At 33.3% G+C, this 68,611-nt stretch overlaps 10 protein-coding genes across 22 annotated transcripts in view; 5 read left to right on the plus strand and 5 right to left on the minus strand.

Moving 5' to 3' along the window:
* Positions 1-292: 292 nt before the first annotated feature.
* On the plus strand, positions 293-6,004 carry LOC118047315 (uncharacterized). Of its 7 annotated transcripts, none has more exons than XM_035056573.2 (6): positions 293-933; positions 1,798-2,785; positions 2,875-3,399; positions 3,578-4,039; positions 4,172-4,391; positions 4,659-6,004. In XM_035056573.2, exons 1-6 carry the CDS (start codon positions 449-451, stop codon positions 4,712-4,714), a joined length of 2,736 nt encoding a protein of 911 aa, XP_034912464.1. In that variant the 5' UTR covers positions 293-448; the 3' UTR covers positions 4,715-6,004. The 7 variants fall into 7 exon arrangements, with proteins under 7 accessions (XP_034912464.1, XP_034912463.1, XP_073264914.1 ...); XM_073408811.1 differs by lacking the exon at positions 4,659-6,004 and adding an exon at positions 1,602-1,689 and having other exon boundaries at positions 810-933; positions 4,172-4,492; XM_073408812.1 differs by lacking the exon at positions 4,659-6,004 and adding an exon at positions 1,602-1,689 and having other exon boundaries at positions 811-933; positions 1,828-2,785; positions 4,172-4,492.
* Positions 6,005-8,372: 2,368 nt separating this feature from the next.
* Positions 8,373-15,742, plus strand: LOC118047316 (putative nuclear RNA export factor SDE5). 3 transcript variants are annotated; one of them, XM_035056576.2, is made up of 12 exons: positions 8,380-8,766; positions 10,245-10,824; positions 11,205-11,230; positions 12,038-12,115; positions 12,381-12,454; positions 12,610-12,848; positions 13,862-13,959; positions 14,287-14,343; positions 14,755-14,822; positions 14,949-15,058; positions 15,140-15,225; positions 15,471-15,742. In XM_035056576.2, the coding sequence occupies exons 2-12, from the start codon at positions 10,254-10,256 to the stop codon at positions 15,582-15,584; spliced, it is 1,521 nt and encodes a 506-aa protein (XP_034912467.1). In that variant the 5' UTR covers positions 8,380-8,766; positions 10,245-10,253; the 3' UTR covers positions 15,585-15,742. The 3 variants fall into 3 exon arrangements, 2 of the variants coding, with proteins under 2 accessions (XP_034912467.1, XP_034912469.1); XM_035056578.2 differs by having other exon boundaries at positions 8,382-8,766; positions 14,952-15,058; XR_004687303.2 differs by lacking the exon at positions 15,471-15,742 and having other exon boundaries at positions 8,373-8,766; positions 14,939-15,058; positions 15,140-15,181.
* A 1,278-nt stretch (positions 15,743-17,020) lies between these two features.
* On the plus strand, positions 17,021-20,581 carry LOC118047314 (monothiol glutaredoxin-S17). The gene is made up of 3 exons (XM_035056571.2): positions 17,021-17,317; positions 17,407-17,481; positions 19,081-20,581. Exons 1-3 carry the CDS (start codon positions 17,147-17,149, stop codon positions 20,311-20,313), a joined length of 1,479 nt encoding a protein of 492 aa, XP_034912462.1. The 5' UTR covers positions 17,021-17,146; the 3' UTR covers positions 20,314-20,581.
* Positions 20,582-22,517: 1,936 nt separating this feature from the next.
* On the minus strand, positions 22,518-24,753 carry LOC118047312 (pentatricopeptide repeat-containing protein At4g21705, mitochondrial). 2 transcript variants are annotated; one of them, XM_035056570.2, is made up of 3 exons: positions 24,444-24,582; positions 24,324-24,356; positions 22,518-23,990 (listed from the first exon to the last, which is right to left on the minus strand). In XM_035056570.2, exon 3 carries the CDS (start codon positions 23,976-23,978, stop codon positions 22,755-22,757), a length of 1,224 nt encoding a protein of 407 aa, XP_034912461.1. In that variant the 5' UTR covers positions 23,979-23,990; positions 24,324-24,356; positions 24,444-24,582; the 3' UTR covers positions 22,518-22,754. The 2 variants fall into 2 exon arrangements, with proteins under 2 accessions (XP_034912461.1, XP_034912459.1); XM_035056568.1 differs by lacking the exon at positions 24,324-24,356 and having other exon boundaries at positions 24,444-24,753.
* Positions 24,754-28,086: 3,333 nt separating this feature from the next.
* On the minus strand, positions 28,087-30,327 carry LOC118047311 (heat stress transcription factor A-2b). The gene is made up of 2 exons (XM_035056567.2): positions 29,828-30,327; positions 28,087-28,648 (listed from the first exon to the last, which is right to left on the minus strand). Exons 1-2 carry the CDS (start codon positions 30,125-30,127, stop codon positions 28,319-28,321), a joined length of 630 nt encoding a protein of 209 aa, XP_034912458.1. The 5' UTR covers positions 30,128-30,327; the 3' UTR covers positions 28,087-28,318.
* Positions 30,328-37,492: 7,165 nt separating this feature from the next.
* LOC118047310 (E3 ubiquitin-protein ligase RMA1H1) lies at positions 37,493-40,349 on the minus strand. Of its 2 annotated transcripts, XM_035056566.2 has the most exons (3): positions 40,194-40,340; positions 38,448-38,636; positions 37,493-38,335 (listed from the first exon to the last, which is right to left on the minus strand). In XM_035056566.2, exon 3 carries the CDS (start codon positions 38,305-38,307, stop codon positions 37,606-37,608), a length of 702 nt encoding a protein of 233 aa, XP_034912457.1. In that variant the 5' UTR covers positions 38,308-38,335; positions 38,448-38,636; positions 40,194-40,340; the 3' UTR covers positions 37,493-37,605. The 2 variants fall into 2 exon arrangements, with proteins under 2 accessions (XP_034912457.1, XP_034912456.1); XM_035056565.2 differs by lacking the exon at positions 38,448-38,636 and having other exon boundaries at positions 40,194-40,349.
* An 8,738-nt stretch (positions 40,350-49,087) lies between these two features.
* On the plus strand, positions 49,088-51,672 carry LOC118047309 (uncharacterized). Its single transcript, XM_035056564.2, has 8 exons — positions 49,088-49,298; positions 49,385-49,474; positions 50,045-50,104; positions 50,197-50,236; positions 50,362-50,455; positions 50,889-50,948; positions 51,028-51,119; positions 51,360-51,672. Exons 1-8 carry the CDS (start codon positions 49,192-49,194, stop codon positions 51,444-51,446), a joined length of 630 nt encoding a protein of 209 aa, XP_034912455.1. The 5' UTR covers positions 49,088-49,191; the 3' UTR covers positions 51,447-51,672.
* A 4,624-nt stretch (positions 51,673-56,296) lies between these two features.
* LOC118047257 (FT-interacting protein 3) lies at positions 56,297-58,781 on the plus strand. Its single transcript, XM_035056503.2, has one exon. It carries the CDS (start codon positions 56,297-56,299, stop codon positions 58,610-58,612), a length of 2,316 nt encoding a protein of 771 aa, XP_034912394.1. The 3' UTR covers positions 58,613-58,781.
* Positions 58,782-59,354: 573 nt separating this feature from the next.
* LOC118047308 (protein LOL2) lies at positions 59,355-61,436 on the minus strand. 3 transcript variants are annotated; one of them, XR_012169591.1, is made up of 5 exons: positions 61,211-61,436; positions 60,927-61,055; positions 60,712-60,821; positions 59,806-60,140; positions 59,355-59,626 (listed from the first exon to the last, which is right to left on the minus strand). XR_012169591.1 is itself a non-coding variant. In XM_073408517.1 (4 exons), exons 1-4 carry the CDS (start codon positions 61,335-61,337, stop codon positions 60,063-60,065), a joined length of 444 nt encoding a protein of 147 aa, XP_073264618.1. In that variant the 5' UTR covers positions 61,338-61,436; the 3' UTR covers positions 59,634-60,062. The 3 variants fall into 3 exon arrangements, 2 of the variants coding, with proteins under 2 accessions (XP_073264618.1, XP_034912454.1); XM_073408517.1 differs by lacking the exon at positions 59,355-59,626 and having other exon boundaries at positions 59,634-60,140; XM_035056563.2 differs by lacking the exon at positions 59,355-59,626 and having other exon boundaries at positions 59,634-60,140; positions 60,927-61,034; positions 61,211-61,431.
* Positions 61,437-62,739: 1,303 nt separating this feature from the next.
* Positions 62,740-68,611, minus strand: part of LOC118047307 (DNA-directed RNA polymerase II subunit RPB2) — a 9,294-nt gene continuing 3,422 nt past the window's right edge. Inside the window, exons 6-25 of the mRNA XM_035056562.2 lie at positions 68,497-68,583; positions 68,301-68,421; positions 68,160-68,204; positions 67,931-68,068; positions 67,736-67,808; positions 67,492-67,568; positions 67,277-67,384; positions 67,076-67,192; positions 66,257-66,412; positions 66,064-66,168; positions 65,835-65,960; positions 65,657-65,734; positions 65,458-65,553; positions 65,251-65,366; positions 65,091-65,160; positions 64,963-65,016; positions 64,736-64,879; positions 64,187-64,486; positions 63,165-63,587; positions 62,740-63,048 (exon numbers count right to left, since the gene is read on the minus strand). Of these exons, the coding sequence (XP_034912453.1) occupies positions 62,929-63,048; positions 63,165-63,587; positions 64,187-64,486; positions 64,736-64,879; positions 64,963-65,016; positions 65,091-65,160; positions 65,251-65,366; positions 65,458-65,553; positions 65,657-65,734; positions 65,835-65,960; positions 66,064-66,168; positions 66,257-66,412; positions 67,076-67,192; positions 67,277-67,384; positions 67,492-67,568; positions 67,736-67,808; positions 67,931-68,068; positions 68,160-68,204; positions 68,301-68,421; positions 68,497-68,583 (2,554 nt within the window). The 3' untranslated portion in view covers positions 62,740-62,928. The remainder of the gene's footprint in view (positions 63,049-63,164; positions 63,588-64,186; positions 64,487-64,735; positions 64,880-64,962; positions 65,017-65,090; positions 65,161-65,250; positions 65,367-65,457; positions 65,554-65,656; positions 65,735-65,834; positions 65,961-66,063; positions 66,169-66,256; positions 66,413-67,075; positions 67,193-67,276; positions 67,385-67,491; positions 67,569-67,735; positions 67,809-67,930; positions 68,069-68,159; positions 68,205-68,300; positions 68,422-68,496; positions 68,584-68,611) is intronic.

Raw genomic sequence — 68,611 nt, forward strand, 5'->3', positions numbered from 1 at the left:
TTTAATTTCTTCATTTTTCATTCTCATTCAACTTTTTAATTTGTAAGATTTGTTCCTCATTATTTTAATAAACTTGAGAAAAATAAAATATTAATAAGTTATTTTTCAGCTTATTTTCCATGACATAACCAAACACTGGAAAATGTTTTCCAGTTCATTTTCAATAACACTACCAAACATCAGAAAATATTTTCCCGGAGTTCACTTTCCAGGAATTCACTTTCCCCGGAATTCACTTTCCAAAAAGAATTCACTTTCCTACAAACAAACGGAGCCCTAATAATTTGCAGCGCGAATGTGATACGACATGCCGTTCAAAACGAAGTTGTGCCACGTCATCATCAGTTCCTACCGTTAGTTTCAGTAGTTTCTTAACTGAAAATGAAAAGGATAAGCTGATGCCAAACAGCCCATCCCTTTCCTTCTCTCCCTCAAAAATCCTCCATTAATGGAACTCTCCAATCACTTCATATCCATTAAAAAATCCCCGATTCTCTTCTTCACCACCAAACCACCCTTCTCCACCAAAGCCTTAACAAAACCCTTTGATTCACACTCACCGAAACTCACTTCTCCAGCTCACTCACTCCAACTCGAAACCCTTAAAACCCTAGAATGGAGTTCCCTCTGTAACCAACTCACTCCCTTCACTTCAACTTCGATGGGCCAATCGATCACTCGAAACGCAAAAATACCAATTGGCAAGAGCAAAGAAGAGAGCCAGAAGCTTCTAGACCAGACTGCAGCTGCATTGGCTGTGATGGAATCTGGACCGTTGGATTTTTCAGGGATTGAGGATATAACGCGTATTCTGGATTCTGCTGTTTCGGGGACCTTGCTTACGGTTGGAGAATTATGTGCTGTGAGAAGGACGTTGAGAGCTGCTAGAACTGTGGTGGAGAGGTTAAAAGATAGTGGAGATTGCTCGGAGAGGTATGATTGGCTTTCGGATCTCATTTTTCATTATTTTTAAATAACACTTTACTCGAAAGCTTAAGTCTAAGGGCAGTGGCTTAACTGTGCTAAATCTAAGTCGTGTGCTATTCATGCGCGTGTGAGACCCACTGCAAATGAAGGACATGGACGGCCTTGATTAGTGGCCCTATGGTTGTGATGTTTTGGAGTATGAAAAGGATTGCGATGCGTGTTTTTGATAATGGTTGTGGTTTGGTATATGATCAATGCGGATGGAATAAATGCATGAAGATCTATAATTTTGGAATAATTCTTGCTTGTTGTTTTGTTGATATATTCACAACATGCTCATGTTTGCTTATATGTAGAAGTTGGTGCACTCAAGTAGTACTTTATTGTTAGACCACCTTTTGGTTTGTGCTTTTGGAGGAAGATGCAAGTCTTCTAAAGTATTTGGAAAGGATATGTAGAAGACATTGAGTAGGTTTTGGAAAAACATGGATCACTAATTTAAAAGAATGGTTTAGGGAAAAACTTAGGACGATGATTTACTTTCAGATAATGTTGTTCAACCTTTTCAGGATGATACATAGGCTCATGTATTCTTTTCAAGGCATCTAAAGCTTTGAAGGTCTTAATGTGAACTTGTTCTATGTGTAAGAAATATCTGGTGCATCTTTCGATAGGTCACAATTTGGAGAGAGTGGCATAAATCAGATGCTATTGCTGGATTCTCATAATTCAGTAAGGGCCAAAAAGAATATTTATGTCAAGGTACTGTTGCAATAAGGGTCCAAATTACATTTTTTTAATCTTTAATGGAACTTGAAAAGGAACCTTCAAGCATTGAATGCCACTGTATGACTAAGTTTTCTTGGACAGGATCTCATTGATCGTGTTGTATTTGAATAGGTATGCTCCACTGCTTGAAATACTTCAGAATTGCAATTTTCAAATAGAGTTGGAGAAGAAAGTTGGATTTTGCATAGACTGCAATCTTTCAAAAATCCTTGATAGGGCCAGTGAAGATTTGGAGATCATTAGGTCTGAAAGGAAGAGAAACATGGAAAATCTGGATAGGCTGTTGAAGGGAATATCAGCTCGGATTTTTCAAGCTGGGGGTATCGACAAACCATTGGTAACAAAGCGCCGCTCCCGGTTGTGTGTGGGAGTCAGGGCTTCTCACAGGTATTTGATTCCAGATGGTGTTGTTTTAAATGTTAGTAGTTCTGGTGTAACATACTTTATGGAGCCTGGTGAGGCAGTTGAATTGAATAACTTGGAAGTCATGCTTTCAGACTCTGAGAAAGCTGAGGAAATAGCCATTTTGAGCTTGCTTACATCTGAAATAGCAGAATCAGCAAGGGACATAAAATATATGTTGGATGGAATTATAGAAGTTGATCTTTCTTTTGCTAGAGCTGCTTATGCTTACTGGATGAACGGGGTCCGTCCAATATGGACTTCAGAGGGATGTGGAGGCATTTCTTCCGGTGGAGGAGATTATTTATTTTCAATAGATATTGAAGGCATACGGCACCCATTGCTCCATGGGACATCTAGAAAACACCTGTCCAATATTCTTGGATCCAACTCTTTGAATTCCATGGAGGTGGATGAGGATAGCATGCTAGATACCGGAAAACATTCCAAAAATGTATCTGAATTTCCTGTGCCAATAAACATTAAAGTGGAATATGGAACCAGAGTGGTTGTGATATCAGGACCAAACACTGGAGGGAAAACTGCTTCAATGAAAACTCTAGGTGTGGCATCTCTCATGTCAAAGGCTGGTTTATATTTGCCTGCTAAAAACACCCCAAAGCTTCCATGGTTTGATTTTGTTCTAGCAGATATTGGGGACCACCAGGTAAAAGTTACTCTTGTTTTATGGGAGGTATGTACTGAGTTCTATTGATTGGTTTACTTAACTCTGACTCTGGTTATCTTTTATCGAAGTCTCTGGAACAAAATCTCTCAACTTTTAGTGGGCACATAACGCGGATTTGTAAGATCTTGGAAGTGGCTTCAAATGAATCACTTGTCCTCATTGATGAAATTTGTAGTGGAACTGATCCTTCTGAGGGAGTGGCACTTTCAACCAGTATCTTGCATTATCTGAGAGATCATGTTAACTTAGCTGTTGTGACAACTCATTATGCTGATTTAAGTCTCCTGAAAGATAAGGATAGTCGATTTGAGAATGCAGCCATGGAATTTTCTCTTGAAACATTACAACCTACGTATCAGATACTCTGGGGGTGTACTGGTGATTCAAATGCATTAAGCATTGCTAAATCAATTGGTTTTGACAGTGATATAATTGAACGTGCACGGAAGTGGGTGGAGAAGCTAGTTCCTGAAAAGCAGCAAGAGCGAAGTGGCATGCTGTATCAATCATTGTTGGAGGAAAGAAACAGATTGGAAGCTCAGGCCAGGAAAGCTGCATCTGTTCATACAGAAATTATGGAGCTTTACCATGAGGTAGAATTTAGAAGAACTAGATGGGCACAACAGCTTCTGATTTTTTTTCTATCCTCTTTTATAATTCTTCCTGTTGCATGTGTTCTTTTTCTTATTATTATTTTCTTAACTTTGTTTATTGATGTTAAGATTTCTTTGTTTTCTCCCCCTCTATTTCCACCCAATTCCACCGATCAAGATTCAAGCTGAAGCTGAAGACCTTGACGGGCATGTAAAAGCTCTCATGGCAAAGGAAACCCAACTGGTCCAACTGGAACTGAAGGCTGCAAACTCGCAGATTGAAACTGTGGTGCAGAACTTTGAAAATCAGCTCAGAAAAGCCAGTCCAGATCAGTTTAATTCACTGATTAAGAAATCAGAATCTGCAATTGCATCTATTGTTCAAGCTCACTGCTCAAGTGACAGTCTTCCTGCTAGTGAAACAGATACGAGATCATATACCCCACAACTTGGGGAGCAGGTTCTTGTAAAGAGACTTGGAAACAAGTTAGCTACTGTAGTTGAAGCACCTCGTGATGATGAGACAGTCTTAGTTCAATATGGTAAAATAAGAGTTCGAATGAAGAAAAGTGACATTGGATCAATTAAAAGTGATAAAAAAAGCAAAGCAACGATTTTGGTCCCTAGTTTGAAGAGACAGGTATGCATGGTACACGGCCCTGAAGAAGTTTCACTTGTTTCAGATACAGCAGGCATTCCTGTCTATCTTTGCTTCTATTTCTTCTGGGATTCCTTAAGTTAGTTGTTCTTATCATTCTGGTGTGAATTATAGGTAAAACAGAGTTTTTCAGAGCTCAACAAAGATGAGGAGGTTTCTCATGGCCCACGAGTGCAGACATCAAAGAACACTGTGGATCTGCGAGGCATGCGAGTGGAAGAAGCTGCGAGGCACCTCAACATGGCCATATCTGCAATAGAGCCGCTCTCAGTTATTTTTGTTGTGCATGGCATGGGCACTGGAGCTGTTAAGGAGTGCGCACTGGAGGTACTAGGTAAGCATCCACGTGTTGCCAAATATGAACCAGAAAGTCCAATGAATTTTGGTTGTACAGTTGCTTTTATCAAGTGATTAATTTTACTTACTACTCGCAAATCTTTTCATAAGCATGAAGTCGCCTTCACTTCTTCCATTGCATTCTATATTCAAACAAGAAATGAGTTATAGGAATACTTAAAAGCTTCATTATCATCTATTGAATAAGTTCTATTAAAACTGAAATATAGATGTCATATTAATGTGGTCATGTTGATTCCACCAGGTGAGCTTAGACTGGCACACTTAAAACTTTCTATGCTATTAACGCAGTCATGTTGATTCCATCAGGTGAGCTTAAACTGGCACACACTTGAAATTTTCTATGCTGAGGAAACCAGCCTTGTGACCTTAGCCAGTTAGGCAGAATGTCCTCTTGTTGGTGAATATTGTTCTTTTCCTCCTGGTATGACCGTTGCTGCACTAAAACTAGGCCAGCCAATACCACCACCAATTTCACCTCCACTGACAACTTCTCCCCCCCCTGCTGCACCATTACAAAGGCCAATATCAATTCCAAGGTTGCCACTACCATGTCCAACACCAAAATTGCCACCATCTCCCCATGACCATGTTTCTTGAAGATCCAGGCTATCAGGTTTGCGAGTTCCTTGATCCTTGTCAGTGAGAGCCCTATTGGCAGAAAGGAGTCCAAATCCTAGAATTAGAATCAATTAGGCTAAGCAAATATAGTTTAGACACTACTATTTTTTGGATTATTTTCATGCTTCGAATGGCTTTTAGCAGGCATGGAGGCAAACTGCTTAATCTATAGGGTGCAAATCGATAGTGTATGGTGCATGGTTTTCGTGTTTGAGGGTAAAAAGGCTTGAAGAATGGTATTGGTTGAGTAAAATTTGCAAGAGATGGTTTTCTGCAACTTGGTTCTTGAAATTGAGAATCATGGTGCCCATGTGAGCAGATTTGTAGGCTGATTCTGTCGACCGGTCATCTTGTCATTTTTCTCCCTTTAACGTAGAAAAGGATGGGTTATAACCCTAATTTATCTTAAAGTTGTGACCCAACCCGCCATTGATCAAACTTCTTGAAGCAATTTTATTAGACTATGCATGGTGGCTGGATAAATGCATTAATCAAGTAAACAGCCCACATGTACGAGGGAAATCTGCCTGCTGGCCCTTTTCCAATGGCACCTACATTTCCCCTTCTCAAATGCAATTTTTTCAATGATTTCCGACACCATTTTGAGTTGGATAAAAAAGGGTATTTTAGAATACCTCTCTTTTTAAGCCAAACGACATTGTATAAGACCGTTTGGAAAGAACTGCTGTGGTGAATAGGTTTTTTTTTTTTTTTTTAAGACTAATAACATGTCCTTTATCTCTTAAAAAAAAAAATAGAGTTGCATAGGCGTAGCCTCATAGGCTCACATGCACCTGGCTCTTTATCTGTTGGGTCGGGCTTCAAGCCTTGACCCCTTTGTATTTTTTTCATTTTTTTTATTTACATTTAGATGCACTATAAAAATTAAATATTATATTTCAATTATTATTCAATTTTTTCATAATTCTCAAGTAATATTGTAGATTTTTATGGGAATGTTATCATTTTTTTTAATTATTATGTACCTAATATGAAAAAATGCATGAATGTTCAATTAAAATAAAATTTATGCTTTTAAAATTTTTTAATAGATTCTTTGTATAATTTTACTATATTTATCATTTTCTTTTTCTTAAATCATATATAAAATACTTTTTATTTTAATATTTTTTTATTAAATTTTACTTTTAAGGTCGTTGTTATTTCTTGTTTAAGAAACAATGCTTGCAATTTTAAAACATGTTTTTGTTAAAACAATTGAGAGATGCATTAAAAAAATATAGTTGGGATTGGTTAAAAAAATATTGACATCTAATTAAATAGAAAAAATATTAAACATCTCTACATAGTTATTGATATGTTAATCAGCATATAATTATTTATTTTTTATTATTATAAATATGAGTTCAATTTTCATTTCACACTTCAAATATTTTTTTATATATATAAAAATAGCATCACTTGCATATTCTTTTTTTACATCCCAAATTAATTCTTGATCCAATCCACAACGAAAAACACAGATGAGGTGACTAGTTATGAGAGACATTAGAGGCATGGGAAAAATATTGTTTCTTATGCAATCTTTACACTCACAATTCATTGGGAAAAATATTGTTTCTTATTTTTTCATTTTGGTTATCAAAGTCTTTTTTTCTCCTCAATGCAATTCTTTTTGTGGCAAGTTAATGAGCAATTGGCTCTGATTTGTTGAACAAGGGTAAACTTAGTAGATGAAAGATTGAAGTGGAAAGGGGAACAAAACTTGGTAGCACCTTCAAAGTTGTGCGGAAAGTTTAATTTGGTTCTTATACTTTCCAATTTCTTTCTTTTTGGCCCCTTTGATTTTCAAGATTTAAATTTTGGTATAAAACCTTATTTTTCTCATTTATTAGTCCTTGTTTTGCGACTAAAGAGAGTTGTTGGATTTTATTTGTAGAGAGAGAAAGTATTCGTTGACATTGATTTGTAAAAATCCTTTTAAGAACACGTGCTTAGAAACATCTTCCATTAAAATTTTTTTATTTTTGCACCTAACACGAGGGTATCTAATTTTACCTCCAGATACATTTTCTTCAATTAAAAATGCAAAATTGATAAATCTTCGTACACCCACAATAAATTTTGAACAAATATGACCATCCATATGATGACGATACATCCATGATCGATTGTTAATATTAATATAATTAAAATAAAAAAATAATATCTTTTTCATTTTCACACTTTATTGGTAGTGTCTGGGCATAACTTCAAACACGTTTTGTTTTGTCCAGATAAATTAGTAGGTCTACCATATATAACAAGAAAGGTACATATATTTAGTTTCTAACACAATTAGAATTGCATCCAAACTTCTTTTGTAGCTTCATATGTAGATAAAAGTCCAAACCAATAGATTTGAACTTTTTCAACCCATGCCTCTTAACTTAGTTCATTAAACTCCTTTTGAATCCACTTCATTTTAGGCTTTATAATAGACTCAATGGACATTTCTAATGGATCCTTATATCTCGTAGCTAGGTTCGTATCACTCAAACAACCTCAAATCAAACAAAAAAACCTCTTTTTTTTTTTAACCAATTTATATTTAATAAAGCCCTTGATTAAATTCCTCCAATCCATTTAGTAGTTAATTTATTGAATTTTATTTTCAAATAGCTTCTCATATATATATAATATATATATATTGCTATTTAATAAAGTCTTTAATAAAATTCCATCATCCATATTCAGTAGTTAATTTACCTTATTTTATTTTTCAAATAACTTTTGATATTCCAGGTTTGTTATAGAACAATCACAAAATAGTGAGTGTCATGTACTTATAGACAAGTTTTGGAAAATATCGGAATAGGAGAGGGGGTTGATATCTACCAAGAAATGGGTTAAATTTAAACTCCTAAAAACTAACCGTTCTTTTAACAACATATTTTAACACTAAAATAATTTCCTAGAAAAAAAAAAGATTCGAATAGAATATCTGATTCGTGATTTTAAATAACAAGTTATTTAATAATAAAGATATTTTCAAGTGATTTGTGCATCAACTAGACTAGATTTCTCTATTAATGATCTTAAAAACAGCACACCTCATACCAATATAGTGTAAAGGTTAAAAAATTAAGAAGATGACAAGCTTGTTTTCAATTATCAAACTAACCTTTCAATATTATATAGTTAAACTCAACTTAATTTATATGGGTTAATCTGAAAAACTCAGAAAAAAATAATCTAATTGACTATTTCTATTTGAATTAAATAAAATATTAATTATCTGATTTATTCGGCCAATCTCAATTCTAACACTGAATCCAATTATATATATATATATATATATATATATATATATATTATTATTATCTTTCAACTATGATTATAACGGGAGCACCTATGCCAAGCTGTCAAAATCAAATTTAATTCTGACAAAAGAGGCCCGAAACAACTTGTAAGAGAAGGCGTACGGATAGCAGGAAACAAATAAAAAAAAGAAGAAGAAGAAGACGCGTCAATAAAATAGCAAGAGAATCAAAACCTAACTCAGTGACTGACTCTACCTTTCATCAAAGCAATTGAGCGCCAAAAGGCAATCATTTTGTTTTTTTTGTTTTTTTTACTCCGAATAAATAAGTAAACAGTATTTAATCAATAATAACATAAAATTTCCATTTCTCTTTGTATATAAAAACCAAACCATACACAAACCGCCAACCTCCCAAAGCCAATAGCCATACCTCCCTCTACAAGTTTTCACCGCCAGAACCTCCCTGGTGAGTTACTCCAGTTCTTTTTCTTTAGAAAGTAGAAACCTTCATTGGGTTTAAGTTGTTGATTTTGTAAAAATGGTTTCTTTTGGGGAAAGTAAGTGTATTCTCTTTTGTTTCTGTTGGAATTTGAATTTTTGTTGTCTTGTGAATGTATATTTAAATGCTTTTGATATGATTTAATTATCTGGTTAGCCAAAGACTGGTTATTGGATATAAAGTGTGAATCTTTAGATTGTTCGATGCATAATTTTATTGTAATCTGATCATGGATTATTCATTTTGGGGAAATGGGGCTTCTTTTTGCTGGTTTGTTATCAGTTCTTCGTTCCTTTTCATTGCTTCAATCCTTTTTTTTGGCACGAGTTTAAGGTAATGCATGATGATGTTATGATATAGGTTGTTTTTTAAATTGATTTTTTAGTAAATATATCAAAATAATATATATTTTATAAAAGCAAAAAAAAAATAATTTGAAATAATTTTTTTTTTTAAAAAAAAAACATGGCGTGAACGCGTAAACAAGGGTTTACTTTGAAAGTTGAATTCCTAGGCATAGCCTCTGTAATACTTCTGGAATGCCCTTCCTTTATACTTTTTTTTAATCTATTATTATTGGCTTCTTTTAGTTCCAATAATGTGGGTCTTGTTTAGTTAGTTCATATGAATTTAATCTTGTATGATTGCGATTTTTCCTTTAGTGTTTCAGGTCCTTAAGAAACAATAACAAACTGGAAATGTTTCCCATGCATATGTTTCTTTCTGTTGGAACTCAAATTCAGTTCTATTTTAAATTTAATAGCTTTGAAATCAAGATTTGATTACTTTAATAGAGAGGCCAGTTATTGAATATAAATTATAGATCTTTTGATTGGTTTCACTACTTCTGCTGCTTCTTGATTGCAATTTGCTTGGTCATTGACATTTTATTGAACATATCGACTGCATTATTTGGGGGACGGTTTTTTATCCAGAGAAAAGGTTTGCTTCTCTCTCGACGAGTCCTTTTTGTCAGTATCATAGTTTTTTCTATGTGTTATGGAGCATTTTTCTCCCAAATCTATTCTTTATGATGACTCACCCTCGTTAAATGCCCTTCTGCTAGTAGTATCATCATTTTGATTGCTTTGTTTGATTTTAGTATTTTGTTTTGTTCTTTCCTTCTAGTCCCATATGAATTCAATGCCTTGCAATTATTTTTGTTATTGCTTAGATGTTTGGTGAAAAAACATTCATGGGTGTATGCGAATGGGAAATCAGCATGTCTTACCCGTAGTAAGCATGTGAGGTGGGTTTGCATTTTACTGAATTAAGTGCCAGACATTTTTTTTTTCTCTTTCTGGTGTATGTATGTGCTGTTTTGGTGAGGGATATCGCTCAATTCCTCTCAGATTGGTTTGTGTGGATATTTAAATGATCTCCTTGTTCCAGTAAAAAAATCTGAATTGTGCATTGAATGTTTTCTTTCATCTTTCTTTTAATAGTGTATTGAAATGGAAGTATCTGCTTCAAACTTATTGAAATGCGATGATGAGGAAAAGGCTTTGAAGGGCTTGCTTGAAGCATTTGGTTCTGAATTTTCTCTTGAACAAATAGCTTCTGCTTATTGCAAAGCAGGCCGAAATGCAGATTTTTCTGTTCAAATCCTGCTAGATATGGAGGGAAATTCCCCTACCTCTTCAAGTCATTCATCCATTGGAGAGGCAATGGAGAATAAAAAATCTTCTGAGTCATCCAATGATTATATTCCAAAGAAGAAGTGTGATGCAAATGAAAAGTTCAAAACTGTAAAGCAAAAATGGCATCCGGTATCAGGAGGAACTGTTTCAAGTGTTCTCGGTAAAAGTTACATTACATCCATGCCAGTGGCCAATAGCGCTTGTGTGGCAACCAAACCATTGAAATTGGATGCACACGAGTTCCCGATGTCTGAACTTTGGGGAGTAGAACCCAAACAAACCCAATCAAAGCATGACCATATGCACAAGGATATGGAAGATTTTTTATTCAACATGCTAGGAGATGGCTTCCAGCTGGAAAGGGGCGTGATTCAACAAGTTCTTGGTAAACAATGCTTCAAATCTTTATGATCTGTTGTGGTTGCTTCTTGTCCTCTCTGTCAATCATATTGATGCGAAACATGTTCCCTAATAAAGAGAATCTAAGATTGGCTGTTTCATAATTTCTATCTTGAAAAAAAATCTTGAATGAGTGGAATCTGTTTTAACTTGATGAAATTTTCTGTAGTAAAATACGAGATCTACTCTGTATGATTATGTAACCTATTCTGTATAATTTCATAATTTACATAAAGATTAGTAAAATAAAAAATTAAATCTGACATGGGATGCAGGATTAGTTCTTGACGGATTTCATCCTGCATTACTAAATGTAAATGAACTAACTAGCAAGATCTCTAATCAGGTTTTATGTTGAATGTGCAGATGCATGTGGATATGATATGCAAAAGGTATGCATGATATCCTCTTTGATGATCAAGGACTATTTTGATTTTTTACCAAATCCCTCTTTTCTACCAATACAGTCTCAATTTTTTTCAAAACAGATCTTGACTGCACTTGTTGCTAGTTAATTCAAGTTGCTTTTAAAGACCAGACATGCTTTGGGTTGGCATTTCTTGCTTGCCAAGAATCAGAATTAGATACTTTTGGCAGTTCAGCACTATATATTAGTTAACTGAGAGGAGTAAAAGGCATCATTGACTCATGGTGACATAGAACAGAGGCCTTCAGAAAGTAGGCTAGAGTTTTGAGCCACAAGGCTTGGGCTTTAGTATGTTGAATTTGTGATTACATCCTGAAATCTTCAATAAACCCTAAAATTTGTGCAACTATTTTAAGTGTTTTACTATTTCAGACTTATAAGCCATTGTTTTAGTACTATCATGCCCACAAGTATGGCTACCTTATGAAAGTTTATGTAATTTTGAGGATCTTTATAAGGAGGGCATTATAAGGTGGAATGTATCTGGAAATACCCAGCGTTTCTCAAACTAACTACTTGAGTGTTACCAGCATATTCATGCTGCAGCTTTGTTTCTGTTTAGTAGGATGTCTCTACCAGTGAACTTTGCTCTTCCTCTATGGATTGATGCTTGAACATATCTGATGAACAAGGGTTAAGCTTATATAGTTAATGTGCTCAATGAAGTATTCATTAAGATACTGCATGTTTTAGTTTTGTTCTCAATTGATATGAATTTATCATCTACATTAGTAAGCACTTATAAATTTTCCTTTCTTTTTGCACCTTTCAGAGCATGGAGGAACTACTCAATCTGTCAGGAGTGATTTTGGACAAAAGTAACAAATATGGAGGTAGTTCCACTGGAAAGGTTAGCATGTTTAGAAAACTACTCTTTTATTGGAGATCATTGTACGTCCCATTTGATTTATATTTTACAGTGAAACTGCTAGTTGTTATTTGTTTTTAGTTAACTTGAGACTTTGAGAAATTAGGCGAAGTCAGCTGTTGGATAAGTTTGTATTTTTTATACAGTTCACATCATCGTCGTTGAAATTAAGGGTTTTTCTCCAATTTAAGGGCAGTAACAACATTCTTAATATATATCCTTTTCCTCTTGCAATATTGCCTTACAGTTCACAGATGTACAGTCAAATTATGGAAGACCTTCATGTAAAAACAAATTGCATTCGATGAGTTCCCGTGGAGGGTATGATACTTGTAAATTTCTAGCAAGTTAAATAGTTAGCTTTTATTAAGCTATAGGCTACTTTCTGTATAAATAGGGAAATACAGCTTATCCTTATGATTATTTTACGTCATAATACTTTTTTTTTCCTTGTATTTTCACTACTGTGCAAATAGAATTTCAAAAGCAAATCGGGGAGAATTACCTGGGCTGGGGAAAGAGAGAAACAACCTCCAGAATGAAGTTTTGACTGCACTTTTTAGTGCTGCTGAGAGATCTGAGGAGTTATCTAGAAGAAAAACAAAGGCTGAACGGAGGTCAATAGTGTATGGAGAGCCGGTGGCTGAACCTCTAACAGACTTTACCTTAGAGAACAAGGCTGATTCAGTGTACTCCTTGCAAGATTATGACAAAGGTAAGGAACTCTTTTGAAAGGAACTTCATTAACCAAGTATTTTTTTTTTTTTTAAAAAAGAAATTTAGTAGGCTTGGATGCTTTAGTAGCTCATTCGCAAGAAATTTGGGACTTAGGAGTTCATATTTTGGCTTTTATGGACTAGATTTCATTTTGCTGCGGCAACATTTCTTTTTCATTCATCAAGAGCCGAGCAACACATTAGATCTGGTTTTGCTAGTCCCTGCCCACCCCTTCAACCAAAATAGAAAAAAACAAAGAAACTGAAATATTCTTGTATAAATTTGGGAACTTACGATTTCCTTTCATATATGTTCACTGTAGCTTGTGTTAGAACTGTTTGATGGCCTGTTTATATTGTTTCCATCTGGGATATGGGATTAATGTGCTGATTCAGTGACATGCACCATTCTTGCTTTCATATTTTATGGTGAATTACCTTCTGAAATCTGAAAAGTGCTGTTGCTTGATGTTATCTAAGGGATGTGTTGAGCAAGAAGTTTATGCTTGATGGTATCTAAGGGATGTGTCGAGCAAGAAGTTCATGGCAGGTGTTTTTCTGGTTGCTCTGGAATGTCATAAATAAATGGTCATGCCTGCCCATTCCCGAGCCTAACATGGCAGCTTGTGATTCATGTTGCGAAATGAATCTGTTTTTTTCTTTTCTTGAAATATCATATTCTCAAATATCAATATGATGCACTTTGAAGAGTGTCTCATTCACCACTGATACATTTAACTCTTTTCATCAGAAGAAACAATCTATGATGTTTATATGTTACTATGCTGGGGTTAGTAATGATCTGTTTGACAACAAAGTAATAAACTGCTTATGGGCTGCAAAAACTGTGTCTGATCCTGTCGTGTGGAGCTTCATGGTTTTTGGGAAAGCATGTGTGAACTCTATGGACTAGGTTTTTTGTTAAAAAAATTATTGTTTTGTATATGGGCTAATTGAGTTTGTTGACTTTTTTCTGGTTGTCTATTTTATACTCTTTCTTCATGCCAAGTAGTATCATCAGTTGAAGATAAGGATGGAGAGGATAGTTACCAGCTTCTTCGTAAAGCTTGGAAGGAGTATCGGGCTACAATGAATGAATATTACAAAGCTGTAGGTTACTAATTATTATTATTATGATTATTATTACTATTATTATTATGCTGCAAATACTATAGTGGCCTTTATACCTGTATGTGTAAATTTTCATTTCCGGCCAGTTAATGAAGGGAATCATTATTTTTTGTCATGATTCTATAACAAATTCTTATGATTTTTGGTAACTTGATAAAAAAATATTTGCCCAGGTAAATTTATAGCTAGAGTCTTTTGCAATTTAATTGCCAGACTGGCTTTTTGCATAAGAAATCTACAATATGGTTTGTATCAATTGCCTTTTTTGCTGTCTGGTCATGATAAAATATGAATGTCCCTTGTCAGGGTGGTGATGCATTTGCCAAAGGAGATTATGAGCGAGCAAACAAACTTATGGATGAGGTATGGTTTCTGACTGTTGTCACAAAGAAGAACTCTGTTTATAAATCATGTTTTTGTTTGCACTGGCAACATGATCAGCACTTGAGATACAAATAAGATTTTTTTTTTGTCTTGGATGATTACCAAGTAGTTGAACACAAGATCAAAACTAAATTGTGTCCGGTTGATATAGCTAGTCGTGTATGTCATGTATGTATTTAAGCATACACGACATAAACAAGATCAAAACAAACTTACCAAGTAGTATTGGTAGTATAATAGTCAAAATGAAAATGCTTACAAGTGGAACTGTCGTGTATGTATTTAAGCTGTGGGGTTTAACGGGATCTCAGTTCTATCATTTTTAATTGTTAGAAGGCCACTGTTGGATAAAATAAGAAGTTTAGCTGTAAATGTCCTTGGTATTTGCAGGGACTTTTTTTTCGTGACAAGGCTCACGAGGTAGATGAAGAATCTACTCTGAAGATTTTTGAAAGCAAGTTAGTGACTATTATTTTATTTTTTTTTTCTTTTCTTGTAGGGTCTCTTTGGTTTTTCTATTCCCTTTGCGTTGTAATCTGTGTTCTTTCCTTACTTTTTTCTAATCTCTTGGAAGCATTCATGAGCAGAAATGTTGAGACACAAGACGAGATGTTGCTTGATCTGCATGAATATGGCACAAAAGATGCAATACGCTCCTTGAGGAGTAATCTTCTCTTACTTTCAGGCATCCCATGTAAGCTATCATTGTGTTTTCTTTTCCCCTCATAATTTTCTCTCGTCATGTATCTTATCCGGATATATTTTTTTTCATCAGCTTTCAAGTACCTCAAAGTCATCATCGAGTCGAACAAGGAAGACGTTACGAAAGGGGATGTGACGAAAGGGGCTCGTAGAAGATTGGTAAGACTGCCCTAATTTAACCTTGGTCTTTTCTGTTAAGGATTCATTGAGGCTGAGATATTAGTGTGAAAAGAGTCTTTTGTTTGAGAGATTGAACCAAAAACGATACTTACGCCCACCAATGGGTGCTCAACTCAGCGGTAGTTCCCAGAAGGAGAGGGAGCTGATTCTCTTATTCAAGTCTTACTTATCATCCCAGGACCGAAAACAAAATCTATAGCTTCTTCCTCCCTTTTCTTTTGCAGATCATGAAGCTATTAGCGAAGGAATCTATCGAGTGGACTGAAGGAGATACTGGAACAATACTAATTCAACTGGATAATATCAACCCAAAGCGCTTGAGTTTCGCCGAAAAATAGTATGCAGCATGGAATCAATTTGGTTTCTTGAGAAGCAGCCACCATTTTTTGGAGGATGACAGTAACTTGATCATTTGTTGACAAGTTATCGAAACGTTGACCATGTAAACGTTATAAAGGAAGGAATGGGGAAATTTTTGAGCAATTGTTTTCTGTAATTCGATGGCATGTGTCAAAAGTTTCCTTCTTGAGGTGCTTGAAAACTTCCGTTGGCATTGGAAAAAGTTTAACCAAATCCTAACGAGTGTTTAGAATTGAACTAAAATTCAAGAAGGAAGAGGAGTGATGTTTGTCCGACATTCTGGCATCAAGAAATCTGTGGCTTTGAAGGTGTTAAGAATTGTGGTGAATAATATTGTTTTTAAATAGATAAAAAAAAATTTATATTTATATTTTTGATATTAAAATTATTAAAATACCAAAAAAATAGTTAACTTAAGACTTTTAAAATGTATTATTTTCTTTACCAAACTGCAAGCCAAAATCCCAAGAGGAAATGTCACTGTAGCCCAATACACCACCCAGTCTCTACTAAAATGCTTACACGTGTCTACACTAACCCATCCAGGACCCACAGAAGGCATCTCTATTAAGAGACGGTGACTGCTACTGATGCATGAAATGCCATAAGAAGTTCATGATTCCCCCAAAAGTATTTTTTTGATCCCTTTAGATAGCAATTAATACTACAGTTTTTCATTTTTTTTTTACTTAAGACCTTTTTGAGAGAGTAGTTGATTTTTTTTTTAATTTTGATTTTTTAATTTAAGTTAATTTTTTTAAAATATTTTTGGATTGTTTTGATATGTTGATATTAAAAATAAATTTTAAAAAATATTATTTAAATACATTTCCAAGTAAAAAACATTTTAAAAAATAAATTCTTCTGTACTTTTTAACAAACCCTTCACCAATTTCTTTCCCCTCTATAAAAAACAAACTTCTTTTCATAATTAGATTTAATTCAAGAATGAAAAAAATTGGGTTACTTCAACTCTAATTAATTATTTTTATAAAAATAATATTAATTTATTGTTTTTAAAAAATCTTAAATTTTACACAACTAAAATTGAATTAAGTTTGATTAAGTTAAAAACGTTTAAATTTTTAATGTTGTTTTGTTTAATTTAAAATTCGATCTAGATCAAATTAAAAATCACAAATTTTCTTGCTCAATATCATGAGTTTAATAACTATTACTCTTTCTTGTCTATACACCTTTAAAGCATTTGTGAAAAAAGGAACTTCCATTGAAAGGATTAAGTTCTAATTACGGATAGTTATTTATTTAATATAAATATTCAAACATTTGGTTATGACTTGGGATTTTATATTAGGAAACCTAAGTACAAAGGGATGAAGTTGAAGATTGTTGAATCTTATGGGGGTCAAAATATAGTTTGATAAAAAAAGAACCAATAAAATAGAAGAATATTAAAGAGAATCGAAGCGGAGAGTTCTAGGTTTTGAAGTACTGTGTTTCTGTCGATAAGAAAAGGGAAAGGGAACTTGTCTTTTGTCTCTGCAAGTGTGTGGTTTCTGTCTGGGATCATCAAAATAAGATGGGTGGGTCAGTGAAGGACGTGAAATCAAAGGCTGAACTTGATAACATAACCAAAAGTGGAGAAGCAGTGATCATTCACTTCTGGGCAACATGGTGTGATGCTTCAAAACAAATGGACCAAGTCTTTTCTCATCTCTCCACTGATTTCCCCAAGACCCACTTTCTCAGGGTAACATGTATTTCTAATTCTATGTGAGTGTGGTTTTTTTTTTTTTTAGTTATTGTTATTGAATTTTTTATGTGGGTTTTGTTTTGCAGGTTGAAGCAGAGGAGCAACCAGAGATATCAGAGGCCTTTTCAGTCTCTTCTGTGCCTTATTTTGTTTTCTTGAAGGTACCTTCCTTTTCTTTTAATGGTATGCTCTTTTGGGTTGTCATTGATGCTTTGTTTTCATTAGGAAGTATCCAGTTTGTTTTGTTGTTTTTTGTTTGTTTAAAATTGGGAATCTAGGATGTAAGGGAATTGTAAGAAAAACATGTTTTGGTTGTGTTAATTTGGATTGTTTTGCTTTTATGATTCCGCAACATGTCTGAATACTGGCTGATTTAAGAGATGAATCAATGTATTGAATTATGTAATTCGCATTTGCAAGTCATGATCTTAAGTGATAATTGAATGGACCAGCATGTGATGTCTTAGCTCACAGGTTTATTATTTCTTATTTTATTCAAAACTAAATTCGTGAAGAATGTAAGTACGAAGTGTAAAAAGAAAAGTAGTGTCTAGTATTGTCGGGTTAAGAAAGACTATCTAGACATTTGTGAGATGCATGTACTAAAGATGCTAATTATTTTACACTCTTGTAAATTTTGGATTAAGCTGTTTTGTGACAAGATTCGTAGTTGGCCAAATGAATCAAAACTGCATTATCACTCCCAACTTATTTAATATTGTTCATTGGGTTTGCAGCTTAGCATTGGATCATTTTTGAAACCCACCTGGCTAATCAGCTCACCAAACTTCTCAAAACCAAAACTATTCATTTTCGAAACCCACCCACCTAGCATAATCATGTAATGGAACTTCCTAAAAAAAACATTCTGAAACCTGTAAAACTGCATGGGCTGGATTGAGACTGTTCATCTAGCAGGTAGATGGATGTACAATTTCCATTCCTCAGCCATGCAAACCAGAGAAATTCTTGACTTATAGCACATGCACTCAAGTCACCGTAAAGGGCCTAATCTCTTTGCTGTGTGCAAGCACACTAGGTACATCCACTAGTTAGGCATATACAGCTTGAAGCTTTGAACCCAACAATTCGTCTTTTTCTGATCAATAGTTAGAAATTTTCTTAGACAAAGGAAGAGAGCCTGTGTATGTGAGAGAGAGATGGGGAGGGAGGAAAACTTTGGTAACCATATGAGACTTAGGGTGACCTGATATCTGGTTAGTTTTGAGTCTGATTGCCGGCAGGTTCAGGGAGACTCAACTTGCTGTCCTGATTAACATATCTGTTTCTTCTTCAAATAACAGGGCTGCTCATTTAATAAATAAACCAATGAAATTGGTTTGATTCAGTTTGAGTTGATTGGTCTGTTTTTTGAACATGGAACACCCCCATCAACTAGATGACTCACAAATCACATTTGGAGTTTTGGACATAAATTCAGCTCAATGACAGCCTTGTTGTACTAAAAACCTATTAGATAACTTCAAATGATAACTTTGGATAATTTACTTTAACAATGTGGAGTGGCATTTTGTCACCCTATGTTATGTGTTGGTTGTGGTTTTGCCATCGTCTTTGTGTTCTTAAGTGAAGAAAATGACCTGATAATTTCAATTAGATATTCTATTTTTTCAAGATTTCACACATACACATACATGCATGTATATCAACCTATAAATGGATTACTTTTCTCATCCTTTGAAAACATTTTTTTCTCATCGGGAATACTGATCAGCCATTCTATGCATTTTCTTCATCAGGATGGCAAGACAGTTGATACATTGGAAGGTGCAGATCCTTCCAGTTTGGCAAACAAAGTTGCTAAAGTTGCTGGCTCAGCTAACCCAGGAGAACCTGCAGCCCCTGCCAGCCTTGGAATGGCTGCTGGACCTACTGTTCTTGAAACAGTCAAAGAGTTCAACAAAGAAAATGGTTCCTCACAACAAGCAAACCAAGTGCAACCTGGCCTCAGTGATGCATTAAAAAATCGATTGCAGCAGTTGATTGGCTCTCATCCTCTCATGCTATTCATGAAAGGGAATGCTGAAGAGCCTAAGTGTGGGTTTAGCCGAAAAGTTATTGATATTTTGAAGGGTGAAAATGTGAAATTTGGAACTTTTGATATCCTCTCTGACATTGAGGTTCGTGAGGGGTTGAAGTTGTTCTCGAACTGGCCCACATTTCCTCAGCTCTACTGCAAGGGAGAGCTTCTTGGCGGATGTGACATCGTAATTGCAATGCATGAGAGTGGTGAATTAAAAGAAGTTTTCAGAGACCATGGAATTGATACTATTGGTTCCAATGAGGCAAAAATGAGTGGAAGTGAAAATGGAAAGGGTGGCATTGCACAATCCACTGGATTGAGTATGAACTTGACCTCCAGACTTGAAAGCCTGGTTAATTCAAGCCCTGTTATGTTGTTTATGAAGGGAAAACCTACTGAACCAAAGTGTGGTTTCAGTGGGAAGGTAGTTGAAATCCTTCGAGAGGAAAAGGTGAAGTTTGAGACCTTTGATATTCTCACCGATGAAGAAGTCCGTCAGGGGCTTAAAGTTTATTCCAACTGGTCCAGTTACCCTCAACTGTACATCAAAGGTGAACTTATTGGTGGATCAGACATTGTGCTGGAGATGCAGAAAAGTGGGGAACTTAAGAAGGTTTTGATTGAGAAAGGTATTGTTCAGAAGGAGACCATAGAAGATCGCATAAAGAGCCTGATTACTTCTTCACCAGTGATGCTCTTCATGAAGGGTACCCCAGATTCCCCCAGATGTGGTTTCAGTTCCAAAGTTGTAAATGCCCTGAAGGAGGAGGGTGTAAGTTTTGAGTCCTTTGACATTTTATCAGATGAGGAAGTGAGGCAGGGACTAAAGGTCTTCTCAAATTGGCCAACCTTTCCTCAGCTTTATTACAAAGGTGAGCTAATAGGTGGTTGTGATATTATAATGGAGCTGCGAGACAACGGAGAACTGAAATCTACCCTATCCGAGTAGGGTTGACATCAATTCTTTCAAATAATGCCAGGCAAATCTAAACGTTCTTTTCCAGTCATGTTAGCGGTGTCTGTTGATGTTATACTTTAGTGACGAGCATGAAATTTGCACAATGTACTTTCTCATCAATGTCCTGATGCCTTCCATGGTTTTCTGATAGATCATAGAATTAAGCTATATTATGAAAGTTTTGCTTTCTACGTGGCTCAAGAAGTATTAAGTATGTTTTGGATTGCTTTTACAATGGATGAATTATAGGTTTTTCCTTCGCGCAGTGTTGTTGCTGTGTTAGTGCATGCAACTTGCAATATTTTTCCCGTTTCTTATCATGGTGAAGGGATAAATATCTTCTTCACATGCACGCTGGGTTGATCTCTCTGTCTAAATATACTCGTTAAATGCAGTCTTAATGTGGTAAATCCTGGTAGTAAGACGTAGCAGAGAAAGGGATAGATTGTTAGAACAGAAGGGGAGATTACAGTGTATCCTAACAAAAACCTGAAGGTGTTTTTGGGTTCACAATACATGACGTGCATTACTGCTTGGCCAAGGCATGTACATGCTTTCCTTTCCTCGCCGGATGAAAAGATGGTTTCATCTCGCGGCCAAATTGCAAGTTCAACTGAAAAATCAAATACAGACAAATTTCCTTGATGTTGGTCCTCAAACTAGAAAATCTTTTCCCAAGTCAACCAGATACTCTGCAAGCAGACCGTGTCAAGTTGATCCTCGTAAAATTCATTGTGGACAAATGGATTGCATTGGCTTATCGCTTCGAATGTTCAACTTCATGAAAGCAAATCCCTAGTTATTTCCTCTGTAAACAGGATTTAACTCCCGATAACAAAATTGTGGTTCATAATAGCATTGTCCTCTTCTATTATTAATTTTAAATTAATTGTGGGAATATACTCGCTTCTTTTAAATAAGAAAATCATAAGTGTCTACACCATTTTTTCCCACTCGTTATGCATTCTAAGTTTGTGTCTTCAGGAGTAGTTATTACTCTGCAAAACGTAGAAGATTTGCGGGCAGGAGTTAAGTTCTGTTTGTTTTTGTGGAAATGTAATTGGGGTCTTCGGCTTGTATAAACATGGTCAGATCCTTTCATAAGAGCATGGATTGCACCAGAAACTTGGACAAATTAAATGTTGATACAACGATTGGTTCTTTGATTTTTCTTTTCCTTCTTTCGTGGCGAAAGTTGACAAAGGTTTGTAAGATGTTGAATGGCAGCAGAAAATTAAAAAATCGACATATTTCACATTGAACTTCTATTTGCAGGCATACAAAAATATTTAGAATTTGTTCCAATGTATTTGTGTTTGGTTAGTTGAAATGAAGTGAAATAATTATATATGTTGTGTTTAATTTTGACTAAGTTGTCAAATTAAGAATTTTTTATGGATTGTTGGAATCAACTAATAATATAATCAGATATGCTTGATGATTTCATGCAATAGAGTATAAATGTGGTAGAATTAGAACAAATTATACATTGCATTGAATTGTTGATAAGTTGCAAAATTTAATATTTTATTGGAATTATTTTAATTAGCTATAAATTTGGGTTTGATAAAATATCAATTAGATTTCATATCAATTAGATTTGATTTCTTCCAACTCTTGGAAGAAATGGCCACCCTCGGAGGTTCCCATTAGAGAAGCAAGAGAGCAAACAAAAGCGTTGAGGAAAGCTTAATCGAACAAGAGTGTTGTCTTTCCTTTTTCCGTTGGAGATGTTGTATTAGCTAGAGATGATGATAGATGTAGGTGTGTGCTGTGATTTTGGAAATTTGAGCTTAGGCCCCTTGCAGGTTTCTTTCACAAGCAGCAATACACCCGGTAAATGATGGTAGCTTCCAGGAGAGTAATCATCTTACGACCCGTGCATGCCAAGTTTCATGGTGAATTTCATTCCCAATTCTCGAACAAAATCTGATTACAAATGTTGAAACGTGGCAACAACAGGCAAGCTGATGACATGCCCGTTTTGAACAGAGACGATTAACAAGGTCAATTGCTTTGACCTTCCACTTCAGTTGGAAAAGGAGATGTTTCAGAGATTAAATTCTTGATGAACTAAAAGGGAATCAACAAATCCCAAGCAGCACTTCAGTTAATGCATGTATGTAAAAAATATTTGCGGGTTGCCTTCGTTCAAGGACGTAAAGCTGCGGCTAAATTACACAGACCAACATGCATATAAAACTCATCACGATTTGGAACAATTTCATGTGGACAACATGAATCAATTCCAGAGGAATAATCTTGATATTTGAACCACCGATTGCTTCAACGCAACTAAACAAACAAAATGGATTGTTACAACAGTTGCATGGTTCTCTCAAGGAAAAAAAAGAAGAAAAAGCTTGGTTTGAAACTTTGAATAAGCAAGTTATGGTGGTTCTCAATGGAATAACATTAAGGCTTTAGGTTTACTACTGCATCATGCTAAGGATTTTCTTTGTTTCTTCGTCCTCCTTTATATTGTAAGTTTTCATGCCATCCAAAAGTCTATGCACTTCCTTCCCGGCTCTTATATTTGCCTTCAAAACAGCATGGTACATTTCCCTGCTCACGGGGATGACAGTCTTCAATGAAGACACAAAAGCTTCTGCATCTTCAGCAGTGCCTTCATCACCAAGCCAACTCAATATGCCATTGATCACTCTTTGATTTGGCTTCCATCCTTTATTTTCCACGTATAGGCAGAGGGCAGCCTTCATACAGCTGAAAGCTTTTGCTACCTCGCGTTTGTCAAAGAATCCTGCAGCAACAATGCCCCAGCTGTTTGGGAGAGTCATCTTTCCTTTCTCAGTCAAGTTCTCAAGCAGTGCTTTTGCTTTCTCACATAAGCCTTTCCTAGAGTACCCAATAATAAGGGTATTTGGTACCCGAACATCATAAAAATTGCCAGATGATTCCCACTCTTTAAGCACTTTCTCAGCTTCTTCAAATTCACTAAGCTTCAGTAGAGATTCCATCATGATGATATAATCCTTGTTTATATGCCTCTCACATGCAGATTTCTCCAGATCCCATAATCTCAAAACCTCAGTCTTATTTCCTAGTTTAGCATAGAGTGAAATCAGATGATTGTAGCCAGTTCCATCTTTCTTATCTAGCCTTGCTTCTGATTTTTTCAGGGTATCAATGGCCTTATCTGTAAGGTCACCTATTATGTAAAAATTAGCAGCAACAGCATATGTGTTCCAGTCCATGACAATGTCTGGTTGGTGCTCCATCTCATTCAAAATCTTTTTCATTCCCTCAAGGTCATCCCTAGCACCAAAGGAATTGATGCAGAGTCTGTAGCTGAAGTTATCAGGTAAAACATTGTTCTCCTTCATCTCATTTAGGACCTGAGGAACCTTCTCATGCTGGCCAACATTTGTGTAGAGGCACATAATGTCATTGTAAGTGAGAGATGATTTGGCAAAGCCCATCTCCTTCATTTTCTGCAAATGTAAGATGGACTTGTCAGTTTCACGTTGCCGAACATAACAATTCAGAAGCGCACCATATGTCTTTTCATTTTTATCTTGGTCCCTCAGGTTATTGAAATAGTTCTCGGCAGAAACAAACCCGTGAACTCTACCAATCAAATCCAATTGAACAGCATGTTCACATGGTGAGAATATGCAAATATCCTTTTTATGCATCCATTCAGACACCTGCACCCACAAATTTCCACAAACTAAGAGGCAATACAATAAAAGTATTTGTCACTTGAACAAAGATAAACCCTACAGAAATTCTAAAGGATAGCAAATTTTATTAAAAAAAAAAAAGCATTTGCAGCCAACATTTATAAAGATAGCATCTTTTATCCAAAAAAGGGGGGGAAACATTTCTATGTTTTTTCATAAAGAAAGATAGATACATTAAAAGGCCAATAATCAATCACAGAGCATGCTTGTACTGCACATACGGTCAAAATCCATACATAACCTTACATTTTCCCCGTAAAAACTCATTTTGATGCAAAATTACAACATTTCATTTACCTTTAAAGTTCAACCTTCATTTCTGTTCCTTTCCTACAATTTCCCGGCAACCAAACAAAACCCAAATCAACAAAATACAAAAGAAACAAGAAAAACCTGAAAAAAGCAGAGAGAAAAAACCTGAAGGGCGTGAGAGAACCGCTTTCGCTTACGAAGATCATGAATAATGCGTTGAAGCTCAGCAACCCTGACCTTGTTTCCACTTCGGACCCAACTGTCAAGCTCAGGCTCCAGACTTGGGGTGCTTCCTAAAGGACTGATTTTTGAGTACAAGGTAGCTTTATTAGTTTTGTTAGTGTAGTAAGATCTTGTAATGATTGTATTTTGATTTTGGATTAGGGTTTTAGAGATTAGTTTTGTGTTCATTGTTGGGTTTTTGCAGGATAAGAGAAACAGGGAAACTCTTTAATTTTTTATTTTCAAGTGAGAAGGTAAAGGAAATGCTGTTGTTCATTGCCGGTGGGGGTTTAATAGAAATGGGTCTTAGAACTTGGATGGGCTTTCTCGGGCTTGTTTTGAAGCATTTCTTCTTTGACCCATTTCTCTTGAAGCCCAATGTAAAGTTAGGTTCTTCATGTAATCTCAGGCTTTTAATGGAAGTATTTGTTTCATATAAAGAAGCCCAATATTGAAGGAGGATTCCAAATTAATTTTTAATACAAGAGTTTGGTTTTATGGACATGTTTTCTAGGATTATTAATTGAGAAATGAAAATATAATGTATGTATTTAATATAATAAATTGGTCTTTTTCATTCTATACATTTTATTTTATTTAACTTAGAGGCTTAATGTGATTGTTAAGTAAATATGATTATTGGTCTTATAAATGCATTATGCAAATATAATTTATTTATCTAAAATTAAAAAAAAAAAAAAATATAAATTAAAATACTTTTTAAGGTATTATAAAATTATAGAACCATACAAATTATTAGTTTCTATTTTAAAAAATAGTTAAACCAAAACATTTAAAAAATAAGAGAGATAAAATTAATTAAAAATTGAATTAAAAAAATTAAATTAAATAAAAAAAGATCACCTTGCCTAAAATGAAAAAGCATGGGTGCACCTAGCCTTTACTTTCTTTCTTTTTTAAAAAAAGAGAACAACTTGTCGTTCGTGAAAGAATTCTTTTAATCGAATAGGTGACAAATCATCTATCTTGGTAGACAAATTGTCATTGTCATGCCATTTCTCAGTTACTAAACATATATACCAAAAAATCAAGGCTGTAATTTTTAGACCCCAAAAATTACCTTAAAAACATCATATGAACCTTAATAAACTCATTATTAATTCAAAAACAACCTTTAATCATTCAAAAAACTGAAAATAAAAAAAACTTTACGAGCCCCAACCTACTTTTCTCAACATGGTTAAACGATCAAACCATCTTTATTTAATTATCTTTTTTAAGAGGAACTCATTGATGTCAAGATCACAATAGTTGGAATGTGAATAATTAAACACTTTATATCTTCTCTCTGTTTTTTCAAAGACTTTTTATCTTCCCCAACCTCGAGGGATTGAAATGTTAATGTTTATGATAAAAAAGCAAAAACCTAATATATTGCAGCCCAAAAAATGCCAAAGCAAAAACTTCAGGGATCAAAATAATTTCTTTCCAAGTCCTTTGAGCAAGTAAAAATGAAAACGGATGAGTGTTTTTGTATTCATTTTGGTCTTTGTTTAATTTTTTAAAAAATATATAAGTTAAAATTCTATTTTATAAATATTGATCTTTAATTTAATGTCGTAATATTCTATAACACATCAGATATGCTATAGTATGCAATTTGAATTAAATTTCAAAACATAAAACCATGGAAACATAACTTGAGATGATGAGATTAAAATCAAATAAAGTTTAATGATTGAAGTGTAAAAAACAAGATTGTCAAGGCTCTAAAAAGAAAATTCTGCTATAAACCGTAATGTAAACAATATAGTACCGATAAAAGTCCTATAGTTATATTGTATGGTGTATAATTTTGCAGTAACAAGATTATTACAAAAAAAGAAAAAAGAAAATTGGCAATGGTTTTACTAGCTAACCTAACATATCTTTTTTTCTTCCTCTTTCTCTCTTGGTTTGCCATTTCGCTCTCAAGGAGAAAAGCTGAACTGGATCATCGTGAGAAATTTAGCATGCAAGGATTTGAAAGTCAAGATGAAGCTTTTGACTTATTTTATTTATTTTGTTGGCACATTAAGAAAATGGAGAGAAAAGGAAGGTTTTACGTATAAAATCTCCATAATTTCTGGTTCATGTCAATTCAGTGTTGTTTAAAGGGCGCCTTTCATGCGCTAGGCTTTAGGAGCAAGTCGCTTTTCAGGTTTCGAGGGAGCGATGTCCAGTCACTTAAACCTAATTCAAAGGCACTCTGTTTCCGGTCTACATGAAACTCTTGTTATTATCTTTCAAAAAAATGTTGATTTTTCTATTTATTTATTCGTTTTTTATTGTGATTTACACACATACAATACATTGGTTTCCTAAATAAATTATAAAATCATAACTGATAATCTTTACATATTATTGAAATACAAGTTCAAAAAAGTATATAGTTTAGTAGATTTAAATGGGTATCAAAATATCCATATAAGGTTTTAGGGTTTTAGAAATTGAGCTTCATTTATTTTTTTTTAAGTCATATGATTCGCATGATCCTACTCATAGGATTTGAAAATGTGGTGGGGTTGGCTCTAAAACCAAGAAAGATAGAGAAAAGAAAAAAGGAATAAAATACACAATCGTTAACGCAAAACCTGATATATTTTTGTAATATGTGCCGCTCAGGAATGAAAGTGATACCATATAAATTAAAATGTCATTGTGGAAGCTATAGTTTGGCCACCGAATGACATTGTAAACAAACCATGAGAGAACCCATGTGCACTTGCGTCACCCCGCGTGAAATCATCTTTTTTAAATTTAAAAATATTTATTTATGTAAAAATATCAAACTAACTGGCCATACCCAATAACTACAAGAAAACCCAAAGTGAAAAGATAAAAACAGTACCCCTTGACGCAATGGTCCAAGGCAAAGAGAATTCTCACTAAGGGCTTTATGGTAATTTAACTTTACGAATAAAATAAACAAAGTCAAAACTAACCCTAATGCATATTATTTTGCATACCCCAGCTTTAAAAGCCATTTGTGCAATATTAACAAGGATAAAATCACCATTTTACTATATTTTAATCCATGATATCAATAAATCTATAGATATAATAAAAATTATATAGTAAAACAATTACACCTCTTAGTTTTTTTTTTAATGTAGTAAAATTTAGAGTTGCAATATTATATTATATAATTTGTTATCATTTTATATATTTTTTACTTAATATAGATAATTATATATATTTTACGATGAAAGTAAAGCCTTATTTTGCATAGGCACATGCTTTTGCTTTATATGCTGGGTTTTTATATGTGTTTGATATTGTGATATAAATTATTTTTAAAAGTAATTTTTATTTAAAAATATATTAAAATATTTTTTTAATTATTTTTTTACATTAATATATCAAAATTATTAAAAAAATACTAATAAAATATTAATTTCTTTTCTTTTTCAGGCAAATACCCACAAATACAAGTAAAAACGCAATATAAAACTGTCACTAAGTTTTTAGGCGTGCCTTTAAAAATACCTTGTAAAATTATCCGATCAAATTTACTTAATTTTGTAATTCGTAAGATAAGTTGAGTTTAGGTGCTCTCATTATTAATTAATGGTTACAGATTAGCTTAATTAAGGAAAGACGCTTCGAAATATATAAATTAGAAAAGCTGTCGAAAAGCAAAACAGAACCAGACAAAAACATTAAAACAAAATCCACCACTAACACAAATATTTGTTTTTCTCTCTGTGTGCTTTTAATTATCAATAATTTAGGGGAGGGGAGCTACACATTAAGGAAGGAGCTTATGAGAAGGGACCCACGGAGGCCATTGCTAAACATATGTTTCTCTATTAACCTTAACATAGCCTCCTAGTTTTGTTCTGGTGGCTTCCCATGTCTCGAGCAAGACAATCCAACAACTTCATTTCTAGAGCTTTGAATTGGGCTATTTGGATTTCTAGTTCCATTTTCTCTCGTCTAAGGTTCCTGTTCTCCTCCATTAGTATCAAACGATCAGTTTCTTCCATGGCAAGCGTTGCACTCTCTCGATTAGAAGCCTCTAGATATGCTGGGAACGTGCTAGGCTCGCATTTCTTCCGAGGGATCTCTACCAGCATGTGCCTCCTCCCTCTCAAGAACTTCTCATGCTTGAATTCCCATTGCTTCGACGATGTTTTCTTGAATCCCTGCCTTTTGAATTAGATTTTTAGATTCACTATAAAAATCGAAAAACAATGAAGACTTGAGCGTAACTTTGTGTATGAGCACAAGATGCAAATATCACCAACTCCAAACAGCAAGGTGATGTCTAGTTACTGTCAATTGATGGAAGAGACGTTGGAATAGGGAGAATAAATCCTGTATATTCCAAAACTATCACATAAATAATTTCATTTTCATATCTTTGTCTTCATCCATTCGTACTTAAATATGTTTTTTATGTATTTTTTTATCCTAAGATGTTAACCTAACGCAATCCCTGTGAATCCACAGTAGCTTGTTTGAGAGGGGGAGGGGGAGGGGGAGGGGGTCATTGATACACCTTGCCTTGACATTATCTTGCTTTATCCGAAATTCTAACATTTCCTACCCTCGACAGATTAAAAACTCAACAAAAACTTGCCACTTTACTAGTTGCCTAGCAATAAAACACATCGTTGTCATGAAGATCAAGAATTTTGTAAGATTTGAAAGGTTCCGCCTCATACATAGATTATAAAAACAGTATGACACAGCTTGTGGTGCATGCTTGCTTACATGAGTTGAAGTCCAGGCTTGCTCCCTGGAAAAGTCATCGCTTAAGGCGATACGCAGTGTGATTATTTTGACACTTGTGGATCAGAATATCTCAGGTTTTGACTCAGTATTTCTTTTTTTAATACATTTTCTTCACCATGACTGAAGTATGGAAGGAATCAAGATATCTTCATCCATATCAAAACATTCTTGAATAAATTGTAGCTCACCCACCCACATGATAAAGCAGTGCATGCTCCATATTATATAGTTAATTATACAACAATAGTAAATTTAGTACGTGGGAGTCCATTGTTTACCGTATACTTTGAGAATTCAATAATATTCCTTAAAGCAGTCAAAGATGAACAATCTATATCACCTCTGATCATGGGAATTTATATTGTTCATCAACAATTCTTAACATGGATTAGATCACGCAGAAGAAGGAGATAAACAGTATTCTACTCATTGATTTCCTGTTATCTTGTGTTTAAAGGAATGATACTGTTTAGTGAGCCATAAATTAAAAAAAAAAAATCGAAACAACAGGAGAGCTTTTGGCATTTGATGATAAAGGTAGGATCGAATGTTTAAAAGATGAAAGCATGTAAATAACGATAACTCACATAGGTGTTAAGCTGACGAATGAAGCTGGAGAAGTTGTTGTGCTTGAAGTATCTGGGTAAAGTGAGCTCTGAGAACTCAGCTGGAGACCATACTATAAACCCATCTCCCTCTGCATTCCAAGAAACAATTCTCTTGCCATGAGGATGATCGACAACTCCATCTGCACCTCCTTCTTCTATCAAGTCATAAGTCTTGGATAAAAATGGAGGAGGACATTTTGTCTTCGGAGACTTGATGTTGCTTGAAGAACTGTTCTTGCTTCTTGTGCCTGGATCAAGCTGCAGTAAGTTGGCTGCCATGTTTTGGCTCAGCTAGAATATATTTATGGAATCCAGGAGGTTTCTTATTAAATGGGGAGGCTTTCTACTTGTAATATATATCATGATCAACACCCTCTAGCTAGGAAACCACCGTGGAAGGTGGACTGTTTCTTTTTCTATTATTTCTTTTAGATTTTTTTAGTCTTTTCTTACCTTTTTGTTTTCTTTAGGTGCATGTAACCTTCTTCTTATATCGGAAGGCAACCATTCTTGGAGATCCCTTCCTGTTGCTTTGTTCTCAATTTCTTCCAATAAAATAATAGTGGCAAGAATTTATGTCTCTCGTTTTCTAAATTGTAGACGTTATCCCTTCAAAAGTCACTATACATATTCTGCCTTGAAACAATAAAATAATAATAATAATAATAAAAGAAACATTGTGTAGCCAAACGATTGGAGTGGCAAAACTATAGTCTATACGGTGGAAATTCCAGCCTTCTTTTTCTCCCCTTATATATATATATATATATATATATATATATATATATATATATATATATATATAAAAAGCCAAGTACTTTCACACTTTCTGTTTACTTGAACCTAATTTCTCCCCTTTAGAGAGCAGCCCATAGATTTCATTCTACGCAGCTGTGCTGAGGGGTTTTTGCAATTTTTTTCACGATAAGACAACAAAATAAGTTTCTGATTCTATTGATTGAAGGATGGACTCTACAATACTAATCAGATGGATAGCATTGGACGGCTATGATTAGGGTGAATTAATTACCATTTATTATTAAGGTCAACCTGCAAAATCAAAAGAAGGGCTGGTAAAGTGTCTGGCGAGCTTCTTTGTCTGCCTATCGCCATTATTGAGCTGTAGTAGTTCATTGTATTATTTTTAATCACTGCATTTATCCAATTCCAATATCGAGAAACCAGAGGACGCGACTAAAAAGTTAATATCAAGAGCCTAGTGATGTGTTTTGTATTGATGTTTTTTTATTAAGAAATATATTTTTTAAATATTATTTTATTTTTAATTTCAGTATATTAAGATTATCTAAAAAAATATCAAATGTGTTTTGAATTGAAAAATAATTAAAAAAAAAAAAAAGTACCCAAAGAACAAACACTCAAAAAACATGTTAGAGAAATATGTTTTTTGGTAATTTATTTGGAATGAAAGAAACAATATACATTCTTATAAATCTCATAATTTTAATATAAATGATTTATTGTTTGTAAATAAAAGAATTAGATTTAATCTTATCCATGATGTTCCTCACTGTAAAAGGAAATAAAATTCCAAGTAAATGATGGAAAGGGTTATGAATTACAGATGAATTTTTAAATTCTCATCCTTCTATCAAGAATTTGAACAAAGAGTTGTTAGTTAGAATTTTAAATTTAAGTGTTTTTTTTATTATGTTGCTAAAATTTTTTTAATTGAAAATATATTAAAATAATTTATATATATATATATATATATTTAATATCAGAATATTAAAACTATCCTGAAATACATATAAAAAATTAATTTAATATTTTTAAAATAAAAAATAAATTAAACTATATTAAAAAAAAACAAATTAAAACGCAAAAATAAACTCTCTTTTACGCCATAATTAATGTTCAGGGGTGCGATGATGAATGGATGGATGGAATTGTTAGAATCTTCCTGAGGAGGTGGTAGCAAACTCGATTTGACTACTGATGTGGTTAGGTGTTGACTGATGCAAAATGTGATTTAATTGCATGGAATTGCGGTATAATTGTATACATTGTTTTTTTAAATATTTTTTATTTTTAACATTAATTTATGAAAACAATTAAAAATATTAAAAAATCAAATTTTTAAAAAAAATCAATTTCAAACCAGCACGAGAGAAGGAATTCATTTTTTTCCTCATTGCTTTTCCCTCTCTCTTTTTCATCCTATCCTTGTCACGTCGAGAGAAAATACGGTCATGCCTTATTCAAAGAATATTTTGTCGATTTTAAAAAGCAATTTGCTAACAGCAAGTTCTGGCACGGCAGAGAAAATCTTCTACCAGGAATTATGGCAACCAAATAAAAGCTAGAAGAATGACTATCAATAGAATGCTGTGCTGGTTTGCATGTTAAAAAAAATAATATAAATTATATTTTAAAATTTTTTTTATTATTTAAAGTTATTGAATTAAAATATTTTTTTATATGGTATCATAGTTTTAATAACTAAGCGGTTATGAGTTCGAATCTCACAATATTTATTTATTTATTTAATAAAAATTAAACACAAGATAATATGAATATATACAAGTTTCAAGTCCAAATGACTTTCACTTGAGAGGATGTGTTACAAAATAATATAAATTAAATCTCGAAACCTCATCTAACAACTTAAGTTATTGGATTAAAATGGTTCTTTAACATAATATTTTAATATATTTAAGAGAGAAAAAAACACCATCTAACAATAGATGTTATCAAATAATTTTTATATTAATTTTATCATTAAACTTTCAAAAATCCTCAATTAAAAACTTCATTCATTTTACGACTTTCATCCAAATTTTGATCTAATCTATACTATTTTCTTGTAAGAAATAACTTCATTTTACAAAAAGTTCAACCTTTTTTTAAGTGGTTAATTAAAAAATTAAAATATTTTAATGGTCAAATCGATTAAAAAAAAAAAAGAGAGAGGGTTAAATTTAAAATTAATATTATTCAAATAGTTTGATGACATATTTAATATTATTCTTCTAATATCTTATACAATAAGGTTTATCTTTTGTTATCAGATTAGCCAAGTACGAGATTTAATATAGCTTTTCAAAACTAATCTAACATAGTAAAACAATTATAGAAATATACTGGTTGTTATTCCATTTTTAATCTACTCAACATTAATTCTTTATTTAATAATTCAATAATAAAAATATCCTCAAAATAACTTGCAAATCAACCCAAATTAAATTTTCTATTTCAATCTCCCATAAACATGAGAACTAAAAATTTACTTGTTTTTATATTTTAAAAATGTTTTTGAAAAAATCTGAAAAATTTTTATTTTTTTAATTTAAATTAATATTTTTTTATGTTTTTATATCATTTTAATATATTAATATTAAAAATAATTTTTTTAAAATAAAAAATATATATTAATAAATTTTTAAATAAAAAAAATATTTTCAAAATAACTATAAATACAGTTTGAGACACATACGGAACCTGAGTTGACAAGTCCAAGTAAGGGCAGGATTGGACATCTACTGTCAGCTAGAATCACATGTTCGCTATCTCATGTTATTTTGCCTGGTCCTCACATTTCTGACCTTTATAAAGATGCTTGAGGCCTCGCGATCATAGCCAATCCCAGCATCATTACATATATTTAATATAAATATCACTGTATATTTTGTGCAAAGTATAAAGAAATACAAACTATTTTATGGAAAGACATGTCCTCCCATTATCTTTGTCATAGTTTCATAAAAAAATATATATTCTAACACGCAATATTTTTATACAAGACGATTGGTTGACTCTAAGTTACGAGCTAAAATAAAATTTCTTTTAAACACCAAAAACTAAATGCATAGGCTTTGTTAATATATTTTTTTAATAAAATTTTAGTTATGAATTCAAAATCTACCGTGTATTAGATTTTTTATATATAAATAATTGATATAGTGGCACACTAAACAATTTTTTTATTTAATATTAAGACAACAATATATTGAATTCATCTAAGTTGACTTGCAAAACCCGAGAGATAATCTTATAAAAAAATTAAAAAACTCAATTCTTAATTAACTAAATTTTGAAGAATGCAATTGATAAAAAAACAATATTTAATTAAAAAAAACAAAATGAACTCAAGCTAATCAGTCAAATTCACGACTCGGTCATGCATGTCTTTAAATTTAATAATTTTTTCGTCCCTCATATTATTTTTCATTTAATATATTATAATGAAACTTATTAAAAAATATTTGTGTGAAATATTTTTTTTAAAAAAAAATAATCAAAATAGGAGCACGAGACTGAGATGGCAAAAGCAAGCCTAATTTTTTTAAGCAAAATAAGGATTGTTATTTTAATTGAATAAAAAAAATAGATCATTGATGAAACATGGTGATATTGTATTTTTTTTAAAAAAAAATAAGGAATTAAAAATGCATTAAATAATAAAAATAATAAAATATATGAGAAATTGTTTTTTTAAAAGCACGACGAGTGCGTTTAGGCATGTGCACCTAGACCATTAATAATAGGCCCGGCTAGCAACAGGGCCTCTTAATTTTTTTAAAAAAATAAAAAATAAAAGCGAGGATGACACGTCATACTATTTTCAATGCTTTTTTAGGCCAGAAAAAATGTGAGGCCCCAAGACCAAAGCATGATTGTTCACTCATGGATTGTTTTTCCACGTTAGCATAGTAGCAAAAAACATTCCCAAACTATCAAACATTTTCCAATGTAGCACCGCCCTATGCAATCACGCAAGCACTATATCACCGGCCTATTGATATATGCTTGGTGTCCATGCACGGCTGCTCAAACTGAGATTTCAAAACCATTTCCCCCCTTATTTCTCTCTTCCTCTTCCTCTTCCTCTTCCTTATCCTTCCTCCTTAACGTCACCTGCAGTCTACACCTCTCAATCTCTCTTTTCATCGCTCTTCACCAACATAATATATCTCTCTCTATCTCCGCCATTGATTCTCTCTCTATTTCTCCACCCGCAACATCAAGGCTCTCTCGCCACCGCCACATGCACCCACAAGACCTTTATTTAACCAATTTGAAGTATAATTCACCTCCTTCCTCTATTATATGGGAAATTTTTAATTTTTAATATATTTAATTTATGCATTAATATGTGATATGGACTTTGTTTGTCGACAAATTGATAGCAAGAGTTTCTTTGTTATGCATGAATGCAGTGGCGGAGGGAGAGGGGGCTGGCAGGGGCCCCGGCCTCTGCAAGAAAATGCCCCTCCCTTTGTAAATATGTATAAATTTAATAAAAATAAGTGAAATTTTTTATTGGCTTCCTCTAAATTATAATTTGACCCCTCCTAATTTTTTTTCCTTGCTCCGCCCCTGCATGAATGGCAATGATTTATGGCTAAAAGTGCAATGCACTATTTTACCATTGTTAAGATGTATTGCCCTGACTAGATATAATGTGGTAGTTTGGATTGCATCAACACATCTATGATGATTTTGATATAATTTATGACTTGCGTGTTGTTAATCGTCAAGGTTAAAAGGATAATGATTAGTCAATGATTCATGTAGAATATATCAATGTTTGGCATGCAAGGATAGATCATATATTTAGAAAGCAGTATCTGTTTATTGAGTTAAATCTCTATATTTCTTGTTACGTGAACATATATAATAAGATGATGTATTACACCACCATATAAGCATATTTCGAGATGTCTATGTGATCCTCCGCATCAACCAATATGTAATCCGAATAATTATGAAGCTCATGCACCAAGATATAATAAATTGGTATGGATTAGTTTTTTTGTGACATACAATAAAAATCTTATTTATATATAATAAATGATGATATATTCTTTTGTTATATATCATGTGAATTTTTTAATGCGTGATCAGGATTTGAGAGTTATGATCGTGATTCATTATATTATTTTTTATGCATTCAATACTTGGTTCTCACCATGTAGTTCTTCACTTGACAAGGTTAAGAGGTTTAGTGCTTAAACATTTTAATAAAGAAGAATGAGGTTGTTTATCATACACCATAGTGATATGGTTAATTTATTAGATGCAATTACATTATATTATCAAATTGAGATTGTTTAGTGTAATGAATTATTTTATTTAACAATTGAGTTTCTTTCATTATAAAATTATAATTTGTGTTTAATTGGTTATGTTGAATTTGTTGTGATTGGTGTTGACGATAACTTGTGGGTGTAGTTGCTTATATATATAAAAAGTGTTTTTATTGGCAAGTGGGTTGAAAGGGTTGAGAACTGGATTATTCTAGGGGGGCTAAAATTTCTTCTTTTTTAAAAATCTTTTTGACTAAAACTATAAATATCATTAAGGAGAGGGCTGTAAAAAAAAATCCCTGTAGGGGTCGGGCCCTTGCCAGGGCCCTCTTGTGTCTGCCAGTAATTACATGGGCTGTGCTATATTGGGGGGATGAGGAGCTGTGCACACCGGCAATCAACTGATCAATGGAGACAATCTCCATGGGTTTATGGTAATGGTAGTTTGTCAAAGTATATTTTATTATAAAATATATTAAAATATATATATTTGAGCAAATGAATTTGGTCCTCGCTCGCAAGCAGGGGCTAAGACAGCTACATCCTTGTAAATGGAAAAGGAACGTACACATATAAGTAGCATTGTAGCAAAGATCAGTAAGTCAAGAGCTTTTATCAGTTTATTTCAAACACGCAAAAGAGCTTCAACATCATCAAGTTATATAATATTAATACCTTTCATTTTCCAAGACTCTGTATGCAAACGACTTTCATTCTAGCAGTGGAGGTTGTCGCCGTAGCTAACTCCAAGTAAATCTCAGAACCTCTTGTAGAACCCAAGGCGATCCTCATTTGACCATCCCTCAACACATCCAACGCCACCGTTGATGATATATATTTGTTTATCACGCCGTACGTGGCCCGGAACCCTACAAGCCTTCAAATTAATATGCGTTTCTTGGGGTCCAAATTTCCAGCGATAACAACGTGACATGAGGGCATTGGGGACTGTGAGGTCATCTAAAACGTGTCTTGGAGGAAATGTCTGGATCATCAGACAACTGACAACTCTTCTCACAAGAGGTTTTGCGTTCCAAGTTCGTTGCAGAAGAACAAATTGAATGGCAAAATATTGCTGTAGACGTCATGGCAGAGGAGTTACCATGTGAGTTGGATTGGACCTCGGTCCAAGTATTGCTTGCTCTCAACACATTGATTCGTGGAAGATGCATCTGCATTATTTGTTCTTTTATCACCCTTGTTTTTGTTGTGTAACACTGTTTAATGAATTGGATCGTTAGGAGTGGCCCAATTCAGCGTACCGAGCCTATAATGGTCGGGACTCGGGACTCGGGACTCGGGACACTTCCGCCCTATTTCCCTAGTCCCCGGCTGGGAATAAGAAGGCCGAGCTACCATCAGGAGGCAAAGGAAGTCTTCTAGAACCGCAAACATACCTCAACTCTAAAGACTATGAATCGAGTTGGAAGCAGAGAGATCCATCAATAGCGTTGCAAGCTTACGATGGAACAGTGGAAGTCAGATTTGACAACCTGCACATTCAGCTTTAGTTCTCATGGAAGAATGTTCAGGTTCACACCATGACTGATCAAACCACATGTACCTGATAAAACGGCAAGTATTTCTAGTAAAATATAAAAAATCGGCTCATATATATTATCTTTTCTAAGATGTTCCATAACCTCCGATCCGTTGCTCTTCACAAAATATACAGATGAACAATGGTGAATAACCTATTACTGTGTTTCAAAATACAACAAGGCATAAGAGAAAGCAGCAGAAGAGAAAGATTGAGATTCTGTTCAATGACGTGGCTGCCAGCATCTCATGCCTTCGCATCCTGGGGCTACTAGTTCCCGTCAAGTGATATGAGCTTGGAAATGCACCGAAAACCCTTGCATAAACCATCTCCCTTAACATCCCAGCAACTGGTTCCTGCAAACCAGTCATCGTAGGGTCTCCAAGGTTAAGTAATGGTGATGGGGAAGCCTCTTCGAAACTGCCATATGGATTAGAATTGTAGTTATGGCTCTGGTAAGGATTGCGATATGGAAGCCGCTGGCCGGTATTAGATGTGTTCGACATGACACCTCGAGCACCACAAGCTGATGGTCTGGGAGGTATGATCATACCACTATACGGTGCCTTGCCTTCAGCTTCAGTTGAGCCTTGGCCACGGCCGTAGAGGGGGACCATGGTAGCGTGAGATATATCAGCTTTGCATACTGGGCATTGCGGATGCTCATCAGAGGCAAGGGAGGCGCTCTGGACATGGAGCCACTTGTAAATGCAGGGCCAGCAGTAGAGGTGGCCACAGAGGGTGACTACTGGCTCATGTGCAAAATCGAAACAGATATTACAGTCAAAACAGCCACTAAAACTTTCGGAGTCGGCTGCTGCACTTGAAACTGATTTCCATCCCTGGGCAAAATATCGCTCAAAGTCCATGGATGTATTCTCGCGTCCTTCTTTAACTCTGAAATAGATAAGAGAAATCAAACCAGATCAGTAACAATTTTCCCTCATCAACCAAGTTGAAGCACCAAACTAACTTATAAACTTCCATTAATACACAATCTGAAACTCACTACTTGGAAGGGGAACTGGGCAAGAATAAAGAACCAGTAAAGATACCACTTGAGTGTATAAGCATATAAAAAATATAGATAGACACAAGATATATGCCAACAGCCGCATTAAGTTCATAGCAATTATGTGTCTAACTCAGACTAATAAACGCATCAACCAAAAATCCCCACGGCCACCTAGCGCCCCATCTACAAAACAGAAGGGGGAGAAGCGTCAATGACTCCTCAGATAAGGACTCATCTGACATTATTTACAACTTGAGTACACATGTGAAACATATGCATTCCCGCAACCAATATTGTTTTTCTGGGAAGTTTGGGACTGTAGTCGAGGGTGTTACTTAAAAAAATTCATTTAAAAATACATTTTTTTATTTCATTTTTATATCATTAAAATTAAAATAGAAAAACATCAATTTAATATTTTTTCAAGCTAAAAATATTTAAAAAAAATATATCAAAAAAACAGAAGCCGAAGGACAAACAGCCTCTAGTGTTCTTGGTGAAATTTCGTTTTACGACTTCCAAATTCATTTTTCTTGAAAAAACAAGGATGAAGTAAATGGCTTAAACATATACTTTGACCATCTAGTAAGAAGCTTCAGGCCACTTTTCTACAGTTCCTTCAACAATGAATATAGAGACGTTCAAAATCCAAACATTCTAGATAAGCACCGCTTTCTAAATCCTAGGAAGACAAACTACTTACATACTAAAAAAACCAAACTTTTCAAAGACAAAAAAATAAGGCATGAAGAACAAGTTGAACACAGATAAGATCAGGAAGAGAAGTTGCAGTTCCCCACGCAACAAAAAATCATTACAGAATTCAATATCGCATGCCTTAAAGTCCAAGTTCTGACTAATCTTCTTCAAGCACAAAGTAAATTCATCTAAATCTCTTTTTAGTTGGCCCAGTGAAAGTGACAACGAAGGATTGAATAATCAGTAAAACGATTTTTCATTTAAACCAAGATCTAATTAATTAAATAATCATGTGTCGAGTTTATTAGGTTGGAACTGGTAAATCATGGAAAAAATTAAAATATAAACTGACCAGGCACTGACCCTTCAAAATTATATATATATATATAAAAGCTGAGTCAAATAAAAAAAAATATCCAAGCATTGGATTCTTGTTAAATCATATTATAATCTATGACAGAAAAAGCTACCATAAATTAAATAAATAAATAAAATTCTTTCTAGAACCCATGAACTAGAAAGATAGCAATAACTTCAAAAAAAAAAAGTTGGTTCTAAGTAAAGGTGATCACTAGCATCAACAAGGAACCTGGAAACAACATCTAAGTAATTGTGAAATTAACCATATCAAAAACAAAATCTAAAATTTTGTAGGGGTTTTTCTCAAAGATGGCTAAGAAGAAAAGAAAAAAAAAAGAGTCGAATTGGACCTAAAAATTGTGCGATTCTTCCACTTTTAAAGCGAATTTTGCCACTTTTACACTAACAAAAAATTGAAAATCAGATAAATCAAATCTCATTCCTCTCTCATTAAGCTGTTTTCCTTCATTTTCCTTGCCTTTACCCCCTCTTTCCTAGAAGCCTAACAAAATTCACTATACATTTCAATCAACCAAAAACAAAAGATAGTGATCCAAGATCTATGCCACAATCACAAGTCAAGAATCAAAACATACAACAAAGTATAAGAAATGAAGCACAAGAAACAAAGAAAAAAAATTATCAGCTAAAGAAGCCTATAACCAATTAACTAAAGATTACCTGAAAAGGAAATTAGAGATAAAATAACAGTGTGTTCGTTTGGCTTGATTAAAATGAGAGGCTTCGAGTAAGCTTCAATGGAAATTTTGCAGATGAGAGAGAGAGAGATAGAGCGGGGAGGAGATTGGCGAAGGGTATTGATGAACCATAGTCTCCGGGGTGGGGTTTATATATATAAGAGGGAATCCAACGTCCGTTTGGTTTAAGATTATACTTGTTTATTTTTTTCGATTATTACGTAGACGCTTTGACGTGTGTGGGTCCCGCTCGGTGTTTTTAATTTGACGTGGCGCCATCACTTAAACTTGGATATTTGTTTTTATGTTTCAGAGTATTTTAAAAAACATTTTAAATTTTTTATTATTTATTTTAAATTAAAATTTTTTATTTTTAAAATTAATTTAATATATTGATATTAAAAATATTTTTTAAAAAATAATAAAAATAATTTTTTTATACATTCCTGAATAAAAAATAATTTAAAAAGCAATCATTACTATATTCATAAACACCTCTTAAAACACAATTCATTCATTTGTTTTTTTATTTTTATTTTGAGTTAAATTTTTTAAAAAAAATATTTATTTTATATATTTGATATACCATGTGGAAAATAAATTTTTTAAAAAAACATATATATTATTTTAATGTATTTATTAATAAAATATATTTTAAAAAATAAATATTACCAGGTGTTATTTTTAATTTTTTAAAACATTTTGCTTAACCAAGTAAGAGTTTGACTCATGGTTAAAAAAAAATTCCTTTTAAATTTAAATCTTAGAGTTAGTAGTAATGAAAAAACTATATTCAATTTATCAAAATGTATTATAATAATATAAAAAAAATTTAATTGTTTAAGAAAAAAACTTAATATCGATTGATGTTTAACTGTCTCTTTTGTATTGTGATGGTGATAGTTTTTCAAAGTATTTTTTATTTAAAAATGCATCAAAATAATATATTTTTTTATTTTTAAAATTTATTTTTAATATCAACACATCAAAAACATCCAAAAACACAAATAAAATATTAGTTCGAAGCTAAAAAATTAAATTTTTAGAAAACACGATTGGACCACAATGTCAAATGAGACATAAATGCGAGTTTGTATTATGGTGTAAAATGTTTTCTAAAAGTTTTTTGTTTAAAAATATATTAAAATAATTATTTCTTTAAATTTTTTTATTTTTGATATCAACTAATCAAAATCGTCAAAAAAAATTAAAAAAAATCATCAAATTCAGATTTTTTTCAAAACAAATAAACTTTTAAAACGTAATAAAATGAAGATTATCTATTTATCAAACATATATATATATATCTTAAGATGTCTCATTTATAGTTTTGTTAAATGTTATGGTTAACCTTGAGCCGGCTCTGATTTAGGGCAGGATCTATTCCCTTGATCAACAAACCTGGATGATTTAGCGTTTTAAACTACATTCATGAACGTCCACGTTTGCTGAAGATAGTTGGATATATATTTGCGCATGCATCGCCCCTCACAGGCAACATATGGAGCTAGCTAGAACAGAGAGACATCAGCTAGGACCGGTAGAAACCTGGGAAGAAAACTAACGAGTCCTTCTAGATAAACAAGAACGCCTAAAATTCAACAGCAGCGTCCCTTTTCTAGAAGTTCCGCTCGTGACATGGTCGCCAGATCTTTGTTTTATAATTCTTGCAGGCCCGGCAGGCAAGTCTCTTGCGTTCACCTGTCCAAGTCTTTTTCTTTCTGCAACGGGTCATCACTTTTTATTTAAGTCTAATCTCGTGCTCCTGGCCGGCTGCTCACCTAGGTATTAGCCTCTCTTTTTTATTATTATTAGTTACAATCTGACTAATCGAGCTCCACAAAGCCCCAAAAAGAATAGTCCAACTGCGTAGCGACATATGGCCAAATTAAGGGATTGTTTATTTTTGTATCTTAAAAATATATATAAAAATATTAATATATACAATAAAAATATAAATTTTATTTTTTTAAAAAAATAGATCTAACCATGAGAAGAAACACTACCCACCAGTACCTAAAATCGAACCCCACGAAGTAAAGTACACAAAAGCTAATATATAGACAAGGTTACAGGAACAGAAAGTTATAAGACACAAAGCTCAAGTGGACCTCACACATCACTACATTTCTGTGTGGTTCACACATCACTCTATCATATGCTTTAATCTCATGGAATCTTGATTAATTATTTCGATAGTTTATTATAAAATTATAGCAGTTGGGTGCAACTTGTCTTGTCTTTTGGCACGTCCGATTTGGAAGGACCTGATCGCTATGTTTGGAAACTATACAAGTAGAATTATTAATTAAGGACTGTTTATAAGCGGGAGTGAATTGGTATATTCTCATATCATATAATAAGGTAATTTTTATTTATTTATCATTGTATCTTTAATTTTACCCATATAAAATAACCGAGTTTCTAATTTATTATAATATTATTTTTTCCATCTAAATCAACTAAATGAGTCATACACAACGTTACATTAAGAGAAATTAACTAAATTATTCTTATTATATTAAAGCACGTGACATGTATACCGATGAAAGATTATTTTTAACAAATCACACGTGACCACGCTTCTCTCCATTTTTTCCTCTTCTTTTTCAAAGATGCTGTTATTTTTCCTATATTATTAAATCAAGAATAATGGGTTGCAAGCATAGAATTAACTCAATTAAAAATATAAAAACATATTGAAAGTACAATTTCATTTCTTTTCTTTTTTATAACCAAGAAAGGAAAACACGTTGAAAATGATAGGGCTTTGCTGTGATAGTGGCAATAATTTACAGTTTGGTTGGAATTATATGAATTGAATTTAATTAAAAAGTTTTAATGAAATTTTATATTTGAAATTTTTTGAATGTTAATAATATTTGAAATTTAATTTTTAAAAATACTATGAAAATAAATTAAAGATCAGCCCCTCCGATCTATAATTTTAAAAGGAAAAAATTTAATATTAAAACTATTTTTTTTCCAAAATACTCATTTATCCTTTTTTTAAGATTTTTAACGAAATAAAATAAATAAGAATAAGATAAAAAGAATAAATAAAAAATAAAATAAATTGAATCTTATCTTTTTCAAATATGTAAATTTAATTTATTTATCAATTAAATTCAAATTATACATTGTAATTAAATTTAACTATAATAAAGAATTGATTTCACATAATTTGTTGGTATTTGATAATTAATTTATTAGCAACATTGAATTTATGATAATTTATGTTATTGAAAGAAATAATCGTAAAAGTTGTAAATTGCTTGCAGTTATAGTAATTTTTGTTTTTAAAATTATTTTACATAAAATTAATTGTTTGGTGTTTTTATGAACTAGAGTTAAAAATAAAAAATAAAAAAACATTTAAAAAAAAAACTATAAACCTTAATACCGTGCACACAACAATAACAACACCAGTAACTGATTTGTTTTTCATGACAAGTTTCTAGCTTGGATTTTGCTTGCATTATTATTATTATTATTATTTAAAAAAAAAAAAAAAAACTATTCTCATAAGTGAGAAGCCATGTGATTTGCAATGAAATGATTTAGGCACAAAAAGTTGTCTGCTGGAGTCACGTGAGAGTACAAGCTCCATCTAGAAGGCCATTTATCAAGAAGTGGACTGGCCAGTTGTAAGTTAGGTATGTAGCACAGGCTAGGTGAGGGCTCGCATGCCAAGTAGTAGTTAGTATCTTGCAATGCAAGGCAAGGCAAGAACTAGGGAACATAAAGGACAGATCTGAGCTACTATTTCCCTATCCTTAGCGTGACACATCAGTTTAGATACTGCTCGGTTATTAAGTAAAAAAAAACGTGTGTGAAGAGTACCGTTCAACTCATATTGTGCACCATTTTATTATTTTTCATATTTTTTTTTATGTGATTGCATTTTTTTTTGTTGCTATATTTAAGAAAAATTAAATCAAATTTATTGACTAAAAATAGAATTGAAAGACAAGATATCAAGTGTAAAAAATATATCACAGATGGATAGTAATTTCAAGGTTCACTCAAGAAGTTTAATATAATCCTCATATTATAAATCTTATATATATATTCAGTATCTTGATCTTTTTTGAATTTTAGTTTCTCGTTTGAAAAATAAGAAAAAAAAGTAGCTTGATTTTTATGATAGAAAAAAACATTATCTTATTTTCTCTAAGTTATTATTAGATAATGTATTTGTTTTTTTATGGATTGATATTTACTTAGGGAATTCTTTAATATTTTAACCAAAAATGTTTATTTTATTTTCTTTGAAATTTTTTATTTCAAGAATGAATACATACATGGGTATTTTTTTTTATATTTTTTAAAGACATAATAATAAAGAAAGTGATATGGTGCTTGGGGAAATTATGACTTGTGTTATGAACTGATCCAATGATTGGGTCAAGTTTGAAAAATATTTATTTTAAGTGTATAGGGTTAATTGATAACTTGTGATATTTTAAATAAAAAAAAATATAACATTATTTTCAAGTTGGGGCTGTTACAAATTCCTTACAAGTTAAAGAATCTTAAACCCAAGTTTAAAATAAATTGTCAGAAAATAAACTTTTATATCTTAAAAAGTTATTTTACAATAAACTTAGGGTTGGGTCGAGCTGAAATTCCAATTTTCTTAGGTCCTCTTCTTTTAAAAATATTTAGGTGTTTTTTTAATTTAATTTTAACTTTTCACATTCTCATTAAATAAAAAATTTGTTTTTTTGCTTATATAGAATATAAACTCTTAAGAGTATTTTGGGTTTCTCTGAAACATATTAACTAAAAAAATTTAAAATTAATTTATCATTCACCTAAAATTTATTTAAATTATAATAATGTTTTATTTTAAGTAATTTATGTTAAAGATTAAATTTTAATAATTTTTTAATCTAAAAAATGAGTGAGCAAACTCGAGTATATATCCATTAACCAAGATTTTAACAAAATTCCAACATCAACAACTATACCCTACCCATATATTTATTTATTTTTTTTATTTGATGGATTTAAGATAAAACTCTCTTGTAATATGCTGGTCATTGTAACAACCAAATTATCAAAGCAAGTCGATGAAACACTATTGGCCAAAACAAGCACAACTTAGAAATTCAATTATCTACACTTCCCTGAACGTCCATTCTCCTGAAATTCTTTCACTGCACAAAATAAAATAGTGTGTTTTGAGAGTGTAGCAATAATTGATTTTTTAAATATTTATTTAAAATATATTAAAATAATATATTTTTTATTTTTTAAAATTTGTTTTTAACCTACATAAAAAAAATCCAAACAGGGCTAAAAAGCAATTAATTCGTGATTTTAGTGGGCTTATCTTGGTTTAAGTTTCCAAACTTTGGATAATTATTGCATCCGTAACCACAAAATCAGATATTTACCTTTCTATGCTTAATTTATCACTATGTTCCTGCGATTGTTTTCTTGGACTAGCTCAAGGTGAGGTTGGTAGCTTATCAACCACTACTTATTTACTGTTGTGTTTTTGACAAATCTAGTTTGAATTCCAATATTTTTTGTCGGACAAGTCCAACTTTTCCTTGAACAACCCCAGCGCTTTAAAGTGTTAAAATCGGGTGAACCCTTTAACTCTTTATTTTTATTTTTAAAAAATATTTTAAATATTTTTTTAGTTTTTTTATATTATTTTGATATGTTGATATTAAAAATAATTTTTAAAAAATAAAAAATATATATTATTTTGATATATTTCCAAATAAATAACACTTTATAAAACAGTTGTTATTACACTTTCAAATATTTTTTTAAACTTAAACGTTAAAATAAGTCATATTTTAACTTATTTGGATATAAAAAAGGATAAGATTTTTAAAAAATAAGAATACCTCTTCTCTCATAATATCTTATTAATTTTTTAAAAAAAGAATTAAGATTTTTTTATCATTGTTAATTTTTTTAAAAAAAAAAATGAATATTGAGATTTGTTTCTAGTTTCAGGACTAGTAGATTTGATTTTTGGCCGGAAGGGTTGCATGAAGTGGTAATTGTAGTTGTCGTTTATGGGATTGTGTTTGCAGGTATGCTTTGAATTTATTGGTAACGAGGTTTGTGGGAGTTATGATGAAGATTATGATGATAGTGATTATTGATAAATGTTAAAAAATGAAGTTGAATATATTTTTAGAAAGGCTATCAATTTTTTTTCTTGCAGTGACTTTGATAACTATGCCTAATTAAAACTACTAGAGAATTAATATATAAATAGTTTTTTAGAATTTTATCTAATAGCTTAACATGATTATTTTGTTAGGGTTTTTAAAAACACATAAACGCAACAAAAATAGTAAATTTAAGAGTTTTTCAAGAGTTTCAAGGATCATGTGAAAGAGATTACTTGAAGATCAAATATTTTTTTGGTTTTGAATAATTACTTCAAGATTGAGTTTTCACAAACCACAAGTCGTTTAAGTGTCTAACTTTTAACGGTAATCCATACAAATCACCAATAAAAAATTTACTGAACCCTTACAGAAGAGAAAACTTGCTATGCTTCTGAGTGCTAGCTATTTTCTTTTATTTTTTAAAGTGTAAATAAGTTTTAAAAATTTATTCAATTAATTTTGTACTTGATTTTGTTTAAGCTTTAGAATTGAAATCCTTTGCATTAATTACAATCTAGTTTTCAATTTCTAAAACTTATTTACAATTAAGTCACATTTGATTAATCATACTAGTTTAATTTATGACCGATGATTATTACGTGTGTAACTCATTACATTTCCTAGTATATTAGCACAAATTTAAATTACAATCTTAAATAAAATAGAATTAAATAAATAAAACAAGTTGATTTATTATCAATTAAATGTTTGATTGATTTATATTTAAAGATTAAACATGTTGTCTAGCCATGCATCCTGATCCCTCTGATGTTATGAAAGTTTATAAATAATTTTATTTAACCTTTCAGTCTTATTATAATTATTATCATTTCATCAATAATGTTTGGATTTAGCTATTATAATATAAAGTATGTTTATACTATTAAATCATATTTGTTCTCAACACCATGGTTATTAGTTATATGAATAAGATTTGAAATTCTTTTTAAATTTCACTTCACCTTACACAAAAATTTACAATTAATACTAATTAAGAACAAATAAAATATTTTTTCTAATTCACCTATGGTGATGTGTCTTCTCTTAATTACTCAAACATCTTTATATAGTTTATGGTATACTCAATATGAGTCTATTTATTACCCTTTTACTATGATAACATGTAGCAGAATTAAAACATAACATTTTTTATATAAGTTAATTTAGTAATCTCAAGACTATGAATCACTTAGATAACCGTCACGTGAGTCTTTTCATAGATACAAGTGATTTTTTCATATGAAATTCCCTTGCTAGTTAGATGAGCGTACTTTTCATCTAACAAATATTTACATATTAATTTTAAGTATCTCTCATGTCTTGACTTATGAGAACAATTATCTCATTTTCATAAAAATAAGAGCATAAAATAGATAAATATCAACAAGTCTAATTAATATTCAATTCTAATAGAGTATTGACCATTAACATTCAATAACAATATTTTGATGCAATAAAAATATCATAACTATAACAATTTTGTATTTTTTTTTACAAAATATTTGCGTCCTTAAGACTTCATCTTCAATCTATATTAATCAATTAAATATTTAATGAATATTAAAGATAAATAAAACATTTGTTAAAAAATAAATATGTTTACATAAACAATGTTAATGTCGCGTGTGACTACCTAGTTGGCTACATAGCATATACACTGATAAATTTAATATAGTATTGAAATTTTAATGATTAAATAATTACGAATTTAATTTTTATAATCCTTGTTTTTTTAATTAAAATAAAAAAATTAAACATAAAGTAGTAAAGAATTTATGTAAGCTTTAAATTTAAATGATATTCGACTTGAGAGAATATGTTAAAAAGTTAATATAAAAATAACATGATTGATACTTGACAACTTGAAATTTTAAATTAAGATTATTTTTTGACAAAAAGAAAGTGAAAGTGCATATGCTAATGGCACTTGTCTCGGTGAAATTTTATAGGTGTTACACCTAGTTGCTGCAAAAAAAAATAGATTTAAAATAGTTGACTTGGTTGCAAGGTGAAAAAAAACTAATGATGAATTAGAAAAAAATTGGGTTAATGAGCCCTCACAATCCAAACCTTCTATTATAATCGTTAATTTTGGAATATTATTTAGATCATGATATTTTATATTTGATTTTAAAAATAAAATAAAAAAATAGATAAATAACTAAGAAATAGAAGAAAAGGATTGATAAATTATGTTCTATACCACTGCAATTTCCTCATGTATAACTAACCATTTTAGAAATTAAAAAATAATTGAACTAATGAAAACATATATTAGTAATATAATGAATTCAAATTAAAAAAAAGGAAAAAAAGTAAAAATAAAAAAGTATCCAAGATGTTCTTTTTTATATAATTAATTATTTACCTCATTTATAATTATTATTTATAATGAATAAAGATGGAATTATAAAATCAAGGAAAGGCAAAATTGGCAAGAGTTATTTTTGTATTTGTTATTTATTTATTTATTTCTCATCTTTTTATGTTTTTTAATATAAAAAAAGTATATTATTAAAATATTGCAAAGTTAACAGTCAAATAACACCGTTGAAGATCTAACAGTGTTAACAAACTCGTCGTATAAGGTTTGGATTAGAAAGTTTCGAAAGTAAAGGACCTCATTGAGAAACTATTGAAAATAGAAGGAGCTGAGCTCATTAGCCCCACAAAAACTAGATTGGAGCCAAAAAATTTGAATTTGAGAAGGAGAAACCAAATTTAAAGGCGCGCCACACGCACAAAACGCCCCTCACTCTCTCATTTCCAACAGAATCTCACAACTAAAAAATCTCTCCTCCTCTCTCAATTTTAATTCCAGAAAATACTCACTCCAAAATGTCAGCAGCGAAAACAAGCTCCAAAAAACGAGTTGCCGAGTCGTTACTTACCAAATCGGCATCCAAATTCCGAGTCGAGGACGAGTTCGATCCCGATTTCTCCAGGTCCATCTTCAAAACCTCTATCTCGTAATTTCTTGTTGTGCTAATGAAGAAATATACTGAAATTGAGATTGTGATCTTAATTGCAGTGATATAAAGGGGATAATGTCGGCGTTACAGCAGATCAGAGAGAAATCTGAAAAGGACGGTCAAAAGAAGAACGAACAGACGATTTCTAGGTCACTATAGTTTTTTGTCGTTTTTGGTTAGATATGAATCGGTTATTTTTTTTATTTCTAATATTTTCAGTGATATTTTCGTGGAATCATCGATTTTATGCCCGTGTGTTTTAATTTCGATATATTTTTGTGAGACGCGGATAATAATTTTATCTTAGAGATTGAGGAAGTTCAATTTTTGCTGGTTTAGCTAGAATTTTGATTTTACATGGCCTTTTACTAATTCTCTGTAGTCTTCAGGGATCTTAGTGGTAATAGCTTGAATGAAGTGTTTGATTCCGTACGAATAATTAATTCACAGGTTTCTAATATTTTCATAGTTTTTATTTTTATTTTTTGAAATCTGTGTAGAGACTGATTTTTTTTTTTTTGTGTTTTTTTAACTATGTTGTTTTGACAATTAGTTTTAAAATAAATTTAATTCTTGATCCGATACAGGTTTAGTAATTCTAGTTTTCTAAAAACTATTTGAATTTAATTTCGGAATTGATTTTGCTTATTGTTTTTTTTTTTTAATCTATTGATCTCTGTAATTTATATAGTGATCTGACTGTTCTTTTATGGGGACAGTGTGGGCTCTGAGATCAAGTCTATGATTGATGAATTGAAGTCTAAAATAGAGAAGGACAGGTTAACAATTAAGCATCAACAATCCATTATTAAAACCAGATGAACTCTGTACATGTTCTCGTTTAATTTTATCGTTTTTTTTTCACTGTTAGGCAAACTTTTGCGAAGGCACTCACAAAAAGCTCAAAGGAGGTTTGTAGAGAACAGAAGGGAGATTAAAATGAGAATAAAATTAAGTTTATTATTAGTTTTTCAGATCTTTGAATGTGTAGTTAATGGGTGCATATGGGTGTGATTATGTGATTGGATGTCTGTAGTGCGAAAATTGCTTGAAGAGCGAGACCGCTAAGTTTCAAGAGATCTATGACAAATTTTGCAAGGAGAAAGCAACTCATTTGCAGGCCCAGAAAGGTATTTTGTTGACTCCAAGTTCTGGACTTAATTTTCTTGTATTTTTTCAAGTGTTGTTTAAATGTCGAGCTGCTACAATAATTGTTGACTGACGAAACTTTATACGCGGGGTGTGGATGGAGCGGACACTGCATAGAAATAGAATAAGATGGTGCTTCATTATGGAAATGAGGGAGATTAGGCCACAGATGATGATGGGAACGATGAAAACGAATTGAGCATAGTAACTGCCCATTTGAAAATGAAAGGTTCTTGCTTGCTTACGTGGCCACTTTGAAAATCATTTCGGGAGGATCGGTAAAAGTTGAAAATTGTGCAAAATGGTTGCTGCTCTTTCCTTTTCAGAAGGCTACTCTCTATATGATAGCAAATTCAATCCCAAATGATAACTTCTGGTTTTAATTTAGTGCTGTTTGTCGATCCTTCTTGGCAGATACTGTTTCAAGATTCGAGGAAGACAAGGAAACGCTGTGCATGAGATATGAACAAATGAGTAAGGACTGAACATAAGATAAGACTCTCACCTTCTAGTGAAATACAATGCAACTCATTCAGTTATGGGTCCGTATCAGGGAAGAAAGAGAAGAGCATGATATCTGAGCATGAGAAAACCTGTGCCGATAAAATTGCTAAATTGGCGGAGTCATTGAAAAAGAAAAAGCAGGTAGCCTAATTAAAGATACCAGGTTATTGATTTAGAGGGTATATAAGAGTATTTTATTGGTTATTTTTAAAAGTGCTTTTTTGTTTAAAAATATATAAAAATTATTTTTGAAATTAGTATATTAAAATGATTTGAAAAAAAAATTAATTTTTTTTAAAAAATTTCAACAAACGTCTACATTTCTGCCAACCTTCATTGCAACAGTACTATTAACCTAATTTTTCTTTCTGCGAAACACAGGACGACAAAACTTTCTGCATTTTGAGGAAAAGCCTTGGCTCGTTCCTGGAATATGCCTCAGATGAGGACTTCCTTACTGATGATTGAAGATTGCATTAGTAGAGATTACTGCAAGCATTTTACTGTGGATAGCCAATTCCTTCCTTCTCCCAAGCCAGTGCAGTATATGCTTTAACTTTTACATATTGCTGCCCCAAGGAAACTCGTATGCATTTTCTTCCAGCTTTCTCCTCTTTCATGTCCCTGTCCCCATTTAACTTTTACTTAGTCTACATTTTTGATTTTATAATCTACTTAGGTTACTGGTGGAGAATCTGTTAATATCCTTTAGCGATCTACAAGTCTACAATGGTTAGTAGCCGACAGCTTGAAGTTTCCTAGGACATTACCTTGTTTTTTTTTTTGGCAAGGACATGACAGTCCAATCCTGCATATGCAGCTGTTGTCGGTTGTATGTACCGGCGACGGGCTCTGTCGTACCTTTTACTTTTCACTTTCTGGCCACCGGTAACAGTAGAAATTCTGCTGTAAGAGTGTTAGGTGGGGCATTGGAAAATATTAAGCAATTACCGGTAGATAAAATCAAGTGGTTTGGCGAGACAACATGAAGTTCTTTAGTAGGAGATTGGTCAATGATAGAAGGTAAGACAGAAAAATAGGTTTAGTGATACATGGAAAGGAAGCGTGCCTTCCATGAGTTTGAATGCTTCAAACTCTATTTTTGAAGTTTATGAAGTCGATCATTTATCATTTCGAAGAGGACCATAATTCAACATGAATTGACATGGTGATCTTAAAAATAGATTTTCATTCGAATCACACACTAGATTGGTTGCTACTGTGGCCTCGCGTGCCGGACTAAATTTTTATTTCACATGGGAAAAAATTTCAAAAGATGATTATGTTTTCAATGACGTAAGAGGAATTTGTTATTTGAATTAAATCTTGATTAATTTGATAATATAATAAAAAATAAGATAATAATAATAAAAAGCTTAAAATATTGTTATGAGCAAAAGCTTGATTAACATGTAAAATTCATGATAAATTTATGAGATTGAGATAATCTTATAAAAATATAATAACATAAAAAATCACTTGAAAAGAAGGATCTGAAAATAATAAAAAACAATGTCAAATGATGATATTGGAAATTTGGAAGAGGAAATAAAATAAAAAAATACAAATTTCTGTTAATTTTTAAAACTTGTGAGCTGAATCATAAAATTGAAAGTACTACACATGAAAAAATTATGAAGCTTAATTCTTAAAATTGAAGGATAAAATCATAAAAAAACCAATTTAACCTACATAACATTAAGAAAAAGATTACTATTACAATCAACATTAAATTGTAAAATGATAAACAATAAAAAAGGTACAATATTTAACTAACATGTAGTTTTTGTTAATATCATTATGGGATCCCACAACAATAAACCTTCCCCGCAACCGATTTTTCCTTCAAATTATATATTTTTTTTCATTTGAAACATTTGTTAAGAGAACTTTAATATTCTTTAACATAAAACTTTATATTTTCTACCAAACAATATTGTTTTATTTTGAAAAAAAGTTTAATTTGAATGGGATAAATAATACAATATAAAAGAAAAGATTCAGTTGAGAATTTTTAAGACTGAAAAGAATAAAAATTGATAAAAAATCTGGAATTTAAATTAATACTACTTACAGAGGGGACTATTTCTGAGAATTCTCGTAAAATTTCACTGTTCAGTTTCTAAGTTTTTTTCTCACATGTCGAGAGATATTACAATACTCGTTCTTTACTTCTATTGGAATACTGCTTTTACGAGAAAAATCAACACAGGTGAAAATATTTATTTAGTTTTTCCTTAAGAAATTGATCCTCTGTAATTCGAAGCATTTTATTTTTATTATTATTATAAAAAGGTTTCCCTTTGTTAATTTCTTTCAAATTTATATAATCCATAGTTGGGTTTAATACGGGCTAGGCTGTGAGCCCAGCCCAACACCGAAAACATCTACAAAGCTCCCCCTTCCATTTAAAAACAAAATTCCTTACCGTTAAAAACCGTTTCTCCTCCCTCTCTCTTTGAACCGTTTCTGGCTTTCACAAGGCTTTGAGGTCAGTAACGACCCAGGCCATCTTCTTCTTCTTCTTCCTCCAGTTTTCTTATATATGCTTCATTTCCATGCATTTATAGTTATCTGTCTGCATCTTCTTTTATTGTTAGTGTTATAAATAATAATCAAGTTCTTGCGCCTCTGAGCCCTACATTTTATGGCGAATAAGAAGGATTTAAGGAACAAAACATGTAGAATTTTGGAAAAAGGTTTGAATAATTATTGAAATTTCATCCTAGTTAATTATCATCTGTAATATATAGTAATGACTGTATTGATAGTTATTTCTATTGTTTTCTTACTGATTCTTTTCAACCATTTTATTTATCATTTCTTGTGCTTCCATAATTAAGCAAGCAGGAATGGAGTTATTTCCAGTGACTTATTAATGTGGATTTCTGAAAGGGAAATATATGATTTTGGACTTATTTAGAAATGGGGTCTGTCATCAATATAGTTGCTAATGGAAATGGAGGTGTTCTTGGAAATGCTTTTGCTGTTCCTATCAAGACTATTCTTGGCGCATCATGCTAGTATGTATGTTAATTCTGTTCGAGAGCTTAGGTAATTAATATCGTGTATTAGTTACCGTATCCTTGGGATTCTCCTCTTGTATGCTGTTGATTTTCTTGGTCTGAATTTGCATGGACTTACTCAGAACCAGTGGATATTGGGATTTAATTTGTTTCATTGAACATTTATGCTCCAAAAGTGATTTTTCATGTAAGTATCATCATCTGTGTGTTGGTGGAAAGCAGGAATCAATAGCGGGAAGACAAGAAGAATCCAGCCCCTCTATCCTTAAAGCAAGCATAGCAGTCACAATTCCCATAGCCACCGCCCATGCTAGGTTGAAGACTAGCTGGGAAAGTCTCTGTTCATTTAAAGGGTGCATTATGAAGACTAAGGAGTGCAAGACAGCTTCAATCAGTTGGATTGAGAAATCATCTAAGAGATCTTGGAGTTTTCAAAAGAAAGGTGACTTGGGTGATTGTAGAAGTGAAATTCTGAAAGCTTTCATGCCTTGAATCGGTTTTAGTATTTGAATTTTTGAGTTCAAGGTATGAAAAGAAAAGCTTATCACATTAAAGATATACAAACATGGTTGTTTCCATAATAATAATGATGGTGATATACCGAGAAGCTTAAGCCCCAACAGCATAAATAGAAAATCATGTCGTAGGGTTTTGTTCTTCCAATATTGCTCCTGGTTAAGGCCTAGTGTACGATAACTTTCATAATTTATTGCATGGATTAGAATTATAACCAAGAAAAATCTTCATTTAAGCAGAAAAAATCAAAACTTTTATGCTAGATTTTGAATAATCAATTCATGAAATTAGATGCTGGGAACGATGACACATTTGAATACCATGGCATGCACCCAAAGATCCCCTTAAATTGGCAATCTGTAGCTATAAAACAGAGCAAAAGCTTATTATTTCTATTTAAGAAAAAAGACATTATAATTATTTTAAAAGCATTCAATGCAAATTGAATTTCCAAATCATCTCATTAATTTTAAAAAAGAATTTTCCTGTTTTGAATGCCATTCAAGATCCATTCCGCTAGAAGAAGAAAAGGGAAAATCTCAAGGTTGTCTCTCATTCATTTTCTCCTGGTACATAGCTATATTCAACACACAACCGTTACAAAATCATGAAAATAGTTAAGATTTAATTTAAATTATCCCTTTTTTGATTGCCTGTAGGTTGTCAAAATATTCAATTGTAATTATTAATTCCAATTCTAATAGCAAAAACGGTTCTCAATCTCTCTCCATTTATTTTCTTAAGACCTGAAAAACTCACAATTGGCACAAAAAAAGTTCTCGACAAATTGAATCCAATCATGCTTGAACCAGAGCACAGAAAATCTAGCTAATGCTTCAAAGAAGTACTGACATTCGAGTACTACAATGTAAGCTTTCATTTTTGCTTTCTTGCAATTATATTAGTTTTTGAACCTACACTTTTTCCACATATATATATATATGGACACAATTAATTAATTATTGCATTTTCAAATTTTAACATTCATTCCAAGCACTTTTGGATATTGTTTGCTATAAGGTTTTGATTTCTTATGCTGTCTACTAATTTGCAGCATGGTTTTCTAATGGGGTTTGCAGCAGTCTGTACTTAATACAAGAAGTCTGCAGGAAATTTTTGTGCATGAAAAGGTTAGTTCTCTCCTGTTTGTGCATCCTAGAGTTAGAAAGACAATATTTTCCCATGACTATATGTTTACTCTTTGATTGTCTGAAAATTCTACTATGATTTATGTCCTTGACCAGCTTTCTTAGATTATTAAACAAAAAAAATCCAGCTTTATTCATAAAAGGTGTGCAAGGTGGATGCATGTGCCATAGCAAGGGAATTGTGCAGATCATCAGACTCTTATGCTGGAAAATTACAAAATGATTAATGTGCTCAACCATACATCAAAGTGCTATATATCATCATAACATAGTCATGTTTTTCAAAGAAGTTTTTCATAAATCATTAATGGGATATTGAAAGTAGCGGAGCCAAAGAGTATAATTTTCTAGATGAACATTATCTATTTGTCTGGCTTGTTTTTGTATAACTAATACTATATGCATTATCTTTCCAAGTTTGAATACGAAATCTGACAGAATTTGCCATTCTTATGTCCACAGATTTCTAGCATTCAAAACTTTCACAGAGACCTGCTATTTTCATGTTCTTGGAGATTAATTTAACTTTGAAAGGTTTGTGCTCCTGGTAAAAAACGACTAACAGGAATAAAGATTATAGGCAGCGACTGTTTTTTTAACTTTATGTTAGTTCTTGTAGTTTGAGAAAATGCCTCCAAAAGAGAAACCAAGGGTGGACTGTACCCTCAAGGCGACATCACCTGATATTGGTGGAAGGAAAGCCACAGGCAGTGACAAGCTTACTCTGGTTGAACAAAGGCAGTTTATTTATGTCAGAATTGTGAGAGCCAATGGCTTGCCATTGAACAACATTTCTGGCACTTGTAACCCTTTTGTGGAGCTAAAGATTGGAAACTACAAGGGAATAACTAGATGCTTCGAGCAGACCTCAAACCCAGAATGGAACGAAGTCTATGCTTTCACAAGAGATCAGATTCTGGGTGGGAGATTAGAGATCTTGGTAAGGGATAAGGAATCTGCGATTACTGAGATTATTGGCCATCTCTCCTTTGATTTGGACCATATTCCAACGCGGTTTCCACCAGATAGTCCAATGGCACCACAGTGGTATAAGTTGGAGGATCGCAATGGGGTTAAGATTGTAGGAGAGTTGATGTTAGCTGTTTGGATAGGGAATCAATCTGATGATGCATTTCCGGTTGCTTGGCATTCCGATGCAGCTGCCGTTAGTGGCAAAAGCGTGACAAAAACTCGTTCTAATGTATACCTCTCCCCCGTACTTTGGTATCTCAGAATTCAAGTGATTGCAGCACAAGATTTGGCACCTGCAGACAGGAACAGGAAACCAGAAGCTTACGTCAAGGCTGTTCTTGGGAACTTGGTTTTGAGGACTAAAGTCTCAAAGGACATGAATTTGAATCCCACTTGGAACGAGGAGGTGATGTTTGTTGCTGCAGAGCCATTTGACGATCCTTTGGTTTTGAGCGTGGAGGACAAGATGGGAGCTGATAAAGATGTATGTTTAGGGAGGTCAGTGATTCCTTTGCACCAAGTGGAGAAGAGGTTGCTTCCTCAACCTATTGGTGATCAGTGGATTACTCTTCAGAAGCATGTTGCGGAGGTTGAGGAGAAGACAGAAGTGAAGTTTGCTAGTAGGCTTCATTTGAGGATCTTTTTAGATGGTGTATATCATGTTTTTGATGAACCAACTTACTACTGCAGTGATTTGAGGGCAACATCTCCCAAGTTATGGCCAGAGAAAATTGGGGTATTGGAGCTAGGCATCCTAAAAGCCGAAGGGTTGCTACCAACGATGTCCAAGGATGGTCGTGGAACTACCGATGCCTACTGTGTAGCGAAATACGGGCAAAAGTGGGTTAGAACTAGAACTATAGTAGACAGTTTTGCTCCAAAGTGGAACGAGCAATACTGCTGGGATGTTTATGATCCGTACACAGTTGTTACTATTGGAGTTTTTCATAATTATCATTTACAGGAAGGGGATAAGAATGGAGGGAAGAGGGATCCAAGACTTGGCAAGGTAAGGATTCGGTTGTCTACTCTCGAAACTGGTAGGATTTACACACATTCCTACCCACTTATAGTGTTGCAGCCTAATGGATTGAAGAAAATGGGAGAGCTTCATTTGGCTGTGAAATTTAGCTGCAGCAATTGGATCGACTTGCTTCATACTTACTCACAACCTTTGCTTCCTATGATGCATTACCTTAAGCCATTATCAGTCTATCAGCTTGATAGTTTAAGACACCAAGCTACTTACACTCTCTCCTTGAGGCTTGGCCGTGCAGACCCACCTCTAAGCAGGGAGGTTGTGGAATACATGCTTGATACAGGTGTAAACAGATGGAGCTTGAGAAGAGGAAAGGCAAATTGCGAGAGAGTCATGGCATGTTTGAGTGGTATCGTTTTTATTTGGAGGCAGTTTGACCAGATACGCCATTGGAAGAATTCAGCAGTCACAATCCTAATTTTCTCATTGTTCGTTGCTATGGTTATGTCCCCAAAACTAATATTACCTGCTTTCTTTTTGGCTTTTTTTGTGATTGGGGTTTGGCGCTTTCCGAAGAGGCCGAGACATCCTCCACACATGGATATCAAATTGTCTCATGCTGAAACTGCACAGATTGATGAACTCGACGAAGAGTTCGATACATTTCCAACTTCAAAGCAAGGTGAAGCACTGAAGACAAGGTATGATAGATTGAGAGGGATTGCAGGGAGGTTGATGATGATGATAGGAGATTTGGCAACTCAATTGGAGAGGATCCATGCTCTTGTAAGCTGGAGGGATCCGCGAGCTACTGCAATGTTTTTGATATTCTGTCTGATTGCTTGTATTTTGGTTCATAAAGTTCAGTTCAAGTACTTGGTTCTTGTCACATGGACTTATGCAATGAGGCCTCCGAGACTTCGTGTTGGCATTCCTTCTATTCCTCAAAGTTTCCTCAGGAGATTGCCTGCTAAAACAGATAGCATGTTGTAAGGAAAACATTGTTCTGATATGCTGTGAAATGATAGGCCAATTTGATTCTAATAGTTCTTAATGTTTATCAAACTGAAATTGCAGTTTTTACATGAATAACAGTGCATTTAAACTCTCTATTTGTTGATAATGGGTTTTGAACTTTTAGGTTTTTTGTTGGTGACATGCTTCAGCTTCTATAGTATGTGGAACTTCCACCTCTCTCTATTTTCCCATTATGTTAAACACAAAGGAAAATCACTGGGAAGCAGCAGCTGCTTCGTTCAGCTAAGATTGTCCACCATGGCAACCAGTAAGAACGCATCACTGTGATGAAAATTTTGCCGGCCAGCAGCAGGTAAAGATCTTACAGGGAGATCCATGTTGTTTGTTGATCTGAGAGTCACTCTTTAACACTTGCAATATATTTTTCTTTACTTTGATGATAGTTGAGCCCCAAAAATCTTGACATGCTTTGCCCACAGATTTAAGACCCCTTTTCAGCAGTAGACAGTAGTTACTTGCAAGTTGAAACTACAACGTAGATTTCAAGAGTCAATAGCACAGGCTGTGACCACCATGTAGATTGTAGGCTTGTATTTCCAGGCAGGAATATGAACACGATTAGCCCATTGGATCACAGTACCATACAATTAATTTCGAGCATAAATTAAGTATCAAGTTAACACCCAATTGGGTTTAGCATTGTTTAGACATGGAGCTCGAAAAAGAACAAAAAAATCATCCGCCCTCCCTTGAAGAGTAACGCTAAGCAAGCCCCAAACATTTACTGGATATGCAATAGCCAGAACAAATTAAGGACACAATTTTGAGTTCATGACAAGTTAACCATTGCCACGCCCAAAAACATGAAAATGAAAAGAAAAATGCTTGCTAGCTATGCTTTCTAGTTCTAGTTAGAGATGAACCGCCACTGATTGGACCATCCCTAGTGCAAGACATAAAACATTTTTCTTTCTGCTTTGAATAACTTGAAAAGTTACATCAAGAACAAAAGGATCTAGTACAAAATATCTGCATGTGATTAAAAAAAACTATTAAAAACAAATTTCTTTACATTGGCACAGACACTAAGTACACAGAAATGCCAATCTATGCAATAAAGATCAATGGCAGAGTGCATAAATAGCTTCGACATTCCTGTAAAAGATGGATTTGACAAAAAGAAGACACTGGGATGGCAGCACCCATACCTAAGAACTTCCGGACTCAAGCTGGAGAGCATAATAGCTGGGCTTTCCTAAAACATACAATCACTTGTTTTGATGTATACCTAAAAAAGATGATAATTCTGTGAGGGCAATGAGCATCCACTATTCATGCACATTGATATATATAGCTAAGCAACCACAGAAGTGTCTCTTGAGAGACTTTGGAAGCAGGACATCCCAAGAAGTGAACAGCGCCCAGTTATGGTATCAGAAAAAAAATCTATCGCGGTGATGATCACTCAGGAAATGGGGTTGGACGGCATGGGACGGGGAGGGTACCCTTGTATCACAGACCATGGTGGTCGCTTGTTTTGCTCCTGCACATGAACCATCATCAAAACAAGAATCTAGAACACGGCCTTTGCATGTATGAGGTTATGAATAACAACCAAGAGAACATCAGGGGAAACAGAGCTCCTGCAGTGTTTTCTTTAAGAAGATTTTTCAGATTTCTTTTCTATAAAACATTTATAAATTATAATAGACAACAATCTCATATACCTTTTTCACTAACTACTATTAAAAACTTCAATTTGGCCAAAGTTTAGGCACAAACTCTAAATGTGTCTAGTCAAGTTTGAAGTGTAAAGAAATCCCTAACACAGTCCTACAAGAACATTTTATATGCATCCTAATATTACAATCCAAAAGAACTTCAACAAGAAAAAGAAAGAAACCAAGAAACATTGTAATTTCTAAACCTTGTAAATGGCAATAATTAATTCTGTTACTTCTCACAATTCTAATACTGCAATGCAAAATCACACACCAGGCGCATCTCAACACATTTGATCATAAAGAAAGCAAAGACTTCTCTTGAATGCCAGCCTTGCTAAAGCATCCAATCATAACTAATCCAAAGAATGATGCAAATATCCACAATCTTACCCCAATTTCTGTCACGAAACGGCATGAGGAACATCGAACAGATGATGCCCCATATGGATACATAAGTAATACATCACAACTACCGCACTTCACTTGCCCAACTTCATGAGCTGAAAACCAAGCAGGTTAATTTCATTATCTTAAAACATTACGCTAATGGATTGAGCAATAATCTGAGTATCTTTTAAGCTAAAGATAGAAGAGAAAGCAGGAACCTTCAAGTACAAAGTTGATCATCTGACAACACTGGCACTGAACATGTCTGACTCCTTTTGGATACGAAAGCAGTCTGCGGCAAGAGCCACAAACCATTTGACCCAGTTCTGCATGCAAATAACCCTCCACTAATTTAAACCCACAAAATTATTAACCAATTACATTGATTAAGACAATAAAAAGTGTTTTGTAGCTGATATTGGCAGGATCTTAGATTCAATTGGAAGATATATTATTGCTCAAGGTTGAAGGTAGAAATGTGTGCGTGTACGAAGAGATTCACCTGAAGGCGGCGGAGGTGGTGTAGGAGGCGGTGGTAAAGATGGTTCTGGAGGGAAAGATTGCCAGCCAGGCGGTGGTCCTTCTTCTTCTTCTTCTGCATCTGCCATGTCTTCTTCTTTGCTCGCCATTCTCGTCGACTCTCTCTCAAGAGGCAAGCAAGAGGGACTTCTTTGTGAATGAGGTATACAATGCAGTGTGGTGTCGTTCACAACGTCAATTAACAACAACGGTTATGGCTTTAGTCGCTAGGAGTTTTTTGTTTTTTTTTTGCACACGACGTATAACATTTTTTTTTTTTTTTATCTATAGCTAAATTCTTTTTGAATTTTTTTATCTACTTTAAAAACTTCTTTTAAGTTATTTTAAAAGAAGAATTTTTTTTTTAAAATGATTACATTTTTTGGTTAATATTTTATTAATTTATGCAGGATTTATCATTTTTGAAAAAAAAGATTGTAAATTTTTTTAAAAAAATTGTTTAAACATTTTATCTATTTTTATTTATCTATAGCTAAATTCTTTTTGAATTTTTTTTATCTACTTTAGAACTTCTTTAAGTTAAATTTTTTTTAAAATTATTAAATTTTTTGGTTAATATTTTATTAATTTATGCAGGATTTATTATTGTTTTTTTTTTTTTTTTTATATATAAGTTCTATTTATTATTTAGCTAACCGTTTATTTATTTACCACATAAAAAGTACTATTTTTTTTTTAAAAAAAATCTACTTTATACTAGTTCATGTACTCTTAATTTTAGCTTTTGATCTTCTTGTACTTTGATATATTTGTAATCAAGTCATTCTTTTTTTCTTAAGGTTTCCTATATATTTTGCATATAAAACAAATAACATAACTTAAATGCCCTCAACTTCAATAACATTTGATATAAATAATCTGTTTTAATTTTTTTCTAAGAACTATTTTTAAATTTTTAGAAATAAAATTTAATATCATAATTTTAATTTTCTATTTATAAATTTTGGGTTTTCAAATTAAAAAAATAAATAGATTTTAACTCTATTGGTGTGTTTTTTAGATGAAGAAGCACGGGGATCCAAGCTACTATTTTTTTTAAAACAAACAAAAAAGGCTAAAATCAGAATTTTTGCATGGAGAATTAAAATAATTATATTAATATTACTATTTATTCATTTTATTTTCAAAATTAATTCTATCAAAGAAATAAAAATAATCAATTAGTTTCAAAATTTATTTATTTAGGTAGAATAAATAAATTGGTTAATTTATGAGGCAACGTAACAGATTCCATTACAAGTAGATTTTTATTAGGGGAAAATAATAATATAATAAAACAACCGAGAATTCTGTAACCAAATGAATTTTGATTTAGCCGACATCCTGTTTCTATTTAAATCTCAAACCAACCAAAAAGCGGCCAGCAATTTTAGTGCGAGTATTAAAAAACCTTTCGTAAGTTCATTTTGCAAGCAGTTCCGTGACTAACTTGAACTTGAATCGACGACACTCAATATAATGAATTTAGAGCTTTCAGTGGACAAACAGACCTGAAATACAAACTGGGCTCAGAAAAGCAATAGTTGATTAAATACTCTATATACTCAACGGCACCCATCATCCAATGCTAACAAAATTGCTACCAACATAATATTTATACAAGAACATCATTGTTATTAGGTAGGGTTTGAGTCAATTATAAACGTCCAACATGCCCTGCGAGCATGGAAGTCACTCTAATTAAGCTCCCTTCTTCTTCTGGCTCTTGGCCTGTTTAATATCTTTTGTAAGCATTCTAGGAGCTATGGCCATGGCCATAAGCTCTTGGAAGAGTAGCTTACAGGCATAAGGAATGTGCACCTGCATATCAAAATCAAATCGCAGTTGGGGAAAATGTTGAAAGCTTTTAGTAAATTGAAACGTGGGAATAAGAGCACGAGTTTCGCAGATCAAGAAAAATATATGAAGAAAACTACCTGAACGATGTCGGTTTTGTTCTTGCAACCTCTGCATTCAAAAGAATTCTTCTTGAGATTCGCAATAGCTATCAACCCACAACGCTCACAGACATGGACTCTATATGCGTCACTCTGGTCAAATAGCCTCTCTTTCAAGAAGTGTGCGGCACCATGTGCTATCATGCAATCTCGTTCCATCTCACCAAAGCGGAGACCACCATCACGCGACCTTCCTTCAGCAGGCTGCCTTGTGAGGATCTGCACAGGGCCTCTTCCACGGGAATGGATCTTGTCATCAACCATATGTTTTAGCCTTTGATAATAAGTGGGACCAAGGAAAATCATCGCTGACAGCCGGCGCCCAGTGTGACCATTATACATGGTCTCAAACCCTCGCATTTGATACCCACACTTGTGAAGAGCTTTGCTAATATTATCCACCTAATACATCAAATAACCAAATGAGACAATTTCAAAGAAACAAACTGGAGAGATTCAATCAAACAGCAAGAAAAATAAACTACAGGCTACCATGGTGCTCAAACTCAGAAAAAAAAGCGGCACAGGATTATTTTCCAAATACTACAAAGAAGAGGAATCCAAAAGCAAATACTTAGTTGTGGATACATAACAAAAAGTTGTCAAGGATTTTTCTCACAAATGCAAAGTGAGAAATCAGGATTAGGAAGTCCCTCTACAGTCAGTTAATACAGCAACTTACCCCATAAAATCTACCATTAAAAATAATGATGGAAGAAAAACACATGACCAATGAAGCTATTTAAAATTCTAATCCGATGCCTTCCCGGTCTGCTTTCTAAATGTCAACACCTAACAATTTGTCATTTTCTATTTAATAGTGCATGTGTCACGATCTGAGAATTCCACAGCAAGCCTCTGGACAATGGACAACATTTAAAGAAAACAAGCAATGGACCAAATCTTGCAAGCCTTTGGAGAACAGAAAATACACTTGGGAAATTAGCAAATCTTTCACCCAAAAATTTTGTAACCTAAGATTTCAGAGGAATGCGACTTACAGTGACATCAGTAAATGGTGTGGCATCCCCTTCCTTTCCCATATGTGCTGCAACCTTTCCCATAATACACTCGATAAGCTGTCCAATTGTCATTCGAGAGGGAATAGCATGTGGGTTGACAATAATATCAGGAGTGATGCCTTCCACAGTCCAAGGCATGTCTTCTTGTGTGTAAGTCATGCCAACAGTTCCCTTTTGACCATGCCTACTACTAAACTTGTCTCCAATCTGAGGTATGCGGACAGATCTGACCCTTACTTTCACAAACCTCAACCCATCAGCATTTGTTGTAAGCAGAACCTGCAAAAGACAAAAAGCAATCAGAAAAGGCAGGCAGGTTACAGTTGGGGAAAAAAAACTTCCAAATTTATGTGCAACATGTTTTTATTTCAAACAGCTGGCTACTTGTAATTATATGATCCACACTTCCTCTGACATGATAAGATACTACAATAGGATTTTTTTTTTTCAATTAATCAGCTCTCATGATGAAAGCAACAGGCACCATAATTCAATCAAAACATGGCAATTCAAATAATAAGAGCTTACTTGATCCACCATTCCAGTTTCACTGTGACGTAAACTTATGCTGTGATCACGCCTCGTGTAGCGTGCAGACTGTCCCTGAGCATCTTCCTGAGCGATTGGAGTTGTCTTTCCAATGATCACATCCTCCCCTGAAACTCTTGTGCCCTATAATGCAATAAAAGAAAATAAATTCAAAATAAAATTCTCACAACTGGCAAAAAAACCACAACTGAATTAAGTATCCTTACAGGAGGTGCAAGACCATCATCATCCAATTTATCGTAAGAGCCATGCCGCATGCCCTGTAAAAAAAGTTGAGTTTAATGCTCAACAAGTAGCAGCAAGGAAATGCCAAGTATTGAATGCTAGTCATCACCATTGTGTTACTTCTGTCTGGGCGACCAAAATCCTCTTTAACAAGTGTGCCCATCTTTTTCTCCTCGTCCCTGTGAGTTAAAAAAGGGTGTCAGCAGTTCAAAACCTTGTCAAGTATCAGAAGAACCACATAAGCCAAAATGTGTTATCAACTTGCTTACCTATATGAACGGAAGAAAAGTGATCTAAAGAATCCACGATCAATTGATGATTGGTTCATAATAACAGAATCTTCTTGGTTATATCCAGAATAACAAGCAATCGCAACAATAGCATTCTAAGGCAGAAAGAGAGAGAGAGAAAGCCATAAACATAGCTTCTTGTGGGAAAAAAAAAGAAGAAACACAAATATATAATCAGATACTTACAATGCCAGCAGGAAGTTGCCGAAAATGAAGATGCTCCATGGCTCTTGTAGTAACAAGTGGCTTTTGAGGATAATAGAGAACATAAGCCAGCGTATCCTGAATGTGGAAGGGATGGACAAAAGGCATGAATCAGTAGAAATAATGCTAAAGGTAACAATTGAAGAAAACAGTGCAGAATGAAAAAGAAAAAAAGACATACCATTCGGAATTGGTAATTGGTGACATAAATTCCCATGGCTTGCTTTCCCATAGCAGATTGGTAAGTGTTACGTGGGGACTAATAGCACCAAGCCACCAAGAACAAATATGTATAATTAAATACGAGCAGGCACCATGCCACCAACAAATTTCCTCAAACAAGAAATTGACTGACTTGCCTGGTTATGGTCAGGAAAAGGAATGATAGAAGCACAAACACCTAAAATCAATGATGGGTGGATCTCACAATGGGTGTAAGTATCAGAATATGCTTCCTCTGGATTAAGCCTCGCTTGTACAAGATCCTGACACGGATTTTAGCAAATTCTGTCAGATGCTTCCAGTTTCCTACTGAATTAGCTGATGGATGTACTTGAGCAAGAGACCTTTTTCCAAAAGTTAACTTACATGTATGGTCATGGATATCATAGTGGTCTCTTCTTCCTCAGTGTCAATATATTCAATGAATCCCTTTGAAACAAGATCATTCCAGCCACCCTCATCTGGGGTTTCCTAGAAAAAAAGATAACAAATAGCACTAATACAGCAGCTGAAGAGGAAAACATTTGAAAAGATGATCATTATAAATTAAATGACTCACCCTCTGTTGCAGTGCATGGATGTCCTTCTTCCTTATTAGAAGCTTTTGTTTCTCCACGATGAATAGAGGACGACTGCACCGGCCATAGTCAGTGTAAATCCGCAACTCTTTCAAGCGAATATCTCTAACGACCCCAACTTCAGTATTGACATCAACCTGTACATTTAAAGACCATCAGCATTCAAATACGAAACATTCTTTTACACTATAACATCCTCTTCTTGGCAAGTATCTTGTATGATGTGGGCTGCTCTTGGGTGCTTAAATTCATTAAATGCACCACAAGGGTTTAAACCCTTAGATGCAACCACGAGATGTCAAGACATTACAGCTCTTATAAATCATGTCATTTTGAGATCAAATCAGTAATATTATGTTCCAAAGGAATTTTACATTTACATGTATGAATTAATTTCTTCCTGCTGGAATTTTATTTACCATTTATACTTTTTGCTTCACTCAAAGACACTACAAATATGGGCAAAAAACAGCAAAATGCTAGAAAAAAGCTACAGGACAACAAAGAAGAATTCTAGATTACTCTTCTATTGCATGTCTGCATTTGGGTTTGGCTCTAGTTATATATTACTCTATGGGACCTGATCAAGCCAAAGCAGTTATAAAGCTTGCAGAATCACACACTCAAATGTTCCAAATCCAATCCCCCCTCTCAACTGAAGGATCACATTTAAAACATTTGTACTGCCAATAAGTTATGCAGCCATCCCATGATCCCAGCCCATATTCTGCTTCTTGAAGAATAACTAAGATTTGTTCGCACAATTACAACCAGAAAATAACAAAAACAAGTAAACTGACCCGTCTCCGCAGCCGTCTCAATGTCTTCACCAACATATCAGGATCACGATGGATACCCACCCAGCCACCATTGACAAAAATTTTTGTTGCTTGGGGAATAACTGCAGGGGATATTTCCTGCAATTAAAGGGAAAGAATCATACTAAAAGAACATGGAAGCAGAAATCAGCATCCGCTGGCCCAGAACTCAAAAGTATGCACCTCAAAATTCTCGGTACCCCATTCTTCTAAAAACTCCAGGATGGGATATGCTGCTGAACCAACCGTAATGTATACCATCAATGCAAGATTCTTCACTAATCCACAAGCCTAGTGTCACCAGCAAATATGCCTCATTAGAAGCAGAGAAATGGACATTTATCAACTTGCAAGAGTGGGGTATATTTCATAATAGAACAGGCAGATACTATACTAACTTGTCCTTCAGGTGTTTCAGCAGGACACATCATTCCCCATTGTGAATTATGTAGCTGCCTTGGTTTTGCCAATTTCCCTGGTTAGAAAAACCAGAATTGAGTTGAAGAGGAGAAATGGTAACAGAAATACAAAGTACTGACACCATGACCCAAGGAACAAACAGCTGTGGGGAGAGAGGTACAATTTGCAAAAATCTACACAAACCCAAATATCCCAAGCATCAAATATCCTGAAAAATGATACCTTCACGCCCAATTGGAGAATTTAATCTTCTTAAATGTGACAGTGTAGAGGCATATGTCAATCTATTTAACACCTGTTTGCAATAAGCCATAAATTGTTTTCAGTACAAGCAAACAGAAATCAAGTTATACATAATCCGATAGGATAGGAAAGGAGACAACAAAGAAATACACAAAAAATAAAAGTGAGAAAAACCTGTGACACTCCAGCTCTTGTTCCAGCTGCATTTGCTTGTCCCCAGTTCCCAGTGGCAAGTGAGTATTTAAGACCACTGGTAATGGTTTTTGCTTTAATGGCAAATTGTAGGTTAACATCCTTCCCATTATCAACACACTGTACCATCCATGAGAAATGTAGGTCAGCACCATGGAAGAATTGAAGTAAATTGCAAACAAATGAAAGCAGGCTTTATAAGGAAAAAAACCTTTTGCACATAAGACCTGACATCCCTGGTCAACTTTCTGAATAACTGCATCCAAAAGAAAGCAACGATGAGATAATATAACACATTAAAATTTCAAGACCCCACTAAGAAATCCACCAATACTTCCAACCATAAACAAACCATTCTAAACAAGCCACCAAGTAAAGGACCAGCAAGGTCAAGCCGCTTGTTTCCATAATGATCCCTATCATCTTCTGCCCTCCGGCCAAGTGCACAAAGTAAAAGCCGGTGAATGATATACCTGAACAGAATTTGTTAGCCAATGCCATATCACCAGATGCATACGTAAGTATCCCACCAAAATAAAAAATCTTACCCGAAGTAATAAGCTTTTTTGGTCTCGCAGTATTCTCCAACACCAACATGAGGAAGCATTTCTTTTTGAAGAATCTCTTTGGCATACCTGTTAAGATGAATCTTTGAACATTATA

This window comes from Populus alba, chromosome 4, assembly GCF_005239225.2.
Source record: "Populus alba chromosome 4, ASM523922v2, whole genome shotgun sequence".
Taxonomy (NCBI): Eukaryota; Viridiplantae; Streptophyta; class Magnoliopsida; order Malpighiales; family Salicaceae; genus Populus; species Populus alba.

Coding starts and splice junctions, on each gene's coding strand:
- LOC118047315 (XM_035056572.2), top strand. CDS start 449: ATGGAACTCTCCAATCACTTCATATCCATTAAAAAATCCCCGATTCTC. Junction 2,786..2,874: donor CAGATATTGGGGACCACCAG/GTAAAAGTTACT, acceptor CTTTTATCGAAG/TCTCTGGAACAAAATCTCTC. Junction 3,400..3,577: donor TTATGGAGCTTTACCATGAG/GTAGAATTTAGA, acceptor CCACCGATCAAG/ATTCAAGCTGAAGCTGAAGA.
- LOC118047316 (XM_035056576.2), top strand. CDS start 10,254: ATGGAAGTATCTGCTTCAAACTTATTGAAATGCGATGATGAGGAAAAG. Junction 12,116..12,380: donor GAGGTAGTTCCACTGGAAAG/GTTAGCATGTTT, acceptor ATTGCCTTACAG/TTCACAGATGTACAGTCAAA. Junction 15,059..15,139: donor CTTACTTTCAGGCATCCCAT/GTAAGCTATCAT, acceptor TTTTTTCATCAG/CTTTCAAGTACCTCAAAGTC.
- LOC118047314 (XM_035056571.2), top strand. CDS start 17,147: ATGGGTGGGTCAGTGAAGGACGTGAAATCAAAGGCTGAACTTGATAAC. Junction 17,318..17,406: donor CCAAGACCCACTTTCTCAGG/GTAACATGTATT, acceptor TTTGTTTTGCAG/GTTGAAGCAGAGGAGCAACC. Junction 17,482..19,080: donor CTTATTTTGTTTTCTTGAAG/GTACCTTCCTTT, acceptor TTTCTTCATCAG/GATGGCAAGACAGTTGATAC.
- LOC118047312 (XM_035056568.1), bottom strand. CDS start 24,689: ATGAACACAAAACTAATCTCTAAAACCCTAATCCAAAATCAAAATACA. Junction 23,991..24,443: donor GGTTCTCTCACGCCCTTCAG/GTTTTTTCTCTC, acceptor TTGTGGGTGCAG/GTGTCTGAATGGATGCATAA.
- LOC118047311 (XM_035056567.2), bottom strand. CDS start 30,127: ATGGCAGCCAACTTACTGCAGCTTGATCCAGGCACAAGAAGCAAGAAC. Junction 28,649..29,827: donor TTCGTCAGCTTAACACCTAT/GTGAGTTATCGT, acceptor TTCAAAAGGCAG/GGATTCAAGAAAACATCGTC.
- LOC118047310 (XM_035056565.2), bottom strand. CDS start 38,307: ATGGACTTTGAGCGATATTTTGCCCAGGGATGGAAATCAGTTTCAAGT.
- LOC118047309 (XM_035056564.2), top strand. CDS start 49,192: ATGTCAGCAGCGAAAACAAGCTCCAAAAAACGAGTTGCCGAGTCGTTA. Junction 49,299..49,384: donor TTCGATCCCGATTTCTCCAG/GTCCATCTTCAA, acceptor TCTTAATTGCAG/TGATATAAAGGGGATAATGT. Junction 50,949..51,027: donor CATGAGATATGAACAAATGA/GTAAGGACTGAA, acceptor GGTCCGTATCAG/GGAAGAAAGAGAAGAGCATG.
- LOC118047257 (XM_035056503.2), top strand. CDS start 56,297: ATGCCTCCAAAAGAGAAACCAAGGGTGGACTGTACCCTCAAGGCGACA.
- LOC118047308 (XM_073408517.1), bottom strand. CDS start 61,337: ATGGCGAGCAAAGAAGAAGACATGGCAGATGCAGAAGAAGAAGAAGAA. Junction 61,056..61,210: donor ACCACCTCCGCCGCCTTCAG/GTGAATCTCTTC, acceptor GGTTTAAATTAG/TGGAGGGTTATTTGCATGCA. Junction 60,141..60,711: donor GTTTCGTGACAGAAATTGGG/GTAAGATTGTGG, acceptor GTTCATGTGCAG/GAGCAAAACAAGCGACCACC.